Below are 72,089 nucleotides of genomic sequence, written 5' to 3'. Positions count from 1 at the left end.
GATGTGTGGATACCCGAAGCCAGTGTCCAACCAGCAATCTCAAGGAGGGAGAAGTGACAAGCAACCAGCTGCTCAGAGCATCCTGTCAGGCCCAGGGGGGAACTAGAGACAGGGGAGATGAGAGGACCGCTGATGCCTGCCTTCTCAGCTCAGGAGATGGGAGGTGGAGAGGGGCTGCATTGCCCCCTAAGAGAACAAGCTGGAGACAGCACTAGCTGAGCACCTCCATATGCTGACTCTGCCCTGCTGACCGCTGAACCCCATTACCTAACAGAGTCTGGCATGTAGGAGGGGCTCCAGTAACAGTGGGCGGATCTTAATTTTTAGGACTCTGCTCACTGAGTTTCTAGGAAAGAAGGGGTCAATACAGAGAGACCCTGCCTTTTGTGGCTTCTCCATCCATTTTGGTCTTTTCTGAGAACCCCGACTCCCAATCCTTCTTCCTCCATCAACCCCCTCCCTTCAGGGAGGAAGGTTTCGATCTGCATCCCCAGCCTCCTTTGGATACGCCACGGCCAAAATACAATACACAATTACAGGGAGGCACTACATCAGTGAGCATGGAGGGAGAGAGCAAAGCTGATGGCCAGCGTGTAAGTATATGGCCATCAGCTCAAGGGTCGGGTTCCTGGATGGACGCAAACAGCCGACACCACAGAGGGAACGGTTTGGCATTCCTCCCACTCCTAGCCATACCTGGACTTTGCCCTTCTGACAGGCCTCCCTTGCAGACTCAAGGGCCCTCAGCTCCCTCCACCCCTTTCTGGTGTATCTGCCCCATAATGTCCCTTGTGGTTTCTCTGCTAACCGTCTAGAGCAAGGGACTCAGTCTCCCCGGTATGATGACTTGGATGAGTGTCTGTGCTCTGCCTGCCTTAAAGGCCTTTACAACGAAACTGCCACTCAGGCCTTTGAGGGCAGGATGAAGGCAGGATGGATACAGAGGCCATGTTTCCATGCTCACTTAGAGGTGGGTTTGTTTTTGTTCTTTTTTAAAATGGTTATTTTTTTTTACTTGCGTGTTAGTCTATGTATTTGTCGCATGTGTGTAGGTGCCCTCAGAGGCAAGAAGTGGGTCTGGATCTTCAGCAGCTGGAGTTTAGAAGTAGTTGAGAGCCATCCCATGTGAGTGCTGGGAATCGAACTTGGGGCCTCAGGAAGGGCAAGAGCAGCCACCTTTCCAGCCCCATAGTGTGGAGTTTTCTTTATCACCACACAACCTGACTCACTTCTCTGAAGGTTGACGGGTCCTTCCTTCTGGCCGGCTAAACAGCCCAGACAAGTTGTTCACACACAGAATTCATCACCCAGACCACAGCATAAGCACAGGGTATAGCTCCAACTGGAGCCAAGCTACAGGGCAGGGCCCAGACACCACCGTCATTGGAACAAACCCAGGACTAATGGCCTGGGGGCTGTAGAGGAAGGCTGGTTACAAGCCACTCAGCTTCCTTACTAGAAACAGGCCTAGGTCTCTGAATGTTCAAGACAGCTCTAAACTTGCTGTCCCATTGTGCGTTAAGCCCAGGAGAGCAGGAAGCATACAAGACACAAAGTGGTAAACATGAGGCCCAGGAACCTATGGAGGCTGTGATCTCTGTTGAGTTCCCTCATCTAATTGGCTACTTACATCTTTTTTTTCTTTCTCCTTTTTTTCTGAGTCCTCTCCCTTTCCCATCACACTGAGCTACTTCAGAATGTCTCTCGAAGGAATTTCAAGAAGCTGGCTGGGTCTCTGTGGAGTACATCGTATTATCTCATTACGAGCCCGCCTGGTGATCGGATTCCGTTAGCTGACTCTCTTTATTAGCAGGCAAAGACAAACTTATGAAATACCTTTAAACCTGGATTTCCTTAACAATCTATCATTGGGGAACTGACAGCTCTTGTTCGCTTCCCTCTGCCAGAAAGAATTAAGATTGTTCCTAATTTAATCTCTCTTCCGCATCGGAGGCGGATGTTTGTGTTTCAGAGCAAACTTGTGTTAAAAGCTCTGGGGACAGAAGGCTTGGTGACAATCAGAGCCCTTCCAACGAGTGCCCCATGTGTTTCCTCGCTGACAGGGCTGGCCCCGACTGCCGGGAGTGTAGCCAGAGGCCCAGGCATGGCCATCTATGGGGCCACAGCCCTGCAGCCCTCCTGGGGCAGATGTTATAGGGATTTCTCTGTTCACAGCTTCCTGAAAAGAAGAAAAGAATTCAGTCAAAAGATGTGGGTTGTTCAAGCAGAAGTTTACTCAGCAAAGCAAGCACTCCTAAGAGAAACTGGGGTGTTGTGGATTTTAAAGATGTTTATGAATAGTGGTGAGATGTGTGGTATCACAGTGGACTAAATCTATAGTACTTTTCCTCGTTTGGTTCTCTAGAAAAGGCCACAAAGTGTGTGTGTGTGTGTGTGTGTGTGTGTGTGAACACAACACAACCATATTATAATGATGTCAGGCCTTTTAAGAGTACGTGTGTGTGAGCAAATGCTGCAGCGGCCTGGTTTCTGGTAGAGGAGAGGATTAGGGACACCCTAACTGACACTTCAAGGATGTTTAACCATAAAGGGTCACTGGCAGTGAGGACACACAGCTACCAAGACACGACTCAGTTTTCCCTGGTCCCTTTTAACTCCTTGCCTACCAGACAGCACAGAGACAACAGATGCACGAAGCACCACCTTTGGGGTGTCTCTGAAAGGATCTTGGGGGTGATGGCATTTGACCCTCTGTTCTCTGAACTTTCTACAAGTCAGAATCACCAGGTTGGCTCTTGCTGGAGTCTGCAGACTGGGCCTGGCTGAGTGACCATGGCACAGAGCAGTGGATGCTGCTGGTGCCCACCCAGACACCCTGGCTGGGTGGCGTCCTACCCCTAGCTCCTGTGAGTGTCGGTGGCATCTGATCACCACTGTCCTCCTCAGGGAAGTGACCTCAGCACAGTGTAGGCCATCTGACTCCAGAGGTAAGTCATGTCCTGTCCAGGTCTTTTTATCTCTAAGCCACTGCTAATGACTGAAAGACAAGGAGACTACAAAAGACCAGTGCTGGTGCCTGGAACAGGACAAGCTTTGTGGTTTAACTCCTGCCCCTCAGTCCCAGGGAACCAGGCTAAGGCCACTCTCCATCCCAAAGCACATCCTTCATGCAAAATCTCTTCCCAAGAGCACTTCCCCTATATGGTACTTTCACAAGCCCCGGCTTCTTGGGCATGCTGCAACTGGGCTGTCACACATGGCTTTGCATGGACAATCAATCAATGCTTATGGGACCCCACCATGAGGCCCTGAGCAGAAGCTAGGCCTCTCGAGCACATCCTGAGCCTTACTCCCGTTGGATATCTCAGCTGAGAGTGGTTGCCGGCAGTGGCTGCCTGAAGGTGGATCCCCTCACCCTGGGAACACCTGAGCCACTCTTAGAGACTGCTCTGGGCCATGACCTCTTAGAGCCACAAGGCCACAGCCAATGCCACGGAGCCTGACTTGGAGAGTCCTGCCGAGCACATTTCATGCCCTCGGGTCATCTGCACTGAGATCGGGTGGCTGCAGAGGGAAAAGGGAAGAGCCGTGTTGGAAAATCCTATTATCTAGCCGGCCCCCATTGATAGCCCATGCATGAAACCAATTTACAACAAGCAAGTCAAAAGCCTCCGAGGACCGCCTGCTCTCCCGGGAACCCAGCAATCACCCTGCCCACGGGCCTCTGCAGTCCAATACCATCGGGCTCGCATCTGCGGAGCGGCTCCGCTAGCGCTCTGGAGCTGTCACTCAGCGCCCTGGGCTGACCGGCCCATGCGTTGGCGAATGCAGGGAGAATTTATTACAGCAGAAGAGAGAAACACTCGGAATCCGACATGATTACTTTCAGATCTCTGTTTCGCTGATGGCTTGAGCCATCGCTTTGGACTATTGGAGTTTTCTGAAGGTCACGGTATCTGTCCATCTTCTGTCACGGTGTGCTGACAGTGATGGGGGAGGGGGGCTTGGACCACACTTGAACTTGGGGACAAAGTCCTTAACCTTTCTCAGCCTTGGCTTCCTCCTCTATGAAAGTCAAATACCTCTTCAAGCTGAGGCGAGGATTCAATGAGCCGGCGCATGCCGAGCTCCTAGCACACAGTAGGCAACAAGGAAATACTCATGTTCACCTTAACCCCAGCACTGTTTCTAAGGACCCAGGAAGAATATGCTGTTGGTTTTCTTTGTACAATATCCTGGTGTGTCTCACCTGCACAATAGCAAGGAAATTCTCTCATCTATCCATATTGTCCCTTGCTGGGGAAGAACTCATAAGTCCCTTGGTCTCAAAAAGTCACCTTGAGAGAGTGATGACTGGGAGCCAAGCACTCCGTATTTTATATAGAGCACAGGCTTTGAGCCTCACCATGACCGTGTACGCTGAGTACAGTTGCCCTCACTTTACAGGTTCAAAGACTGAGGGACAGAAACAGCCCAGCCGCAGAGCTGGTAAGTAGAAACAGGACGAGAAGATCCTGGGAAGACACATCTTCCAAATCCAATAGCGGACTCCTCTTTTCCTCATTTCTGGGACCACGGTAGCGACTGAAGAAGTGGCTGTGCTCTCTCCTCATACTCTCACCTCTCAGACCAGATCTGAGCAGAAACCGGGCCAGCCACTGGGACCTTAGCCCCTCCATACACACCCTGCTGGGCCAGAGAAAACCTCCAGACCGGAGCAGGACCAGGCCTCAGCCTCATCTCTCTGTTCCTGAGCCGAAGCTCTGCCCACCAGGCAGGCCATCTAACTGGCCAAGGCCATTGGCAAGGCACTCATTGGTGCCTTCTTCCCGGTGGGTGGAGGGTGATGATCCAGGCAACTACTGTGGAATTTGCAACCTTGGGGATCAGGGCTGAGATCTTCCAGGGCTGATGAGAGTGGCTTCGAGGACTTAGGGACAGCCGGACACAGCAAAGGCACATACAGGCTCAAGATTAAAGTCAAGGGCATCAAGCACCAAGACCCACGTGCTTCAGCTGTGTAATGGGTGTTGAGAGGATTCAGTGTACAGAATGCACGGTCTGAAATAAGATGTTACCCCCGACTGCAGCTGGACTCAAGAGTGGATGTTGCCATTGCACTTAGCGCCTCAGGGTCATTTTTGTGTCTGTTCCCAACGTGATTGCCCTTTGCTTCCCAACCCTTCGTTTCCCAGTTTGGCTTACAGATCTACGTGAAACAAAAGGACAGAAGACAGGAAGAGGGGCTGGCATCTTAGGACAGATCTAAGTGTAGATGCTAAGCTGGCCTTGGCGTCAAGAAGCTTTGCTGGCCCCAGGGGAATGGACAAGCCCTGGGCTCATGAGAGGCCCTCCTGACTGACTAGGTCACTAAGCCGCTTCTGCTGGACTCCTGAGGGGCTATTCCACCCACTCAGTGACAGCTTCCCCAGGCCACTAGCCCATCCTTCCTGTCCTCAGTGGCACTGTACAGAATGTGGGCCCCGCTTTCTCACTGCCTCAGCCTTACCTGTCTGGAGGTGAGCGAGAGTAAGGTGCTTTCGGGTACACAGGAAGGAACTCAGGCTATCCAGCCACTCAAGGTACCATAGACCTGAGACTAAAATCCTGAGAACTAGGGCTTGGTCTGGAGAAGCATTGTGTTCCACAGAAGACCAGATCACAGCATCAGTAGGAAGCAGATGCCCCTGAAGGGGTCCTGCATCCCTCTGCGACCAGCTGGAGTCCCATTAGCCCCTTGCTTCGTGCTTTTCATCTTGGACTTCTACTGAAGGTTCCTTGGCATGACGCCTTTCCCTCACGACAGACTAGCATGGCACACTCTGCCGACGGCGTGTTCTGACCAAGGCAGGTACCGGGCCTGTCAGGAGAGGAGGTGATGGCCTGGTAAGCTTCCAGGGGACACAGAGTCATCCAAAACAGGCAAAACGTGATGCACTTTGAAAGGAATCTTCCAGCCACGCAGACAAGAAGCTACTTGTGTGTGTGGACAGGGCTGAAGACAAACAAAGGCCTCTATTAGAGGGCATCTGGAGAGCTTCCCGCCTCCAGGGCTCAGCTGAGAGACAGAAGAGTGGGGATTGCAGAAGCTGTCAGAGTTGGGTGGGGCTGAGGAGTTGGGGAACCACAGTTCAGAAAGAAACACACTCCCTCAGCCTGGAGAGGCCCACAGGCCCATCCATGTTCTCCTGGACCAATGTCCTCTGATGCTGATGCTGACGCCAGTGCTGCTTGGAGATCATTGAGGTTTTGAACGCTTCACATGGTCAAGTCCGACTCCAGACATTCTTACTGGGAGTACAGCCTGCTGGCTCAGATCGTTGTTGTTATTATCTTCAGACATATCACTATCATTCCCAACCCGGTCTCAAACTCATCCTTAATCCTCCTACCTCAGAATCCCAAGCGTTAGAACTATAGTTGTGCCCTGCCATCCCTGGCTCTCTGAGATAGTTCAAAATGCCCCAGGTGGCATACAGGCAAAGTCAAGCCTGAGAACCGCCGAGTGGGTCCGCACATAAGATGGCCCTGGATCTGCATTCTGGCTTAGTAACCAGCCAGATTGTCTGTCTCACTCCGAAAGTTGTCTTTTTAGCTTCCTCAAATAGTTTAACAAGCCTTAATTCGAAAGTAAATATTATAAGATTCTTTCAGAGGACATTGAGAAGCTAAGCAAAGAAGAAAAGGTGTTGCAGAAAAGTAATTGTACAATAATTGAGTACAGAATTAATTACACCCAGAGACAATCGGTGTCTGTGGAGTGCTGATGTCACTGTGGGTGAAAGGGCAGTTGATCAATGATCCAAAGCAAATTGCTACTCTATATCCTGTATCGTTGGGGAAGCACAGGTTTTCTACTTTGAACAATTACAGATTGATGGCACGTGACCAAAAGAGTACAGAGAGGACCCTTGTGCCCTCACGCACTGTAATGGAAACAGTTCATATATTTACACACAATATCAAAACTAGGAAGCGAAGCTGACATTGACACCACAGCCCATAGCCCTTACGGAAATCAGACGCTTTGTTAACATCATTCCCTTGGTTTTTCGTTCACTCAAAATAGCTTGCAGTTAGCCAACCAGAACACAGTGTTTATTCAAGAGTGGGCACAGGCCATCTGTGTCAGAACCAGCTAGAAGACACGTTAAAAGCATTTTATGTTTTAAGTTGTCTCCCAGGCATGGTGACACATACCTGTAACCCCAACACGGGGGAGGCTGAGACAGGAGGATCTAGAGTTCCTGGACACTATGGGTTAAAGAGTGAGTCCAAGGTCACCCTGGTCTGTAGAGGAAAAAGTGTGATTAAAACCTAAACAAACAAAGTATCTGGGCAGGATGATCATGCCTGCGGTTCCAGCATCTAGGAAGCAGAGGCAGGATTGTCAAAGTTCAAGGCCAACCTGGTCTACTTCGTGAAACCCTTACCTCAAAGATGAACAAGCAACTTCCTCCAATGACAAAAATTCCAGAACACTTAACCTAGACAGTCTAATTCAGGACTCAGGATGGGGAGCTTGGAGTCAGTATCCTAAACCAATTTTCCAGGTCATTTCTGTATTTGCAGAAGTCAGAAAGCCACGAAATGTTCCTTCTGCAGGCGCGATGCTCAGCCTGTGACATGTACGTCAGAGAGACTGGTGACTGTCCTCACAGGATGGAGAAAGATGATGTTGACAATAAAGCCAGGGCCTGGGATTCAGTCATAGACAGATGCTGTAAGAACTCATGAGGCATTTCATCTCCTGAGTGAATGGGAGAGATTAGGAGGCTGAGTATTTCCATTGGACTGACAAAGGAGTGAGCCTTTGATAGGGGGATAAGGGCAGATGTCTGAGCCATGTCTTTATCACATCACCTCCCACCTTAGAACAAGGATTTCTGAAACTTATGGTGGGAAGTACAATCTACCTGTTTTCTCACCATGCCTCAACACCAAAGGGTTTCAATACATGTTGTGGGAAAGGATACATGAGAAATTCATATAGATTGCTGTCTAAATGAAGCAGAAGTGGAAGGAGGGTGAGTGGAGGGTTGGTAGCTGGGTAAATTCATGCCTGCTATAGAGGACACAAGGATGACGGTGTGGCTGGGAGAGGCAGGGCTCCCTACCGTACGAGCTCTGGCAGTTCCAGCCTGAGCCTCCCACAGAGAGTCACCTGAGCCTAGCACGGGAAAATTTAGCAGAGCTATGTATACAACACTCGCTTCCTGAACAGCTAAGCCCCAGACACGTCTGGGTCCCTTGGAGCCAGTTGACCTTGAGTTGGAGCTAAGTGGCCTTCACCTCAGAAGGGAAAAATCCACAGACGATTCCCCTGGAAGTACTCTCATGCTCTGTTTATCAGTACACTAATTTTAAATGCCACAGACAAAATCGTAAACTCTCCTTCTTGGAGGACTATAGCCGGATCCCTTCTTGTAGATGGGAGCTAAGTCAAGTCTGGCTACAGAAAGGGTAGGGATGGGCTAGACTTGCAAAGGCCACTCTTGCTGCTTGGTATATGAGGATGCCTTGGAGGTTCTCAGCTTGTCTCCTAATTCCTGTCTCTCTCTTAATAGGTCAGGGGAGTTCTGAGGACCACTCGTGAGATCCAGCCCTGGAGCAGAAGATCTCCGGGGAAGCTCCTGCAACTTGCCTTTTTCTTGGAGGTTGCACTGGGTGCAATGTGTCTGGCCAATGGCCGGGGAATGACTAGGAAGGAGCCTCTCCTTAGAGAAGTCCCATCTGTGTTCTTCTGGCCCCCTGTAGCATAGTCTCTAGGGACAATTTTACAAAATATAGAGATGCCAGGCAGTGGTAGCACACACCTTTAATCCCAGCACTCGGGAGGCAGAGGCACGGGGGTCTCTGTGAGTTCGAGGCCAGCCTGGTCTACGGAGTGAGTTTCAGGACAGTCATGGAGGCACAGAGAAACCCTGTCTCTAAAACCAAACAAAACAACAAAAAAATAGATGCTTAACCCTCGTCTGCAGTCTGGCTGCATTAGAGGAATCCAAATTGCTCTTATTGGTAATTTTTCTCAAGTAGACACACTGAAGCATGACGCTCTGCTACAAGGAAACTATGTCCCTAACATCTTAAACAGTCTCAGCTGAGGAGGCGGCTAAGACTCACAGGGAGAGCTGCTGGGACTGGAAGCTGAACACTCTTGCCTGTCTAAGACTCTATCTGTTCACCAGCAAAATGGGAGTGCATTCTGCATTTCAAAAGGCGGTGTGGGGTTTCCGGGGAAGTTCTGCGCTCAGTGACTGGTACCTAGGAGGTCCCTCATGTTAGCTAAGATTAGGCCAGGCACAGACGAATTGCCCTTCATCTTAGTGGCTGCTGGACCTGGAAGAAGTCAGACACACAAAGAAATTTTTGTTGTGACCCCATGAAACCTGTAATCTATGTCACATATATTTTCCATTTCCCAGCTGGGCTTATTTGTGCATTCTGTTCTATTTAAGCATATACAACAGCCTTTAGGCCAAGTCTGCCTCCCTTGACCCTAAGCTGCTCACTTGACATTTTTAATTAAACGTTTTGTTTTTTGTTAATGATCTTGCATGCTTAGTCTGGTAAGGCCTTATTCCCTGCTGGTTGGGTGTGAGACGCCTTGATGGAATGTTAAAAAGCTGAGTTATCTCCTGGCCGGAGGCCTCTTCCACACTCCCAGCACACTGTGAGATGGTGCGTGCCTTGCCTGCTGCAATTGGGGAGGGGCTCCCTGCTTGTATGTTTTCTTCATTCTTCACCCTTCCCGTGGCTGGGTGGTGGGCGCTTGCCCAATAGACTCATTCAGACGCTTTCACACCCCTGAGAAGCCCAATGTGTTAGACACCCTGTGACTCATTTTTCCCCCCTGGAGAAATCTGAACAGAGAGAACCTGAAGCCGTGGGGAGTAGAAACAGTACCAATTTGTTCTAGAACATGTAGACATTAAGAAGACTCAACTGAGACAGGAAGATGGCTTGAGCAGATGACGGCTGCCGTCTGTGCCCCAGCTTTGGGGCAATTCACATGTTTTAAGTTTTGGGGTTGTTGTTTGGGGTCCAGGGACGTTCTAGGATGCCAGAACTTATCACCATGACTCTCCGCCCCCACCCCCGCAGAATCCTTAGAATCTCTGGACTCAGATATGTGGTTCTAAGGCTCACCTTTGGGTAACAGCCCACTCCAGGAAAACACCTTCAAGGTGGAATGACGTAAGTACCAACTAAACACATTCTGCCGTTCTTTTTTTTTCTTTTTTTTAAATAATTTTAGGCATTCACAAAGAATATTCTCAGATCAGCCCTGATCAATGACAAGCACCAGGCCTATAAAGTGTGCACTTCGGTAGGAATAAAATTAATGAACAGTACAGTGTGAGGTTAAAAATCTATACTTTAAAATGTACTTCACCGTTGTTATTCATCAAAACCACATTCAACCTATGCCTTCGATCACACAAGTGAAAATCGGGGGTGTCTAGGCTAATGTGCTTCCAGCAAGCAGATGGCTCTGTGCTAAGCTGGGGGCGGGGAGAGCGGGGAGGGGGCAGGCAGTTATAAGACTGAGGCTGAGATAAAGCTCTGTCCCAAACCTGCCAGAACGTGATCCCTGGGCATGCAGACAGACTGTTAAATCTTGTCTGCGAAAGAGCAGCAGGAATGATCCAGTCTTAGGAGTAGAGAGACAACTCATTTGCTTGTTTAGCAACGGCCATTATGTCCCACTAGCTGGCCACAGCTGTCCCTTCCTCTCTAGCCCCCTCAGCATGGGTCTCAGCTTGAGGTGGTTCTGCATTCTTCCACCCCTTGAAGCCCTTCAGTTCGGCATTTCTAGTCTCCATTGTTCCTGAGAATCTCATCAGTTGCCCCTCCCCCTTGCCTCACCCCCCCCCCCAGTCTCTGCTGTTTTCTTCTGGTTTGCCCTTCGAAGTTGTTGCCTGGATATTCACAATCTAAAGATTTTTTCTATGATTCTATCAAAGATGAATGGGTGGGTATATGGGTAGACCAGACAGACTTCTCTGATTGTATCAAAGATAAATGGATGGATGGGTGGATGGATGAGTGGGTGGATGGATGAGTGGGTGGATGGAAGGATGCATGGTTGGATGGATAGGTGGGTAGACCAGATAGACGAGTTTATATTCAAAAGTTTAACTTATGGGCAAATGTGCCTCAAAGAAGAGAAGTCTGGAATGACACATATCCAGGCACTTGTTCTGTGGTGTGTGACAAAAAAAGCATTTCCCACACTGCGCCATTTATGTGGCTCCAAGGATATATACTCCCAATGACAGGGAAGAAGGATGGGTCTAGCTAGAGACCAGAGAAGATTATAATAGAACTGTTTCGGTTATTACCTGTGTATATACTATGTTATTGTTAAATATACCAAATATGCTTTATTATACATTATTGTTTATAATTTATTAGAGGGTCCTTTGCTTCTTCAGGTTGTAAACTTACTTAACTCTTTAAAATCTGGGGAAGGTGCATGCCACGCGCTGTAGCATCATGTTGACCATGGGCCAGAGTTCCCTAGTCGAGGCATGGCGACATCAATTATCACAATTATTTTCACCTGTAGTGCAGCCCCGATCAATGAAGTAGGGGAGAAAACTGAGGGTTGTGAAAGTGAAATGACTATTCTGAGATTACCTGAGACCTGGATTAAAAACCTCCTTCCCCAATGCTTATGCCTATTCCTCTTGTTCCTTTGATGTCTCTGCCTTTAATGCTGGCTGGAAGCTCTGTCGCCTGTGGAGGCAACTTGGGACTGGGAGGTTGCTCAGGGTGATGCCATTTCAGAGAAGCCCCCATTCCACTCCCCATGTCTCTCCCATCCCACTCCCCATGTCTCTCCCATCCCACCCCCATGTGCCCATAGCACATGCGATGGCACACAGCTGTCCTGTCACCAAGTGATGAGCTCAAAGGGGCGTGGCCTCTGTCCTCAAATGCATAATTGAACTGTGGATTCAGCTGCTATCTCAAAGGAAGACCGTGGTCTGTGCTGGGGGTTTGAGGGGGAGGCTGAGCGACTTTTATGTCCTCAGCAAGGATGGGCTGTCAGAAAGCATTGGTAGATGTACCAGTCCTGGGCAGCCTGGACCAGAACAAAACCCCTGCCAGTCTTCCTGATCCTAAAGGGGCAGAGACGTGCCCATGGGCATGAATTGTCTCTCCTACAGTAGCAGCCCTCAGCCACAGCAGAAGCAACTGTAAGAATGAAGTAGGTGGTGGCTGCCCTTCCTGGTTGATTTCCAGAGAACAACACCCAAGAGCTCAGGCAGCAAGGAGCCTCTCAGGGTCAGATCTGAGGTCCTCCTCAGGCAGTCAAGGTAGCCACTCCCGGTAATCTTGGTTAAAGTCCTGGTCACATCCGTGAGGTCTCTCAGATGGCAGCAGCTCCTTTGATGGATGACCTGCGTCCACAGCTTGCCATCCAGATACCTCTGTGCAGTATTCCTACTTCACTGTACCCTGCTCTCATCCCTCCTCCTGTCCCTGACCCTCGGCCACCTTACCGTGGCTCTCCGGTTTCCTTAATCAGTGCCGGCTATGACATCTGCCGAAAGCAGCTTTCCTGCTCAGCTCAGTGTACCCTGCTTCGGCTGCAGTGACCCGGCCTCTTTGATCTACCCAGTCCATGCTTCCGTGGCCTTCTATATATGTCCCTCAGGTCATGGCCATTGGCCCTACTCTGCCTAACCACTGAACCTAAAGCTCTCCGAGATCTTTTTTTTCTGGTGTAATATGAGAGGTGATGGATAAATAGTGTTTGGATAAATAAATGGCCAGGGGTTGTTACCACATGCGATTTGGCCTAGCAAGAATAATGAGAGCCTGCCAACAGTAACAATAATGGCTGCCACGTATTGCCTGCAAACTGGGTGCAGGCACGGTGATAGGCAGCTGACATATATTAGCTTAGTTAATCCTCAGCCCAGGCGTGCATGATCTGTCATTCTGTTTTACAGGTCAGGAAATGGAGGTTTGGTTTTCTCAAGGTCTGAAGGCAGAGGGCAGCGGGGAGTAGCTGATTGGAGATGTGAACGGAGACACATCCGAAAGGAAATGTCTGTCCTCAATCAGCAACTTACACCAGAGGTGAGCTGTGGACAGGTGCCTGACGGCCCTGGATGTCCCATACCATACCCCACACAATCAGCGTCAGCCATCCCAGGCAAGGTCAGGGCCCCAGCAGGCTTTGAGCCAGACCACAAGCATCACCATAGGCACTTAGTGGTGATTGAGGTCCCTGGTGCCCCCTCCTCCCTCTCACGTGTTCCCACTAACTCCCACCTCGCCCCACCTGACTGTGGGAGAGGAAGGCAAGCTGCTTGTCTGTGTGACAAGGAAGCAATGTGTCAGCAAGCTTCCTCCTCTCGTTCTAAGCGAGGCTAGCCTGGCCCTGCTGGCGGGAGCCCTGACATTGATGTATGAAGATTTCAAAGTTAGTCAGTACTCTCAGGCAGCCCTGCCCACATGCTTGCATCACCTGGGCTTGGACCCTGTCTGAAGAAGTCCTTGGAGAAGCCAATCATGGACAGAGGCGCCAGTCTCTCATCCCATGTGGCCAAAGCCAGGGCCGAGCATGGCCTCTCCCGTGGGCATCGCTGGCCCAGTTATTTCTTGTCTGCCTGCAGTCTCTGGGAGGCTTCTCAGCAGCAACACTGAGCCAGTTCTAGCCACACATGCCAATAAAGGGAGTGGTATGGCCCCGAGGATGGGAAAGGATAGGGAATCGCTCACTCAGACTCCCCTCACATGGTAGCAGCAGAAGCGCACAGCTGAGAAAAGCAAGGTTATGATGGATGGCCTGGTTGTCAAATGGACCTTCCTTGGCATTTCATTGAGGGACTGAGTTGAGGACAATATAACAAATTCCCACACATTGTGTGTTGGGCACACCCCAATACACCCCTTTCGTTAACCTGTGTCTCCATCCTGGCACTGCCAAGCATGTACCAGCAGTTGTCAACCCTGGGCTTTGAGCTAAACTCAATGAGTAGATGTGCCTGCAGGAGAGCTGAAGGCAGAAAAGGGGCTGTTTATTCCCCGATTCCCTCTCTGTTTGCCCATGGTTGGAATGGCATAATCTAAGCTCCGAGCCAGGGAGGAGAAGAGTGACGTTGCGAGCTGAGATTCCCTCCCTCTGCCACCTTTTAGGCAAGTGAAGGAAGCTTTGAGAAAGACACTAATGCCGGGCAGTGATAGTGTATACCTTTAATCACAGCACTTGGGAGGCTGAGGCAGGTGGATCTCTGAGTTTGAGGCCAGCCTATTCTATATAGTGAGTTTTAGAAAACCCAGGGCTATGTTGTGAGACTGTGTCTCAAAAGATAAATAAATAAATAAATAAATAAATAAATAAATAAATAAATAAAAGTCTTTTTACAGAGGAACAATGTTGTACCCACAAGGTGGCTCCTAGCAGTCTGTAATTCCAATTCTGTAGCACCAGAGGTTGAGTTCTGGTGGTCTCTACATGCAATGGCACATTATGTGTGTATATACCTGCACAGAGAGAGGGGGGGATGGAGGGGGAGAGAAAGACACAACGGGGAGGGACACGGAGCCAGAGTCAACTATGTGGTGGAGTTTGGGGGAGCCGGATGAACACATCCTGAAGGCTGGATGGATTGTTGGAGGTTGACGATACCTGAGTTGCCCCCAAAGATCCCATCATTGCCCTGAGAATTAGCCAGAGTGGACCAAGGGGGCCACACGGATTGTGGAGTGCTCTTGAGTTGACTGTGAGGACGCCACGAGAGACAGGAAGGAGTCATTGTCCTCTCAGGGGACTGTGTGCTGAAGGTTCCCCAGGTAAACTTCTCTAAGAGCACACAAAATCCCTCTGCAAGCTGTGTCTGGGCATCTCCCGGGCCATTCAATAGCCACAGAGGACTATCAGGAGCGGAACTCAGTCAAAGCTCTTTCTGCTGCCTGATTAGAGCAGCGAGAGAATGAGGCAGAGCAGAGGGGAGGCTGAAAGAAGGGCAAAGAGCAGGCTGGCCCCTTCCTGCTGCAGGGGCTTGGGCTCTGGGTCAGGCTGGTGGCTGGGAGACTCCTTCCCATTTGGTGAGAGACATGAATTCTGATCTAGGTTGAGCTTGTCTTCTTTTGTAAACGACACATGGTAATAGCACATATTTGTGGGGAGTGTGATATTTCAATACGTGTGTACCACTTGTAATGATCGGATCCTGGTAATTGGCAGATCCATCACTCCAGGCATTTATAGTTTCTTTGTGATGCGAACATTTACAATCCTCTCCACTAGACACTTGGAAATATTCAGTTCATAGCCAGCCACAGTCACCCTGCTGTGACATAGGGTGTCAGAAGTTATTCTTCCTATTCATCTGCACCTGTGGCCACCCCCCTCCCCTTCCCAGTCTGTGCCCAAGAGACAAACTTTTTTAGTTTCACGCATAACTGAGAACGTGCCGCATTTGTCTGGAAGTGGACTTTTAATAACTAGAAGGGCAAAACCTGACAATACTGGATGGATTGAAAGGCTCATCCTGTGAGTGGGGGCTTGGAGGCCACTGTGGGGAGCAGGTGTGAATGACCACAGTAATGGCAGCAAAAGCTATTTCCTTATTTCACTGAGCCAGCTAGTTAGTGCCTTGGCTTGAATGCATTGAAGTCTTTAGAATTCTTCAAGTCTACTGATGACAGTAAAAACATAAACGCAAAATAATATACAGTATGAAAACAAGTAGGGCAGGCCAAAGTGATATCAACCGAGAAATAAAATCTGGGAGGGAAACGGACAGGTCACAGTCTGTCCCCACGCCACATGTGAAGACAAAGTTTCCATGGCTTTGATTCAGTCTTTCCTGAGCAGGGGCTGCGCTGGTCACTGCTGGGGAATAATGTTCTTCTCGGGCAGAGATGCAGACCTGACGAGAGGACAGCTCTTGCTTAAGAAGCTCGGGTGCTGTGGGGGTAGTCCCTCCGATCCTGCTCATGTGATCCCCTAAGTGGCCAGCTCCCGAGAGCAGAATCCACAGGAGAGCATCTCTTACACTTTTCCTGAGGATCTACTCTAAGGGGTGCTCCCTATCAGCTACTAGAAGACCCAACATGTCCCAGGTCACTTAGTTTCCAGAGCCTGCAGGACTCATAGCAGGTAAGCAGCAAAAAAACAAATTATAGAGCCAGGGGAATGATTCTGTAAGACAAATGCCTGATTTGCAAGCATAAGGATTTGAATGCAATTCGTGTGAAAGCGAGGCATGGTGAGCGTCTGTAACCCCAGATCTGGGATGGAGAGACAAATAGATTCCAAGGGATCTCTGGTTAGCAAGTACAACTGAGCTCTATACTCAGTAAGACAGAAAGAAAAAAAAAGCCCATTCCAAAAAAATAAGTCGAATAAGGAATTGATGAATATTTTGGGTGGCAATCTCAGAACACCAAACATGCCCACATGGGCTTGCATACCTGTCAGAAGCATAGCATCTACTGAACCCTTGCTTTCCCTGGACTGGCTTTGCTGCACCTCTTTGAGGATTCTTTTCTGAATACCTGCATAACTCCTACTGCGTGCTAGATGTGGAGGAATATAGCTATGAGTAAGATCCTGGCCTCAGCTTTGATCGGCATGGGAGTTTCGATCTGTTCCATTTCTGACCTGGGACATTTTACCTCTCCTCACCAAACCTGCTGTTCCCATCACCAAATCCCATGCTTAGCTTTGAAGAATTTGACATATAGCAGTAAAAGTGAACCAATAAGCTACTGAGAGCAGTAACACATTTTGGAAACAGTAATACTAGAAGACGGAGCAGCGGAGGCCTGTGCACTGCGGTGGGTCAGGGAAGGCTTTCGATGGGAAGGGTCAAAATGGAGGCCGGCTCTCCCGGCTGAAGGAGTGACTGGAAACAGCACCAGAGGCCTGGTTGGAGACAGTGGGTACCAGGAGCTGGCAGGCGGATATGCACAGCGCACTTTTTTTTTTTTCGGGATTTGCACACTGGCTGCACCACTTTATTTCCCCCCTGAGTTGGCTGCACAGCATAAACTCTGAAACGTGACAATCACATGATTTCTTCAGTAAGCTCCCAGGTAGATCCCGGCTCTCCTGGAGCTTAGAGTCCTGAGGTTTCAAATGTTAAAGCTTTCACCACAGCCACAAGTTCCTGTGATGTTGGGGTTATTGAAAGCAAACTCACTGGATAGTTTCTCCTCCACGTAGTCCATTTCTATTAGCATATGCCAAGAATCTTGGACTTTACTCTTCAGGTAACTAGAGTAAGGGCTTAACTGGGGGAGATGATGTTAGTAAATGAACATTCAGGCAGGGTAAACTCAGATGTTGAGTAAAGCATGGTTGTCAGGGAGGAAAGGAAGTAGGGGAACCATTGGGACAGTGTGGCAGTAAGCTCAACAGGGCTTAATGTGGTATCAGGACACAGAAGTAAAGCCAGAGGTCAGAGCTTCCTGGAGGAGCCATTGAACAGGATGGACAGATGGGCTGCTGGGTGGCTGGACTCAGAGAGAACGGCGTAAAGATAGCCCTTAGGACTCCAGCTTGAGGGGAGCGGTTGGTGGATGGGCGTGGAGCCCCATTTCGGCTTGTTTGTACTTAGCCACACTTCTAGCCAAGACTGGATTCTTGGCTTAGGTAGGTGAAGCCAAGAGTCTTCTGCACTCAGAACCATGCAGGCTAAAGTCCTGCAACAAGGACGAGGGCTGTTCCACCGAACTAAGAATCACACGAGTCCTCTACTGAGCTCAGCTTCGTCAGCAGGCCCAGAAGCCGCAGCAATGTTTCCCCCAAATTACATTTTCCTCTTGGAAATCAGCCTTTGCAAACAGAGCGTTCTTAATTGAGAAGATATTTAGATCTGTGTATCACTTGTAAGGTGCCCGGCTCACCATGGTGACATTTTAATGGCCAGGGACATGGGGAGGAAGGTAAATATTCTTTACCTTTGTTGCAAGCCCGGGAATTCTCCTCATTTGTCAGATATGATTAGCTGTTACCTTTCTGGTCCCATTGTTATTCCGGTCCCCACTTGTCACCGTCACACCTCTTCGGATGCTCGTGTCTTGCTTTCTCTCCAGCTCTCTTTCCCTCTGGTGGCACCCTGACTGGCTAGTAATTTATGTATGACAATATGAGACTAATTCGGTTATTATGTCAAAGGGAAATTGAATCTGGGGTTTTAGTGCCGCATCTGGGAGAAATCTTCCAATGAATCTAGAGTGGAGAAAAAAGCCTCAGACTTCGATTCATCCGCTTGTCACCCTGTCGGCAAGATTAAGTCATTATAGAGTGCTAAGCTGGGCCAGAAATGGGACTGTAGAGGAAGGAGATAAAGGGAATGAGAAAGGGGTGGGAGCAGTAGAGGGAAGAGGACCAGGGCAAGCCTGGGCCGGTGATGGGGAGCAGAGAGCCCAGCAAGATGAAGGAAGGGCTCTGTGCCTCTCTGCTCCCGGGAATCTCTTGTTTATCCACACGGCGGCCTGAGCAGTGTGGCAGCTCAGGGACAGATGGACAGGGAGGAAGTTCAGTGGGAGGACATTTATGCAAACAGTAGCATGTCTGTGCTCCCGGGTGTCTTAAACACTGCGAGAGTTAAATCTAGCTTCCCGGTCCAACGTGGGATTGGAGCATTCTGTTGACTGCCAAGAAAGAACCAGTGACATTTTTTTCTGGGCACCTAGGCCTGGGCGAGGGGCTCTCTGGCTTCACACAGCAGTTGTGCTTAGGGTCGCAAAGGTCGGGAAAAGGTCCTGGTGTGGGAGGAAGCACCCACATCTAAGTAAATGTTGGCATTTACTCCGGCCAGGAAAGACGAGAATGATGGCATGGAATCTTGGGGGCCTAAGTTGGACTGTTGAGAAATACGGAACAGCCAGCATGGAATACAAAAGAACCTGATTCTCAGGGTCTCTGGAATTATTTTATTAGCCTTTTCCACCCTCCAAGATACTCCAAATCTGCTTACTATATCCAGTTATTAACTAGACTGATCTTTTCTGTGATGATTTGTCCATCCTCTAGCTCTCTGGAATGGGCTTCCTTTTCCCCTTTATCCTCACGGTTCTCCTATCCTTGGCACACTTGGTCTCCCTTTTTACCTGTGGGACTTTTTTCCCCCCACAGGAAAATCACGGGGGCTTGGTAAGGCAAGCTGCATTTGCACCGAGAATGGAAGCTGCCATGTTAGGTTTTTTTTTTTTTTTTGTCGTTTTGGTATCTGGCTTTTGAGTGTTTCTCTGAACCTCAATTTTTGCTTCTCATAAACTAGGACCACCCACTCACATGGGGAAACTGAATTGCATGGTTACCATGACTACAAGTTTCCCCTCAAGCCTCAGGGGCATCATTCTTGCCTCCAAGAAACCTCTAGCCAAGATTCTTCCAGCCCTGGCAGAAGATGCTGGGGGTCATTTTGGCCATGTCCCTGCATCGGGCAAGATTCCAAAGACAGGACCAGAACAGGAACAAATTGAGGCTGTATCCACCAACTTCCTTGGCTTATCTGCAAAAAAAAAAAAAAAAAACAACTTCTTTTCAAGAAAAGGAGGTCGTTCAAAAGAGAATGAGAGAGTTCAAAATAACCCTCAGTTCTTAAATCACGTCAATTTGATTGTTTCTTCCAACACCCACACATCAGCTTTGACCAGACATCCACCTACCAGTACTTATGCAAAAGATATTGGCAGTCGATGATAACCCGAGAAACATCTCAGCTCTCCAAGCGGCTTTGTTACCAGCCTCTCTCAGTTTTGTGTCCCCAGAGCTGATTCCTCATTGGATGGGGGGGGGGGGTTCTAATGCCCCCAGGAGTGGTCTCAGCTGCCGCAGCTCTGCACCTTCACCCTACTTAGCAAGCAAGATTGTATACATATCTGTCCCACACCCCATCACAGTCCTAAATACCATGTTCTTGTTCATTGGATTGCGTCATCTCAAGGGTGGTTATTAATAGTTATTCAGAGCCCTGGGGAAGTGATGATAGCCAGAGGATCTGAGAGAAGGCAAAGAAAGGAGAGCCTTGACAAGGGTCAAAGGAGGGTTCTGTTTCAATTCTAGGTACACTGTGCCTTAATAATGGTGGAGAAGACAGTCCATCACAGTCACACATCACAGGAAAGAGACCTGCTCTACTGATGTCAAAGCAGGCAGCCAGTAAGGTGGACACACTCAAGCCACTGAAGAACAAGTGACATCCTGGAGGCCTGGGAGGTGAGGAAGTGCCTCACACCGTTCTGATAAGCTGTGGGTACCCAACTAGCTAAAGAAAACTGGTTCCAGGAGCCTTGCTGATTTCAAAGTATTTGTTACCAGGCACTGTGGGGGCCTCACATAGGGTCATTATCAGAGGTCATTTCATTTATCCTCCTGCCTTTGAGCCCAGCCACATATAAAGTAGGCTGAAGAGCTAGCTTGGGGTGGCAAGCTCTCTTCCTTCTAGAGTTTTCTGTGCAAGAGCACGGCACAGCTCCCTACAATCCTGCACTACAGTGCCTCCCTCCAGAAGTCCTCCCTAGAATATGTCACACTGCAGATTCAGTCAGAAGAGCCTGATGGTCAGGGCGGTCTAAGCAGACAGTGAGGGGCCTCGTGCTCGTCCCCTGCTCCCCACCTGCATTGCTCACTGGCTCCTCTTGAAGGGTGCCCCACCAGAAGACTGAAAAGAACGCAACTCTCAGTCAACGTAGGGCCTTTGAGACTTCCCATCTCCAAGATGAAGAGGTCACTGTGGGTCTTATAGACCAAGCCATGGCCCGGAGGAGGGGGACAAGTCCAGTATCTTTTGCCACTTGTCCCGGCCATGGGCCCAGAGACTCTCCACGTCACGTACCTACTCTTAGCGGTTGCTTCGCAGGAGGTCAGGGCAACTGAGCTCACCAGACAGGAAGAGGAGAAAGTGACAGAAGAGCACCAGGAAAGGCCCCTGGGGAACGCTGGGTAAAGACACCCAGGGTCTTTGCAGAGAGTGGCCTGGGGTGGGGGAAAGGAAAGGCCCCTGGGGAACGTGGGGCAAAGACACCCAGGGTCTTTGCAGAGAGTGGCCTGGGGTGGGGGAAAGGAAAGGCCCCTGGGGAACGTGGGGCAAAGACACCCAGGGTCTTTGCAGAGAGTGGCCTGGGGTGGCCACCAGGCGATAAACCTTCATTCAGAACTAAGGACTCCCAAGATGTACTTGATCAAGGCTTCTAGAGCCCAGGACAGTACTGCTGGGGCAATGCAAGGCCTGAGGGTAGAATAAGCTGAAGAGGGAGGAGGGAAACAGACAGGGAAGGCCAAGTGCCAGACAGTCTGTTTCAGAGCAGGACTGGTGGCCAGGAAGGAGAGCTACCCAAATAAACCGAGGCTCGAATTAGGGATGCGTTGCATTAGAATTTGTTGCTGGCCTCTTCTCTCCAGCTCTGTTTGGCTCACGAATTTATTTACTGTGTTATCATTGTTATTGAGACAGGGGTTCACTATGCTCCCCAGCTGGTCTCTGGTCTTAAACTCCCAGGCTCAAGTGATCCCTCCCAAGTGTGGGGCCCACAGACGTGCACTACTGCAACCGACTAGAATGTTTTAAAATTTTAATTATATTAGCAGGCAGACATTCTTAAAATCATTCAAATCATGCAAATGAAGTAAAACTCAGGCTTTTTCCTTCTTGGCCCTTTCCCCTTCCCCAATTCTAGGACCTTCTTTAAAGGAAATAACAATATCTGATTTAGCACGGAGATACGTGGGCAGATTGATGATGGATAGATACATAGAGAGGTAGAACATATGTGTGTGGCTAGAATTCACTTCCCAGTATTCCTTGGTGTGCTTCCAATTCCATTATGGAGAGGTCCACGTGTTCAGTTAATTGTTCTGTGGAGCTTCATCCACAAAGGGCCCCATAGCTAATGCGAAATTACCGATGGATATTTATCTTGTTGTGTTTATTATGTTGCGATAAGCATCTTTCCTCACAATTTGGCAGATTTTTTAATGAGTTCATAAGAGACTAGGGAGACAGGAATCTCTTGGGGTCTTTGGGACAGTCCTGGAATATAGAGAAACTAAGGCGAAAACGGATCCCTGAATGGTTTCTGGATGACCCCAGGGCTGGGAGCTTCAGGCGCTGCGTTTTCAAGGCTGGTCCTTGCTGATATTATGGCCGCCCATGGTGCAGCTAGTCACATCTACACATGCAGGCCTTGCAGGAAAAGGCGCAAAGTGCTTGCTGACCAGACCCAGGCAGTTAAAACCAGAGTCTGGCACTGGAACATGCCTGATAATAATCCTCTCGCTGGACCGGTTTCCTGCAGACTCTCTCGTCCCGAAAATGATCACAGGCAGTATTCCTGCAGCAGCCCCAGCTGAGGGACAGGTGCTATTTTGAGCTGTTTTCTGTAATTGGTAAATGCGGGGAACGCGTGGGAGGAAGGCGCAGGGGCCTTTCTGGATGCAGTGTTGACGTCACGGCTGAGTTTTTAGAGATGCGGTTTCCTGTGTGGCTTGGGGAATGGAGGCTTCCCTAGTCACGTGACCCTTGGACAGTCGGTCAGCAGGTGACTCCTTCGTTCTCAAACCCTAGGACACCTTGGACTGTGTTCTCAGCCCAAAGTTATAGAAAAGATACAAGCAGCCTGCTAGGGGACCAGGAAAGCAGCCTTGAGGTGTCTGTCTATAATGGAAAGAAACTTTCCATAGTCCCCCTTTTTTCTCCTGCCCCCATCTGCTTATTGGCCATGTTTTTTCCAACAGCACTTGAAGTCACAGCATCTGAGAGGGACAGAGATTCCAGGACTGAGCACTGACCAACGGCTTACGCTGCCTCTCTCTCCAGTACCTAACGTTATGCCCTGATTGTCCTGGTTGGTGTTTTGCCATCTTGACACAAACCAAGACACAGCAGGAAGGAAGGAAGGAAAGAAGGAAGGAAGGAAGGGAGGGAGGGAGGGAGGAAGGGAGGGAGGGAGGGAAGGAGGGAGGAAGGAAGGAGAAATATTAAAATCTGTGGGGCACTTTCCTGATTTATGATAGATGTAGGAGGGCCAGCCCACAGGAGGTGCTACCACCTCCAGGCAAGCAGTCCTGGTTATACAAGAAAGCAGATGGAGCAAGCCACATGGGCCAAGCCAATAAGTAGCATGGCCCCCATGACTTCTGCATTAGTTCCTGCCTTCAAGTTCCTGCCTTGAGTTCCAGCCCTGACGTCTCTCAAGGATGGTCTGTGATGTGGATGTCTAAGAGAAATAAACCCTTTCTTCCCCAAGTTGCTTATGATCATGGTCTTTAGCACAACAATGGGAAGCTAACTAGGTCACCATCTGACAAATGATTACAATAACTTGTGCTCCCCCAGAGCATGACAGTGAGGGTTCAGGAAGAAGAAGCACAGTGGGTGGTGAATCCTTCAAGGATGATGTCATTCATCTCCTCAGGTTACAAGACTCTCTTTGGCTGTGACTTCCACCTGCTTGGGCTTTTCCCAGAGACCCTATCTGTCTTCCTCACTGCCTGATCAATGTAAGACCTCACAAAAAGCTAAAGAATACGAGGTCTGGAAGATGATAAAGGCCTTGATTTACAAACCTTCCTTCACATGTTGGAGGCTGTTTCCCATCCTTGGTTTAAGCAGGTCGCTGGAATGTTCCGAGCAGTGGAAGGCCATGCAGGTGATACCATGTGACCTCCAAACCCCAGACCTTTCTGCTTCTGCTCCTGGTCTCTTGCTGCCCATGGATGTCATGTCAGGAAGTCCAGGACAGTGTCCTACCCCGTAGCTGAGGGTCAGAGGTGATTCCAGGCCTAAGAGTAAGGTGTCTCCAGCTCACTCACTGATGTCAGCTCTGAAGGTGACCCCAAAGCCCTGCCCGAGTGGCAGAATCCACAGTAAATGGATGGTTTCTATTTTTAGCCACTATATCGTAGGGTATAATTTTTTCTTCTTTTTCTCAGCAACAGATAAATGAGAGCAGAAGCTTGGGAACAAGTCATCTCGGAGTTCCTAAGAGACAAAGGAAGTCAATATGGACAGAGCCAGAACGGACTGTAGAGTTCCAGACAGGGAGGACTGCCTGGGTACAAAGAAAAGGCCATCACTGTCCTGGGGAGGATACCTCAGGAAGGCAGAGAAGTTTCTCAGATATGACATTCTGATGCTGTCAGCCAAGGAACACAAGGAAGAAAATATTGGGGTGGACGGAGAGCCCCAATGAGGAGCTCAGATTATAAAGCGATGGAATAGAAACACATTATCCCTCAACCCTAAGCCCAACATAGATCTGCTGAAGAGTACCAGTGTCTCCATAGTCCACAGCGAGCTGGGAATTGCAGGGATAATGAAGGGCGCACATTCAAGACTTGAAGCAAGAACAAGGAGAAAGTGACACCATCATCGAGGGGGTGAGCATTGAGATGTTGAGAAAAGCTCAAGGAAAGCAAGGTTCTCCTTTGCTTGCTTCCTATCAATGAAAACACTCCCAAGTCTGGAGGAAGTGGATGAAGACAGGGCTAAAACCTAAAGCCCATTTAAGACAAGGCCGGCGTGGTGTACATGGTTCTGCTTGGGCATTTGCATCCCCCAGCCAAAGTAGCTTCCATCTCTGAGCTCCACACATGGACACAGTGGGCACACTCTTACTCACTGCAATGGCATTCTTCTCAGGAGTGTCCATCTGCCTGCATCAAGATCCCCCAGAAATGTTTGGCAAGAGCACAGATTCCTGCCCACAGCCTCCCCAACTCCCCATCCAACCAATAATGTAAGGCTCTGAGGCTGGGGGTGAAATCAAACATATTTAGCAAACACGTTGACACGGTCTCCTCTCATCTCCATGACAATCATTTTGTCTGAAGCGTAGCATCCAGAAGACTTCAGAGTCTGTAGCATCTCAGCTCTTCGGGAACTAGGGATGTTCAAGGGGTGCTGACTCTGATGTAAAGACAAGAACACTGACGCCCAGAGCACTTAGCAGAGGGAAGCCAGCAGGGCTGGGGCTAGAACATGAGCATCTCCTCTAGTTAGGCCCCGGGCCTGTTAGCTAAGTTCCTCTGCCACTTGTCTATTGTGAACAAGCCCCACAGGCTTACCCCTGTACGCTTACATTTGCAAACTGTTGTTCTCAAGAATTCTGGTAGCGGTGGGGGTGTGTGATGTCTCCAGCTTCAAAACTGAAGAATTAAAATCCTTAGGACAGCCACAAGACAGGTAAATGACTATGGTCACTAGACTGGCTGGTCTTGTATGTCAACTTGACACAAGCTAGAGTCATCATTGAGTGAGGAAGCCTCAGCTGAGGAAATGCCTCCATGAGATCCAGCTGTAAGGCATTTTCTCATTTAGTGAGCAATGGAGGCGGGCCCAGCCCTTGGTGGGTGGTGCCATCTCTGGGCTAGTGGTCCTGGGTTCTATAAGAAAGCAGGGTGAGCAAGCTGAGCAAGCCATGGGAAGCAAGTCAGTAAGCAACCCCCCCTCCATGGCCTCTGCATCAGCTCCTGCCTCCAGGTTCCAGCCCTGTTTGAGTTCCTGTCCTGACTTCCTCCATTGAGAGACTATGATCTGGAGGTATAAGTCAAATAAACCCTTTCCTCCCCAGCTTGCTTTTTGGTCATGGTGTTTCATCGCAGCAATAGAAACCCTACCTAAGACAGTCACTAAAAGAAAGGGAGAGTTACAAAAAAATGGCATGGCTTCACTTGGCAGGCATTAAGTTCCATAGCTCACTTAACCTTACTGAGAGCAAGGTTGGACCAGTGTATGGAAAGAATGGCTAACATTTCCCATTATCTAGTCCACTTACTACACCTTAATGACTGGCTCAGTTTGGGGGCAGGTTGAGTGAACTGAGCCAATGAGATAGTGAGACACTTTCCATCTCCTCAGATGGGAGCAAAGAAGTATATTGTCACAACTGGTAATGCCTGGTGAGCCTGAGGTACCTAGACTTTAGATTATGCTACCGTTATTGATGAAGAGAACCATGTAGAGCCCTGGTCTTTGACAATATTGTCGAGCTACTGTGTTGACCGACTTTGAAGCTGTCTCCTTCTCTGAGAGTCTTGTTATGTGAGACCCTCAGCTTTTGTCCTATTTCAACAAATTAATTTATGATTTTAGGAAATGCCTTAGACACAATGCATTCCAACCTTTGAAAGTTGCCTATAAACTCAAAGATATTCTTTTAAGCAAAACAAAGAAACCAGGGTTGAATAATATCACTAAACACAGTCACAGTAGGAGGTCCCAAGTTGACTAAAGCCAAGAAACACAGGCAATCAGGTACCCATACAGAAGTTGTGTGCTTGTATTTTTAACAAGCATCCCTTAGCAGTCTTCTGGAATTGGTGTGGACACTGCTGGGAGCATCTTCCAGTGTCTGTGTATTCCTTAGCCTCGGCCAGCATCTGGCGTGTGCTCCTTTTGGTTGCTGATGGCGCAGACACAATTGCACTTTTGCCGGTCAGTGGGCCCAAGGTCCTCAACTTTGGCATATCTCCTATCACATTCCCCTTTCCTTCTGGATGAGAAATAAGATTCACCCTCTAATGCTTTAGCAGGGACCCCTGCCACATCTTTGGGCTTAGTCCAAACCCACAGTTGTGGCTGGCATTTGGCATCAGAGCCATGCTTTGTGGGTCAATGTCTCTAGATAGGTGGTCTCTCTAGTCGATGAAACAGAGTTGGCCCCTGAATCTTGGCCTGACTTTGATCACTACTCGGCAGAGAAAGCCTGCTTAGCCAATTTGCAAATGTCTCAAAGCTGCTAGGCTGGCTAGAGCACTGGCTGACAGGCTAGAACTTCACACGCTCTTCTGAGAAGCTGAAATCATAAGCCAAGCACATATTTTTTCATCCCAACTACAGAAGTAGATGATAGCAGTTTATATTGAAAAAAAATGGGCTAACTAAAATCATATGAAAATCCCCAGCTTCCTTAAAACAGTAAAAGATATGATACGGTTTGTTCAAAAAGCCAATGGCATCTTAGGAAACAAATTCAAAGTCCAGTGCCCAAGCAATGGGGACAGAATCCCTTGGGAATTCTTTCGGGGATACACATTTGGAAGATGCTTCTAAGAAGGCATCAAAGGGAAGGACAATGGGGGAAGGGGAAATGCCTCTTCGAGACTCCAGAACTCCACCCAGGAGTCAACCCATGAGACGCCGTGACAGCAGAGCAAAGGCTCATTCAGAGGCCCCGTCCTATGCAGCATCACTGTCCATAACTCAATTCATGCAAAGCCAGCCCCCAGCTTTAACCCCAACTCTGGCCCATGCTCAAGTGCACCACTGAGGAACTTCGGTACCAGAGACTCAGTTTGAATTTTGGTTACATAGAGAAGAATATCCAGCTTGCTATTGGAAATGGTCTGTCTCGGGGGCTTAGCACAGTGCCAGGCACATGGTTGGCAACCATCGGCCTATGGTGATTAGCACTAACCAGAGTGACCTAGTGCTTTCCCGGTAGGGGAGTGGGATCCCCGGGTAAGGAGTATTAAGCAGAGGCATCAGATCAACACATCAGGAATGTTTGAGAGATCTAGGTTGGAACTTGAAAAAAACTGATTTCTGGCCAGTTTGGGGACAGTAATCTATTATGAGAACCGAAATTCCCCACAGGCCTGAGAGTCCAGAAATCCCACTGTTTGAATTACTATTTGTGTTTGCTCAGTGTGTCCCTACAGGCCTCTCTCTCTCTCTCTCTCTCTCTCTCTCGCTCTCGCTCTCGCTCTCGCTCTCTCGCTCTCTCGCGCTCTCTCGCTCTCTCTCTCCCTCACACACACACACACACACACAGAGACAGAGACAAAAAGACACACAAAGAGAACTCTAGCTGTGTGTGAGAGAAAGAAGAGCAAAAAAACTCTAGTTGTATATGTGCGTGTGTTTGAGAGAGAGAGGAAGAGAAAGAACTCTAGCCGTGTGTGTATTAAAGAGAGAAAAAGTTCCAGTTGTGTGTGTGTCTACATGTGTTTCCATGGGGAACTGTACCCCACTCTGTGAGACACCGGTTGACCATGCATATAAACACTCCATTTAACAGCACAGATTCTAAATGACCAGGCTCATGTTTACTTCGGCTCCTCTGCCAGGTCTTCATCCCAGCAGTATGTCCCCTGCCTGAGTCAGTACTGTCAGGTTTGGACTAGAGGGAGCTTATCAATAAGGGTCTTAGACCTGCTGATTCTTCTCAACCTTGGAGGGTCAGACTTGGGGGCTGGGGTTTGCTAGCATGTGACCAGTAGCCAGCCCAGGGTGATCCTTCCAAAACAATTCTGTAAGCATCCACAGTTTGGCCTCAGTCCCACAAGGCTCCCTTTCTAGGAGTTCTGTGTCTTTTCTTTCTTTCTTAAAAAATGATTTATTTCATTTTTTATCTCTTAGGGTGTATGTTTTTACAAGTATATGTCACATGTATGAGGGTGTCCGAGGAGACCAGAAAGAGGAGTCAGACCCCTGGAGCCATAGTAGCAGGCTGTTGTGAACAGTCTGGTGTGGGCGCTGGGAATTGAACTCAGATCCTCTGCAAGAGCACACTCAATGCTGAGCCATCTCTCTAGACCATTTTGTGCCTTTTCTCATCCTATCAGAAGTCTCTTTCTGTTTCTTTTGACAAATTGTTTTTAGCAGCCCCGCTTTTCAGGAGAAAAAGCGCTATACTGCCAGATCAGTTCTCAGAAGCAAGTTCCTAATAGGGCTGGGCCTATAATGTGCCCGTTGCCAGCCAGTAGGGCTTATAACACAGCAGGAAAATCAGAAGCAAAGCCCCCCAGAGTAGGAGCTCAGCAGTGCCTGTGTGGAGGCCAGGGCTGGGTGGGGAGTAAGAAATCAGTTTCATCTCTCTGAAGGTGTGGTCTCCTCACTCAGCCCCACCCTAATAAAGGTTGGTGAAGGGAATCTGCTTCTACGGTCACTAGAAGATGGCAAAGCTATTTTGGGATATTTCCCATTATCCCATGTGAGGAATATTCTAATAAAGACGAGAACACAGGGATATAGAGATGGCTTGGCGGTTAAGAGCTCTTCCTGCTCTTCCAGAGGACCTGAGTTGGGATCCCACCACTCATGAAAGGTAAGTTTATGGTCACCTGTGATGCCAGCTCCAGGAGACCCAGGGGTCTCTTCTGGACTCTGAGGACACCTGCACTCACGTGTGCACAGACTCGCATGGAGACACATACATTTACACACAATTTAAAACTAAAGATGGGAGCAGCAGAGAGGCTCTGCAGTAAAAGCACTTGCTGCCTTTGCTGAGCATGAGGGTTTGGTTCTCAGCACCCACATGGCGACTCATGACTGTCTGCAACTCCAGTTCCAGGCGATCTGGTGCCCTCTTCTGCCCTCCCTAAGCACCAGGCACACATATGGTACACAAACATGCAGTCAAAGCACTCGTACACGTAAAATGAAATATATAAAAATCTTTTAAAAAATAGCTTGGTAAACTTTACAGGAGGCTTCCAGGTCCTCTTATAACTGGTGTTTTCTCACAGGGACTATTGAGGTCTAGCCTTGTCTCCAACTGCTACTAAGAAGCCCAAAGCCCTGGGAGGTTATGACACGTCTCCAGTGGGGATGTGCCAGAGCCCATGCTTCAAACAAGGACTTCACATTTCAGGCCTTGTGTCTTCCCTACACACCTCCTCTCTATCAGAAACAGCAGAGCTATGTGCTGGTACAGCTGACCCATCCTTCCATGGCTGAGTTCTTCTCTAACCTTCTAACTGGCTGCCCTAGAGTCTAGACATCTCCTTAACGGTATGTCGCTGGGCTACCTCTCCCAGGGCCAGTACCTTGCCCAATCCCAGCAGACTTCTTGGCTTACCCTCTTCCCTCATTTCTAGTCCCACCTCCCACATGACTGGGACCCCTCCTCATTTGCAATAGCCAGGGCCTGTAGGCTGCCTGGCCAGGGAGCTGGGTGGCTTGGCCAATCAAGCATGGTAGCTGGGCTGATGTGGGCAGACGGGAAGTCTCTTTCTATTCCTGAGCTATCTAGTCCTGTTACCACGGGGTCCTTTATAGACTCCCTCCTGAGTTATACACTACTTATTGTTGTTATTGCTATTGATCCATCCTCTAAACAGCAGAGGTCCCAGGGCTCAATTTAAAGCATCAGTTACATCGATAATTCCTTTATTTGTAAGGTTGTTACTTCTGACACTCTTTGGATGCCTCTCAAGACCCAAGAGAAATGTCAGAACTATTCTCTTAGGAAAACTGAGGTACATAGAGATGTGGAGGTTGGCCAAAGGCCCCAGAGTGGAACTGGCTACAGGCTCCTGATAAATCACTAGGTTATTCTACTCTGGGCCTGCCGTCTCTCCTCCGCTAAGCTAAAGGATGCTCAGCATTCTGCTGAGATCCTCAGGCTGGTCATGGGCTTACTACAGCCCACAAAAGCAGTGTTCCCTCTGCAAAACACTATAGGCCTTCAATTTCCCCCAGCCCAGGCGGTCCTCAGCCCTGCCCTCAGCCCTCTGCGCCCCCGCAGCAAAGCAGAGACAATGAGGAGCTTTCCCTTTTTCCTTTATCTCCACCCCCAGGTGCAGAGATCTGTTTTGCAAGAGCTGAAAACTGAAAAGACACTTTTCTGTAAATGGAGGGGTGGGGGTTGGGGGTGGATGTAACATCACAGATGCTTGCCTTTTCCATTCTGAGAATATTGGCAGGAGAAGGAGAGTTAAGGTGGTACGTGGGTACCCGAGTTTCCTTATACGCACAGAACAACATGTCTTCCGGTGGGGGCACTGTAACCTCTTGTGGGAGCCAGTGGGAAACAGGTTCTCTTTTCCCCAGGCCCACAGGCCGACAACAGTGGTACCATCCGGGCCCTTCTGTTGTGGGGTAGAAGCTGATGGCGAATGTGGGCAGCGTTCGTGCCATTACTCAGCTCCAAAAGTGTTTATAGTAGCAAGATCCAGGATGGCCTCCACGGTGGATGACAACTGCCGAGTATGTGCCTGTTCCCCAGAATACTGGCCCCTTCTTCCTGAGCCACGTGTGTCTGGGGCTCTGATGCCCCTTTTCTGGTGTCCTCTCTTTTGTGCCTCGTCTTTGAGCTTCAAGGTAAGACTCACCTGTTGTAGGAACGGGTATGAATCATGCCCATCTTTGTAATCCTCCAGCCTCGTAAATTTGCCGCTTTTGCAAGGTAGGGTGGCCCATCCCTTATTTCATCTCAAGGGCTGGGACGGGGGCAGGAACAGATACAGCTGACGGATGGGAAGTTTAGAAAACGAAGTCTTACAGATCGATAGAAGAATACACAAGCGATGTATCATGTGAGTGCCTCGTGTCTGTGCCACGGTAAATCAGAAGTTACGAATGGAAGGTTTTTGCAGCACGGGACCCAGGCTGCTCCTGGAGGCCAAGGGCTGGCCTTGTGAGCTCGTTCTCACAGTCCAAGCACTTATTTTCTACTTCAGTAGACCTAAAAATAAACCTGGATACTGAACTTTTTTTTTTTAATATCTCTGCCATCCACCCCCAACTCTTTCCCTCTTTAATCTCCATCCTGTGGGCACTTAGCGTCCATGCGTCCCTTGTAAGGAACCGTATATTGCAAGATAAGCTGCCTCAGTGGCTCAGCCCATACGAGCCCCCTCCTGTGGGCTGTGTTACTGTGATATTAACAAGTTCAGATCTGCTGCCGTGTGAACACCTCAGCGCCTCCAAAATGATTATCTCTGAGCTTCCTTTTACCTGGGCCAAAATGGTGCTCAGGGAAGTGGCTAGGACACAGGGCTTGATGGGATTGGCCTCGCGGCTGGGCCTCAGCTCAGCAGCCTCTGTGTCACTCCCCTGCCACCACCTAGTGTCCTCCAGCTCTGACTGGAATTCCTGTGTCCTGCTCCTCCACAGCCTTCTCACATGGAAGCTATGTTCTCTCCGTGGTCACTGTGCCTGGAGGCGGAGTAGGAGTCCTCCTGGCTCCCATGGCTCAGCTTCTTGCCAACATCCATCCCTCCTCTTGACAAACACCCCAAGCTGAATCTCTAGTCACAAGCTCCTGAATGCAGCTATTTACCCACCCCAGGCCCCTCTCCCCTTTCCTTGAACATTTTGGCCCCTGGATTGTGGTGACTCTTGCCAATTCGCTCTTACATCATTAGCAAGGAGTTTCCCAAACCCCGGGCCGCCTTGCAGTTTTAGTTCCTCACCTGAGGTGAGCTGGTCTTCAATCTTTCTCTAGCCACTACTGCATGATCTTGCCTCAGACCTTGTCATTACCAGCAATTTCTATCATTCTGTAACCCTAGCTAAAGACTGCATGCTCCATCTCAAGACCCTACACTCCACTTCAAATTCCTACATCCTATCTCAAGACCCTATACCCTGTCTTAAGACTCCCTACTTTGTCTCATTTCTCCATACCTCATCCCAAGACCCCATACCCTGTCTCAGGACCCAATATTCTTTCTCAAAACCACATACTTCATTTCAAGAATCCCCACCTTGACTCAAGATGCTACACTCCCAATCTCAAAACCATACATTCTGTCTCAAGACCTTACACCTCATACACAAGCCCCACACCCCATCCTAAGACTCCATTTCAAGAACCTATCTTAGACCCCACACCTCATCTCAGCTCCTCACACCCTGCCTCAAGATCCCACACTCTGTCTCAAAACTCCACAGCCCCTCTCAAGACACTGTTCCATGTCAAGAATCCACGTCTTATCCTAAAACTCCATATCCTATCTCAGACACCATACCTACCTTGCCTTGAGATCCTTCCTTCTATATCAAGACCCCCACACCCCATCTCGAGACTTCCTACTTTGTCTTAAGACCCTACATCACATCTTCAGATCTCACATCCTATCTCATGCCCTGCCTCGAGACCCCACGTTCTTTCTGAAAACTCTACACTGTATCTCAAGACCCCCAAATCCATCTTAAGACCTCATTCCCCATCTGAAGACACCACATCTTGGGGCTTTAGTTTACTACCTCAGGTGTCACCTCCCAGGTGTACCGAAACAGGAATTTGTCAACAGGACCACCCTTCCTTCCCCTTCCTCATCCCAGGCCTCCTTCTAGCCCAGTTGCTCTTTCCTGATGAATCCCTGCAATCTCCTCAGCGAATATTCTCAACTCCTGTGCCCCTGTCACCTCAGCCAAACTTCCAGCCGTGAAATCCACCTTTGGCCCTCTGTGGTGACTGTACCTACGCCAGCATAACACAGCTGTGGACGAATCTCCAAGCATGCTGGTCATCTCGCTTTGAATTTATGATCCCTGAACTTAGCTGGGTGTTGCTGTATCATCCATCATTTCTGTGGTCCAGTCACTCTCCCTTCTCTTAGATGAGGGATCACACCTTCCCCTCTCTCCTCCAGCCTCCACGTCCTCCCTCCTCTGTCCTTGTATTTCCTGATAACCTTGCTTTCTAGTCACTGAGCAAAACGGGAACAAAGACAACTTCCACAAACCCCCACTGCTGCCCTCTTGCCTGTGTCTATTTCTAACTCTTCCATCCCCCTGGTTCTGTGGACAGACTATATCTGCTTCTAGCCAAGGTCAGGCACCCTGTGTCAAAGTCCTGCAACAGTATCACCCCTCTCCCCAATCAAGGACATTGATGGTATCCTCCCGACTTTGCCCCATCATACCTTGTTTACTTATTTCTGGCCTACTCCAATCAGCATCTAAGCCTGCAACAGTACTGCCCCTGCCCCCATTCAAAGACATTGATGGTATCCTCCTAGCGCTGCCTGTATCATGCCTTGTTTACTTATTCCTGGCCCACTCCAATCAGCATCTAAGCTTGTTCTTACTGTTCCTGTCTTTAAAGAAAGGACCTTCCAGACCCATTTCTCCCTCTAGCTATTTTTAGCAATCCTCTCTGGAAGAGTTGTCTCCTACTCTTTTCCTCTTATTCTCTTCTGGATCACTTAGGTTCTCATCTCACTCTCTGGTCCAGGATACCACTGTTCTCTATTGTGTCAGCTCAGTAGTGACTTCAGGGCCTGTCTTAGATGGCCTAGCATTAGCACATGCCACTATCGATGGCCCCTTCCCTTCTCAAAAGTCCAAGATCCTGCTGGTTCCCGGGTATCCTCTGAAAGGATGCATCCCATTCTAAGGAGGCTCCTTAAGTCTCACATAAAACTCACAAGGTTCAAGGAGAAAACAAAACTCACAAGTCTTAAGAAACTCCTGACATTTCCAAGACCCATACTTCCCAACCCAAAATTAAATAAATAATAGCAATTTCTGACGAGGAGAGACCCTGAGCAGCTGAGATGCCTGCAGAGTAGGCAGGGGACGTTAGTGGCATGACTTTGTTGAGTTGTTGCTGGTGCTGGGGTTAGCTTTCCCATGATGTAGCCCCCACACACACACAAAGAACCATCACTAGAGTGGAACTTTCTTTTGATCTGTCTAGGGTAAGATGTTTGTTTGTATCTCCCCAGCAAAAGTCAGAACAGAACCTCTTCTGGCTCCGTCTTCACACAGAGCCCCCCTCTTCATCTCATCCAGATGTATAGCTTTACACTGGTTTTCTACACCGTGTCCGTGGTGACAACTCTAAATGTATAGCTACTCTGACCTCTAAATTCTCAGTGTACAACTCTCATGCCTAAGCGCTCCAATGGCTGTCCTCTGCCTGAGGGGTAAAGTGCCAAATCTTCAAAGGACATGAAAGCGCCTCAATATTCAGCCCCGTCTCATTATGGCCCATAAGTGACACTGGGTTCTCATACTGCCTGGTCTTCTCATGACCCTCGATTCTGTAAGTTGCGGTTCACCTTAGCCCTCTGCACAGTGGTGCCCCCTCCTGGCATCCCCTGTGCTTCTCCTCCTTGGCTTTCCATGTCTTCTTTGGGAGACTGTGTGCTCGTCAAGCTTCCTTGTGTGAAGAGTGGCCATGTAGCCAGTCCTGTCCGTGGACAGCAGGTTGATAGTTCTGGGACAGATTGCTTTTCTAAGGTGGCCACTGTTGCTTCCAGTTTCCTTCTCCTACCGTGGGGCTAAAGGAGAAACAGCCGTTGTGACCTTGAAGAGTAGGCTATGTGTTAAATAGCTATGTGGAGAGGTAGTGAGAAGTGGGGACATCAATGACATCATGAAGTCTACAGCTCTAGCGTCTGGATTCTAGGAATGTGAAACCAAACAGGAATGCCCCTTCTCCCCCAGCCCTTCCTCGGTGTTTCTGTGACACACCACTGATTCAACACCCCAGGGTGATGGCTGTTCGAAGACAGCTCAGTGGGCTGAACAATTGGGCAGTCTGCCTATCATGCTTGCTTTCCAGCCTGTTTAGACCACTCACTTCTGCACTTCTTCACCTGCTGATGGGAATTTTCTCTCTCACATCCCACTGTGAATGATGCCCCTCAAGCTGGCCTGACCCCTTCCATCCTGCATGTGTTTGTGTTTATGAATGCTTGTTATCCTTACTGAGCCTGGTGTGACAGTGGGACAGGGGATCAGTGAGTTTACTCACCTCCTCCCTATGTATTCCACAGCCACACACCCAGAGCCTGGCACTGCCTTACACACCCCCAAGTAATATAAATCTCTGGTTATCATATTTCAGTTGAGATCTGTGCCTGTTCAATAGTCCAAGACACCTCTTTTCTCTGCTAAATTTCTTCTGACCATGTCACCTTACACTTTGTTCTACTCTTGGTAGCAGAACATCTTGCCTTGTCCTTGTTTCTGCTGCCTATAAATACAGTGGAAGTTCAGGTTAGACACAGCTCCCACCTAGCTCTGTTTCTACTCTCTTCCCCATTCCTAAGATACCAGGGGAGGCATGTGTGCTAGTTAAATGCCTGAATGGGCCATGTTGCTGGTAGCTGCTGCTGCTGGGGTCCACTCCCTCCCTTTGAAGGAGTTTGGTGGCCAGTCCGCCTGTCTTTCTGAAAGTTGTCCAAACATAGCATTGCTTTCCCAACCTGGATCCCAGGCCCCATGGAGAGACTCCAGAAATGTTCTGGGAAACCTGGCTCTTTTCCCTCGATGCAGATTTTCCAGAACTCATCCAAGTTCTTGGAGGCACAAATTCTGTAAAGCTACACACACACCCAACTCTTCTCCAAAGTTCTGCAATGTCATCTGCTCCCTTCTTTTTTCAGATCACCTATAGCTACAGACAAGCTTTGCATTTGGGGGACATATCGACTCTAGTGGTCCCTATAGAGGACTCCTTGAAAATGGACCAACTGAAATCCTAGGATTTCATCCTGTAGTTACCAAGGCAAGAGAGGGTCTCAGGAAACAGAAGCATTAGACCAATGAACTTGTGTCTGTGTGTGTGTGGCAGGGGGAGGATCTTTACCCTTGGTTCATAGAGACAAAAGCCTGCAGATGGAGCAGAGGGGCTAATAAACCAGCTCCCCCCAGTGTCTAATCTCAGGTGACACAAAGACTAGGAAGTGCTGTGGGGCTTAGATGGTAGATGACAATGACAAGAGACATTCCCCTTGTAGGCTGAAGAGCTGAAGACTGTCTTCACCAGGATTCTTTAGAAAGCAGAGCCTGTGCTGGTTCTGGAAGGGGTGCTAGGGTTATAGGTACGGGCAGAGACAGGAAGGACAAGAGACAACATGACTGTCTTCATCACTCCAGCTGCCTGTGGACAACCCCTCACCCAAGAAGCTGTAAAATCTCTTGGGGGGGAGGCGGATGGACTCCAGCATCCCACTGAGTACCACGCTTCTTTCCCTTCTGGACTGTGAGCTTGAAAGCTAGTATCTGTCCCTTGGCACTCCTTGCCATATAGCCACGTGCAGGAGGAGAGACGCATGTGTCAGGCCACACAGATGTGTGCCTGGTCTCCTGGCAGAGCTTTCTCCCTCTGGGGAAAAGGCAGGTAGGCAGCCTCAGGGACCCTTAGATGTGCTTAAGAAATGTCTGCGGCAGAATAACTGACACTGTTGCCACGCCTCCGACTTCCCATCAGGGCTGGCACTCCAGCTTGGATAATGGGTTTCTTGGTGGGAAACAATGTTGAGGGATAGTATACTAGGAAACGAAGTATTTTATAACTCAGTTACTGGCATTACTTGGCCTTCATGAGCAGTTTTCATGTACACAGACCGACATCCACATTAGCATTCACCTTGGTGAAGATGAATTGCTGCCCCTGGCAGAGTTCTGGGGTTAGATGCAAGCAATGTGCCAGCAGGTGCCAGCACATCTTCTTAAGAATCCATACCACACTAAGAGATCAGCATCACTCTCTGCTGATGACTGTTGGCATGTTCACTAGAGCAGTTGCAAGGTCAATTGGGGAAGGAAAGCCACACTGTTGGCCCACGCATAGCCTCCACCTGCCACCATCATCACTATGTACCTGCACAGTGGTGGGTGACAGAGATGCTAACTGACACACCTGGGATGTGGCATTCTTTTCTTCTAACTGCTTAGCTCCTTCTCTGATATAGATGCTTTTGGTGGCTATAATAGGTACGATGTCTACATACTTTATGTTCACTCCATAGACAAGGCTTTCTCTCCTTGACTTTCCAACGACTTCCATAGGTATCTTTGTGTACCACACAGGGCCCTGGGGATATGCTTGTTTAATGCAGCTTGCAGCAGCAGCTAATCCCCCTGCATAGTTCTCTGTCAGTTTGGGTTCTACTAAAAGCAGGTAGCTTGGACTGACAAGGTGGCTCATTGGGTTAGGATGCCTGCCACCAACCCTGATGACCTGAGTTCAGTCCACATGGTAGGAGAACTGAGTCCAGTAAGATGTTCCCTGACCTCCATATGAATGCCATAGCATGCACTTGCTTGAGTAAACACATACACACACACACACACACACAATGTTAAACAAAAATGAAAAGGGCACCTAACCTTTCATCCACCACACAGCATTCTCACCTGCCCTGTATTAGACACTACCTCAAATTCTCAGGACATTGCCCTGCAAAACACTGAGCCTCTCCCTACAGAGAAAAAGCATGCAATATGACAACTTGTATTTTACCTTAGAGGGTATGTCCTAGATCTCCAGACTACTGGATCCTCCCCAAACACCCCAATATCTCCAGCCCCTGGCTCTCTCTGTGGTTTTCTCCACCTCTAGTTTACCTAAACCTTACTTGAGCACCCAACAACGTTTTCTGGGTCTCCCTCACCAGGCTCAATTTACAAGACACCACCCCTATCATGAACCAGGGTGGTGCCCCACAGAATTCACAGCTGGAGGCCAGCTTGGGCTGCACACTTCTGGAGAGCAGGAAGAGATCTCTATCCCGCGAGTGAGACAGCAGATACGTTCCAGCCATATGATGGTGAGGAAGAATGTATTTGCTTAAGCTATAGCCTTGTCCTGCTCCAGTAAAATGACCACCTCTGGCGTGGAAACTGCAGTCGGCATTGCCACTAGGGTTAAAGGATGCCTTCCCAAGGTCATTTCTAAGATTGCTTTCATGTTAGCAGTGGGGCAGGGGCACTTACCCTCCACCTTGTAAGTTGGTAATGTGGCGCTGATCTTCGCAGTTTTGTCCGGAATGTGCCAATAATTCCTCCAATTTATTATCTTGTCTGAGCTGGAGGGTAGTGGCCGGGCCTCCCACTTGGCCCATCCAGTCATAATGGGCCTTTATTCACCATTTGTGTGATCATGTGGGAGGCCTCTGCAGGCTCTGTGTCACTACTATCCCAGTTACATACTCAAGGACCAGTGGGATAACTCCAGATGGCAATAGACCCCAAGGGACCCCCCAGTCCATTGCTGGTGCCAGGCCAGACTCTGCACTGAAGAATCTTTAGGTCCCTGTAGAAGGATGGGGAGTGTGTATCATGCACCTATACCTTTCTCCAGGGCACCGTCTTCCCTTCCCCCAGTGGCTGCTGGCTCTGGAAAATGACACATCTAGAAGTCAGGGGAAGTCTTACACTTCCCTTTACTTACTGTCTCTTGAGATTTTTTCTTACAGGTATTTTATTGCTTTATTTCTATTAATAAAATATATACTTTACGGTAAAGTTAATATAACATCTTCCTACAATTGTCAAGTTAGGAGTGAGAAGCCATCTGTTAGTCATAATCAACTTTCTAGATGTCTCATAGCAGGAGAAACAAGGTCATACTGTTGAGTCTTCTTATCTTCCCACCTACTGTCTGCAGCCAGGTCAACAGTTGTCTGTAAGGCGCAATTCTGTGCCCTGACAAAGATAAGGTTGTGTCTTTTTTTTTTTTTTTTATGACATGTTCAGCAACTCCCTTGGTAGCTGAACATTCCGGCTGACTGATCAAAGCCTTAGATGCCACCCCAGCCTTGCTTCTCACTCTACCTCTGAGGTAGGAGTGCCACCCTTGGCCTCTACTTTTCCTGAGTTCTGTGATACCCAGGGCCGCCCACCATCACCCCCAGTTCACTGAGGGTAGCTAGTATGGAATTTCTCTCCAACTTGTTCCTCTCTAACCAATGGCTGCAATTTAGTTTGGTTGGATCTCCCAAGGTTCTATTTCCACATACATCACTTTGCAAAGACCAGGTGTTAGATTTCAGTGCATCCCTTTGGGGGTCACCAACGTAACCCACAGCCACAGCACAGTCTGCTCTAGATTGCTGCCTGCCTAAGCCTCCGAGCCCTCTTTGGAACTGTGCTGAGGAAGCCGAATTTCACTGTCACACTGTCATAACCAAGGTCTATTTGGATCAGTTACACACCAGGGCCTATGTTGAGAATAAGCGTCCCTGTATCAACACACTTGACCCCATGCAGTCCTCTCAACACCTCCCCCTTCTATCCAGGTGCCGGGTTCACGGCCCAACCCAGAGCCTCATCTTAACAAGCACCTCTCGTCCACATGCTACAGGTGAGTGCTTTGACCACTGTGGTGCCATTTTATGTCCAAGTGTTTACCCCTCAACTAATCACTAACCATGAGGTTCTAATTGCTAGAACCCTGGTACCAAATCCAACTGGGACCCTCCTAAGGGCTGATTTCTAGGGTTGCTCCCTAATATGAGCACTGCCTTCTCCTGTGCTCCCCGCAAAGCAGAGCCCGAGGCGATGGCAGTACTGATGTCTTCTTCCCGCCTGAGGAAGCACAGTCTGGGGCCTGAGGGGGTAGGGAACCACTCGAAGGATGCATTACGGAGCTGGGCTGCTGCTGAGTACGACTGATTGCTCAATCTTGCAAGACCATTTCAAAAAGCTGTATGTCTCAGGAACATCTGCTGGGAGGGAGCGAGAGGGAAGAATTTTCCACTAGCTCCCATTTTCCATTGATCAAAGTTTTGCCTCGCTGGCCATTAACTCCCTGGCACTTTCGGGTCGTGCACAGTGGGTGCTGAGCAGAGCTCTAAAGCCTCTGCCTCTCAGAAGGGAAGCCCAGAGCTTTGAGGCTCGGGCCCGAGGCACCTGGGGCAGGCAGCAGGCATGGAGTGTCTATTTTTACCTGTACACAGTCAGTGGAGCCACAGGGAGCTGAGAGTTGCTGGCATTCTAGAAGCTGGGGGCAGAAGAGGCTGAGAGGGACAGGAATAAGAGACCAGAAGGGCTTATTGGAGAGATGAGGGGATGGGGGCTTGATGGCCCATGATTTTGTTGTTTTATTTTGTTTTGGTTCTTTCAAGGCAACTAGTTTTCCAAGTTTTCTTTCAAGTTCACACCATGCACAATCAAAGTATGCAGGTCCAAATATTGCCCATGGATGCCCACTAGCTTGGAACAGTTGGGAAAGAGGGCCAGGAGGAGCGAAGGGCCATGTACCAAGGACTTGGTGCCCAGTTCTCTGCACTGTAGGTCAGTGCTTTCTCCCTTACTTTTAGAAGGCGAGTCTTAACATTCATGACTTCTACTGAGCTCAGTGTTCTGTCCAGAGATGAAAGATTATCATCCTCTGTCCCATCTAGGGCCCCAACTGGCTCTGAGCCTCCATTTGGGGGTTCGGTCCTTTGGTTCCACTGATTCTCAGCCTCGTTGGCCTGGCTATTGAGATGAAGCTGGCAGATTCCCGCCACAGCGCCAGCCCAAGACCCATCAATCCTGCTTCCCCATTGCAGAGGACACTTCGCGTGAGGGATGAAAGGCCCGGCCATGAATCATCTCCCTTACCTTTCTCCATCTCTCAGCCAGCTTCTCAGAGCCGGAAGATGAATGTCTGCAGACTCTCACCTGCCCCCCTGAATAATTTCCCTTTAAAAGTGGCCACTTATCAGTAATTCATTACTTACCTTTGTTAGCACAAAAAAGGCCTGTGAGGTGGGATGGAGAGGTGGGGCTTCCTGCTTTTCCCATCATCCCTCAGGCAAGGTTGGACCCCCAACCTCAGCTGGAGCAAGGCAAACTTGGACCTAGTAGGGCTGCTCCAGCTGGTGGTACCCACCCCAGCAGATGGCATACAGATGTTTCTGGTGACATCCGGATGAGCACAATCAGATCCAGTTGACAGTTTCCTTTAATCTTGAATTAAATGTCAAATGTTGACTCTCTTTTATGGCCTTCCTACATGTCTGTCTGTGTTGTCTGTAACTACAGAGTAACATATTCCTGACCAGGGACCATTTCTTGGAAAGCCAGTCTTGTCCCCGTTCCGTCTCTGTTTGTTGGAGCATAAAATGAACCCTGTAGTGGGCATGAGGGACGTGGAACAGCTCAACATCAGAATGACAAGGCAAGGATCATTGATTTGAGCTCATCCTGCTACCACACAGCCTTAGGTGGCTGGGGGATTGTGGCACCAACCTGGGTACTGGGTACTAAGTGGTGGCAATCTCAGCCGTATATGGTTTCACAGATGCCATTCCAAGAAGGTGGCCCTGCAGGGGGGTGAGAACTGGCCCCACCTGGCACAGAGAAAGGGAGCTAAGAAGAGGACAGCAGGTTCTAGCTTAGTCTGTAAACCGAGGCTTGGTCTTGTCCGTCACTATTCGGGGACTAGGAAGAAGAGGTTCTTCTCTGTGCCTCACCCCACAGGGACCATAGCAGCATGGCACACAGCATTCAGGGACAGTTTATCTAGCTCTTTTCTCTCAGACCCACTCTTTATCAACTAAAGGGGCATCTTTGAAATCACGAAACTGATCAGTTCATGCCCAGGATTCAAATGATTTGATGACTGTCTTCTCATCGCATCAGGACCAGGTCCCAAGTCTTGAACATGACCTGTGTGTGTATCCTTGCTTCCTACCACTCTCGACTCATCACGCTCCACCCCCATCATACACATCTTCATTCATTCTAAAAGGGAGCAATTTGCCCTTTTCTGCCACGGAGTCTTTGCACACATCGGTTCTTCACAAAGCAGCCTCTCTACCATACCTCCAAAGGCATCCTCCCATTTAGTCAGCCCCTCCTCATTTTCATGTCTCAGCATTAGAATCAGGTCCCCGTGAAAGCCTTCCTACTGTATCAGACTAAATAGGGCACATCATGTTCTCCCCACCTTACCCTCAGTCATTCAGTGAACTCCGAATTCTGCCTCCCACCAGACTTTGCTTCCATGAGTGGGGTCTGTTTCTAATGCTGCTGCTGGCTGTGCACTGAGCACAGGCCTGCCCAGAGGGACCACTAAGTCCCAACCAAGACCTTCACAGTGGGCCTCAGCGCTGGTTCCTTGTTCCCAGCCTCTGGCTCCTTCTCTGCCATTAAAGACCTCTGTCCTTGACTCCACAGCCTCGGCCATCTCTCCTAGTCTTTTCTGGTGTCTGGTCATGCACAATCCCTTCTAGGACCTCACACCTACCTCTGTTTTGCTTCGGAGTGAATTGAGTTACCTTAAGGACTCAGGACCCCAGCTCCCCGAGCCCTTTCTGCCTGGGAAGGTTTCTGACAGTCCCCATGCTTCGTGTCTTCCACCCTTGGTGGCTCCAGGCCTCCCCAGCCACAGCACACACCCATTCCCAGGCAAACTCCCGGGGCTCACACTGCCCATCAGCAGCTTCCCAGACCCCGACCCAGGGTCACAATCTCATCCAGACAACATAGCCATCCATCAGTACAGAGGCTGCATTTGCAATTCAAGTGCTGCTCTTCCTCCTGTCACCAAGACCTGAAGGGGACCAGAATCCAGCATGATTTTAAGGAGGTCTGTTGATTTGGCTGTTTGCCCCAGGATGGTGGTGTTGATGACTGGAATCCTGGCTGCAGGAGACCAGATGCCCAATGACATCCATTAATATTCTTTTCTGGGAAGCCTGAAGGAGGTTGTGCCATCATTTGCATAGATTAGCATATCCTGTCCTGCCATCTATCCCAGGTTCTTTAACCTCTGTCCAGGAACTACACTGGCTAGCGGGCTGGTTTTCTTTGGCAGACAGCCATGCCCTCCCCTCAGCTCTTCGCTGCAGTGACTACAGTGGCTGTATTACCTCTCTTTAAAGCCCCCGAGAATGGCTCTTCAGCTTCCCACTTTTGAGTAATGACAGCATAAATGTATCTCACAGCCTTGCATCCCTGGGACAGGGCTGGGAGCCTTCTAGCCCTCTCTATACCAAGTGGAGGAGGCTTGGCATCCTGGCATTTGTGCATCCACTCAATGAGTAATTTATTGAGCACTTACAGTCAGGTGCTGTGCTGAGAAGTGGGGATAAAAACAGAGTAGATAGATCACCCTGGGACTAGCTCAGCCATTGCCTCTCAGTCCCAAGGGTCCCATATCCTAGACCTAGCCTCTCCCATGGCAGCCCTCGTAGTAGTCTCGGCCACCATGTAACTTCTTCAGTGCCACCAGCCACCTCTATCCACCAGGAGTCCTTGGGCTGCCTGTTGATGCCAGTGATATCTGGATTGCAGCAAGGTAAGAGCCCTTCCTGTTTGGTACAGATGTGGACCATATCCAAAGATCACTTTGGAGTTTGTTTCTCAGTCCAGTTGGGAAGTTGAGGTCCAATGGTGATTTTTCTTTCTTGAGCTTCTTCTCCAAAAACAAGACAGGCAGGGAAGCATGGGGCAAAGAATGGCAATAGGGCCAGTTATAGAAGGCTCAATCCCAACTGGCCCTTTGAAGAGGGGGAAGCAAGAGATCTCCGCCCTTCTGTCTTGGCCTCTCTGATCTGGGCTGTGTTGGCCAATTCCCAAGAGGTTATGAGAAGCACCCTTTTCCAGTTCTATGCAAATGGAGGCGGTGTGACATATGCCACCAGCAGCCCTGTTCCTAATTTCTGTTGGCCTTGTGTCCTGCCATTGCCCTGGGATAGAAGCCACCCTCTTTCAGGGTACTTTTCTCCTAGAGTAACCCCAAGTGCAATGTGTTCTCACATACCATCCTGCCATGTTCCATGCAGATGTCTGTCTACTCTACCCTCCTTGTCCACTGATGTTGGTATACCCCCACCCCGCCCCCTTCGCCTGCTGTTACTGCAGTCTTTCAGTTTGATCCAACTTAATCCACTGCTAGATTAAAATCCCCAAAACAAAATCCCATAGGCACCCCCAGGCTGTGCTTCCAAGAGGGCAGTCTGCTTCTCAGCACCATCGCTGCCATTAACACCTGAATGGTGCTGTTTTCAGTGACCATACCCACAGGTAGCATTCCTGCATCCCTCACTGCATGCCCAACTCTGGCTTAAGCAGGTGTCCTATCTCAGTTAAGTCACTATGCACTCCTAGAAAGAAGCTTCCATGTGTAAGTTTTATAGAAAAGGCACAACAAGATAAAGAACCCCACTCAGAGCAAAACAGACCACAAACAGTGGTACTAGGATTTGAAGCCGTGATGTCAGAGTTCATGTTCAGGAACCATGCAGAAATAAACTCCTAGGAGCATATATATATATTGCATAAATATATATTGCATATATATATATATTGCATAAATAGGTAGTGAAATGAATGGGTAAGAACGTCAAGTTCCTCCATCTTCCAGGCCACCAGATAAAGGCCCTGGCATCTTCTAGAACAGTTCTCCTGCCTTCTGAAGAGAGGAAGGCTAGCATAAAGGTTAGATGTAGGCTACACAGTCAAAGATCTGAGTTCAAATCATGTTGTCATTATTTATTGGGCATGGAACTTTGAAAAAAAAAGTATTTAAGCCCTGTGGCTTTTGTTTTAACTTCTTAAAATGGAGCCAAGACTTGCCATGGGTACATGGAAATGGCCCAACCCATAGCCACAATCATTCCCGTAGGAGACTGTCCCTTGTCTCCCTGCTCTTGTAGACAGCATAGTCCAAAGTAGGGGATTTAAACATGCAAGAAAAGGGTTGTTCTCCGTCAGTAAAGACAACAGGTGGATGGATAATGAGGTAGAAAAAGAAGAAAATAGTGCATTCTAGGTGAATAAAGGAACCCTGGGAAGCAGATGACCCAAGATCCAGGACAAGGTCCTCCCAGCTGAGAGGGAGCTCCACCGCCTTCTGCAATTCTCTCGTGAGACTTTGCCAAAGCAGCCTCACGTCCCTCTTCTGTGCAACATGAAACACAGCACATGGTGAGAGTTGATGAAGTCATTTTTTAAGCCATAAAACACTGCAAACACATTTGTATTATTTTCCCTGCATGCCAGTGATGGGTTGTCTCCCCACCCCCCACCATCCTGATTCTCAGATGTTTGGCAAACACAGACTGTTTTCTCCAGAATGCAATTTTGTGGATGGATACATTTTAAAATACTATGCTCTGGTCAAACCTTCAAATAACTGTTTTTCTTTATTGACTTCTCAATTCAGTGGGTCAAGGCTGAGAAAACCTACCTGGAAGCCAGAACTGTCTGTAACAACACAGGTATGACCCACACTCCAGTCATCTGCCGACTGGGAATAAGAACTGGACCTGCCTTCATCTTTAGCTTAGGAGTCCCTGGCCCTGTCCACAGGCAGGCTAAATGCCTGATCACTACAACGTAGGTTCCAGGACCTCTGAAGGTGGCTTCCAACTGGGGGAGGGTGTGTCTGGCCTTTGAAGCTGGACTATCTCATCTGCACAGTGGGGCTATCCTATGCGATGATATTATTATGACGTTTTCTTCCCCTTTCTCCTTCTCCCAATTTGATATTTGGCTGACATGGTCAGCCATGACATGGGGAGATGGGGCTTAGTCTAATGCTAGGACCCGCTGAGGTCATCATGCCTTGGGTCACCGCTAAATGCACTATCTCCAGGGATGAAGAGTCGGGGCAGCGATGTGAGCACCTCCTATCTACTCAATGACGTCACCAGGAGAAGCGTGGCTGCTGCTGTGGGTGGTTAGTCTGTAGAGTGGGAATGAGCCAGCATCTGGCTGTGCCAGCCCAGGTTGGGTTTGAACTAACAATTTTCGTGCCTCTGCTTTCCATTGCCAGTGCTGGGATTATAGGCCCGCGTCACCATGCCTGCCTAGATGTTCCTGTTTTTAGGATAGACAGGGAGAGGGCAGCAGGGGAAGAGCATGGGTGAGAATAAAGTGTAACACACACACACACACACACACTGTGAAGATGCTACAGTGAGACCCAGTTCTTTTATGTTTATCAAAAGAATTAAGGAAAAGAAAAGATGGCTACACCGAGGTTTGAAGTGTTCAGGGTCACATAAATAGTAAGCATCAGGATTCAAATGCGAGACTGAGTCACCTAGAATCCAGAAAGTCATATGAGGTGACAGGATAAGAGAGGGAGATAGGTGACTTTCAAGGTTAATGTGGGGGCTTGAGGTTAGAGGCAGGCACTGAACAATGCATTTGTTTGGTGACCCAAACACATGGTCTATTGACATAATAAGATGAAGGTACCCTCCATTCCTCCTTCCCTCCCTCCCTTCAATCCTCTCTTCCTTCCTTCCTTTCTTCCTTCTTTCTTATTACAGTCTCCATACAGTCTTGTATACCCCAACCTGGCCTCAAGCTCTCCATCCTCCCTCCTCCACCCCTGGATGCTGGAATGGCAGGTATCACTGTGAACTTCTAATGCATTTCTTTGTGTGTATGTGAGGTGGCATGGGTGGGTGTGTTGTGCTCAAATATGGGTGTTCACATGTGTGTACATGCATGTGCACCTGTGGAAGTCAGAGCAGAATGTCTGGTGTCATTGCTATTAAGATGCCATCTTAAGATGGACTAGAAAGCCTGTTGAACTTGAAGCTTGTGGACCAGCCAGTCAGCAAACTCGCTGGATCTACCCAGCTTTGCCCACTCACCACCACAGGCTTACAGGCATGCGAGCCATGCCTGCCCTTTGTCCACATATGCAGGAGACTCAAGTGTGGGTCCTCAAGCCTTCAGAGTAAGTGTTCTCACTCACTCGTCCGTTTCCTCAACCCTTATGTGTATTTCTCAGGAGCTAGTCTCTGAAAATGCTTCTCCCTGCTCTGCCCTTGGGCAGTGCCCTGCTTGTGAGCTCAGCCAACTCCATCGCTTGAGCTTGGCCAGCGACTTGTGCTAGATGTGACCCGGTGTGATGTCTCAAGAAGCTAAGCCACAGAGTGGCCTTGTCTTCTTGGAGGCTCACTATGTCAGAAGATGGACATTGTGAAAGCACTCTCTCAGAGCCTGATCCTGAGTTAATGTGCTTAAGGAAGTCGGGCCAGCTTTGTACAGGAAGCACACAGGGTAAGGGAGGAGCCTGACTGGGCCTCTCGGTCACCTAACCAAGGCATTCACGGTGAGAGGAGAAACCATGCAGATGAAGCCAGGCCTCCATCAGACTCTCACTGTATGAGAGACTCCAATAAAAAGTCATCGAATAGCCAGATACAATGGCACATACCTGTGACCCCAGCACTTAGCAGATACGGCCAGAAGGACTGTTAATTTAAGGCTAATCTAGACTGCGTAAGGAGACATTGTCTCAAGATTTAATCCCAGCACTCAGGAGGCTGAGGCAGGAGGATTGTTGCAAATTGGAGACCAATCTGGTATCTACTGCAAGTTCTAGACCAACCAGGGTTGTAGAGCAAGACTCTTCCTCTAAAAAAGAAAGAAAATTAATGGGACAAAACCATCGAACTAAGCCCAGTGAGCACACAGAGCTGCTTGGATGATAATAGTTTTGAGTCTCTAAATTGACTCAGGAAAGCATTATGCAATGGTGGGAAACCCAGAATAGTCACCAGGATTATTGGCAAAGGGCTCTTGTCTGTTTTCACACATTGGGCTATCTTTATAGGCCTGGAGAAACTCCCAATCTCTGGCCAGTCTACATGGCTGTCATCCATTCTTCAGTCAGAAGTGACGTTCAGGGCCTTGAGAGCGGCTCTGGCAAGGGACCTTTGTTTGTTTCCTGGTTCTTCTGTCCCTAGCTGCACTACCTCATCCAATTAATGCTCTCTGCACCTATTAGCTGCCTACAAAGTTAGATAGTGGAGTTCAAGATGCTTAAAGATTCTTCTGTTTCTGACTGGCGAAGATTCACATTGTTGCCTGGAAGACCAAGGTGCTGTGTGGCATTTGCCACACCCCAGGGCCCTTCTTTGCCGTGCTCTGAGAGTGGACAAAAAGGCACAAGGAGAAACTAGTCCTTCTGGACTCCAGACTCTCTGATTGGCCAGTGAGCCCCAGGGAGGGCCAGACAGGCAAGCAGGTACCAATTCTCCATCCCAGTACCTCAATCTCCCTAGAGGTTTTCAATGCTGAAAAGGGTATACCTCTGCCCAGAGCAAGGTGACTCTGGAATCCTTGCCCTACCTGAGAAGGGGAAGCTCCCTTCTGACTAGGAATAGGGGGAGGGAAGCTCCTGGAGAAGCAGCTTCTAGGGAGTCTGATGACAATACTTGTCTCTAAAAATACAACAGCCGAGAATCAGCTAATTACAGCCTCCAGAGTCATTCATAACTTGGCATTTCTCATCATGCTTGCTTTTCTCCCCATGCCCCTCAGCCACAGAGGAGGCTACCCTCAGGTGGAAACCCAGAAAGGTTGGGCCCAAAGGCTATGGATTCTTCTTCCTTGCTACCCTGGTCTGAGACTGGGGCACTGACTTCTCCAATCCGCTGAGCTCTCCCTGCCTCACCTGTGTGCACTGGCTCTGGCCTCTGGACCACCAGGGTCCATGCAGTTCCATTGGTCCCTTCATAGCAAGCCCAGGTACAACCTCATAACCATACAGTGGCTGTCTATTCACAGCGAATACTCAGAGTTCGGACGCCATGGGGAGGGCCTGTGGCAGGCTGCTACCTGGGACCTCACAGCCCTTCTGTGAGCCGCTTTTTTCTCCAGGATTTCTCAGAGGACTTGAGTCTCCTTCACAAGGAGGAATGGTCTTGGAATCAAGGACATGGAGAAGGGGTGGGTTATCTGAGGATATAAATAAATCCTAGTCTCTGCTATTCTTTTGTCTCTGACAGTGGTGAGGTCATGGTAAAAGTCAGGGAAGGGACTTGTGGGAGCTTGTCCTTTACCCCAGTCTGCAGCAGGGGAGCATTTTGAAAACACAAAGCTTGGCTACTGTTTACCCAATATGTTTCACTTGGCAGGTGCCTAGTGGGTACACACCTGGTGCTGTGTGGTCCCCACATCATTGGATAGGACGGTTGTTATTTTACTATTATATCCCCTTCATAGATAATTAAACTGAGATTTGGAAATAGTAAGCGCTCAGAGTTATCCGAGTCATCACTAAACTCAAGTGTAAGACTTCATTGCTTCACCTCTGTCCGTGGATCTTGCTGAGCTTCAGGTCCAGCTCCAGTTCCCAGTTCATTCTTGAGGCTCCACGGTCAGTGCTAGGGGATCCTCTGCAGCAGAAAATGTCACACTTGGGACTTCCCCAATCAACTCTAAACCCAACCCAAGCTCAGCCCTCTCGTGCCTCTCTGGCTTCTGGCAGCTGTGAATCCCCTTGAGTTGGGGAATCCTTTAGCTTATGGTCTGCAAGAATGAGCCAGAGATTAAGAGCAAGCATGCACTGAAGAACACAGGAGAGGGGGCAACCTCAGGTCTTGGGGACAGTGTCCCATCTGTTGTGGTCAGCACTCTAGTAGGCTACTGGGATGGGTCAGCTGGGGCTCTGAGTGTCAAGAAATAGCAACCCTGACGCCTGGCTGGAGAAGGCCAAGACCATGGACAAGGTCTGTCCAGGCATCATCAGCCCTGCACTGGGACAGCATCTGTACAGGTATTGGCTGTCCCCACTCCGTTCTCCCTGATCACAGTGGGGCAGGATGAACTGATGTCTTTATACTCTTAGAAAACTCAGCTCAGCAGTGACTCCAGGCTCTGCATGAGGAATGAGGATGGCTTTGACTCCCAGACTCACAGAAATTAAAGATGAAAAAGGAGGCTGAGGTCAGAGGCAGCTGTCCCTAGGGGCCATGAGCAGTTTTTTTTTTCCTTCTAATAAACTTCTGTCCCTCATCCATCCACATCTGCCTCCCTGAAGTCCGCTCTCCAGTGCTTCTCAGAGTCCACATTGGTGACAGAAAGGAGAGGCCCTCACCGATCCCTGCAAGATTTGCCTTGAATCGGGTTAATCATCAGAAAGTGGGTGAGGAAGGCAATACTGAGGCGAACCCATCTTGTAGCCAGTGTGTGGGAACCCTTGGCTTTCCAGCTTTCTGGCCTGACAGCAGGGGTCGGTGCAGGCTTATCTTTTACTTTCTATGTAACCTCTGGTAACATTTTAACTTCCCTGAGCCTCAGTTTCCTCATCTGCAGATGGAAGCTGGTGATACTTAGTCAGGGTGTCAGTGGGCAACTAAGGAAGTTGAGGCTGACAGCTCTTCACAAAGTACCTGCTCTGTGGGAATCACTGACAGTCACTATCGTAGTCACTGGTCCATGAATGGTATCTGCCGTAGTTAGGGTTTCTATTGCTGTAAAGAGACACCATGACCACGGCACTCTTATAAAGGAAAACATTTAATTGGGTGGGTTACAGTTCAGAGGCTCAGCCCAGTTATTCTCATGATGGGACATGGCAGGATGCAGGCAGACACGGTGCTGGCTACATCTTGATCAGAAGGCAACAGGAAGTGGACTGAGATACTGGGCATGGCTTGAGCATACATGACACCTCAAAACCTGCCTCCACAGTGACACACTTCCTCCAGCAAGGACATACCTAATCTAATAAAGCCACACCACCCAAGAGTACCACTTTCTGTGAGCTTATGTGGGGGGGGAGATAATTACATTTGAACTACCACAGTATCTACAAAAGGGAACTTCACTGGTATCTTTAAAATGTCATGTGTCAGTCTTGTTCTCCAAGTCCATCCTGCTGTCTGTAAAAGAGGAGCTGAGTCCCAGGCTTCTGCTTACCTCATTTCGTCAGCACAGGCAGAGTTTCTGCCATGTGTTGAACAACTAAAAAATGTGATGATGACCAAGATAGACAGGTCCTCTACACCAGCAGTTCTCAATCTTTGAGATTTCACTGGGGTCACCTAAGACCATCCACATATCAAATGCTTACATTATGAGTCAAAACAGTAGTAAAATTACGGTCATGAAGTAGTAACAAGCATAATTTTATGGTTGACGGGTCACCAGAACATGAGGAACTGTATTAAAGGGTCGCAGTACGAAGAAGGTTGAGAACCACTGTTCTAGGTCCACCAAACTCACCATCTGTATTACTGACTTTCCTCCTTGCTGAAGCAAAATAACCAGCAATGTGACTTAAGGAAGGAAGCAAGGAAGCAAGGAAGGACTTCTGGCTCACAGTCTGAGGTGAGCGAGTCATGGAGGAATGAGCATGAGGCAGATGGTCAGTGTAGCGCATATGACATCCACTGTCAGGAGGGAGAGATGGATGCCGGTATGTGGCTTGCTTTCTTCTTTTTATGTCGTCTAGGACCCCAGTCCACGGGCTAGTGATGCCTGCATTTACAGTGGATTTGGCTGCCTTCGTTAAGCCCATCTTAAAAACTCCATTGCAGATATGCCCACAGATTTGTCTCATAGGTGGTTATAGATCCCATCGAGTTGGCAATATTAACCATCACACCATTTTTATGAGTTTCCAAGTCGCTAAATGCCAACAGGGACGCTGATTATCTGATGTGATAGTCTTCCCACACAGGTGTGACCTCCTTACTCATCGGGGACATGGAAAGTGTCACAGAAACAGAGAAGCTTGCAAAGACTGTGAGGAGTGTGGTTGTCTTGGTTCCCAGCCTCGACTCCTATGGTGGTATGACTTCATCGCCATCTTCTCTCACGTGGAGTCCCCTTCCTATTGCTCTCCAGAGGTCTACCTGCAAGGTGATTTTACATGCACAGACCCTTCTAATGGTGTCTAGATCACACTTAAGTGACTAGGGTTATGCAGGAGTATGTTTTACCCATGATGCAGCTGGACTCAGTTGCACCCAAATCAGAGCATGGTGGGGGATACAACATTCAAATTATTTATGTCTCCCCAAGTTCTAAACAGTGGCTGTCAGAGGAAAAAGGCAATAAATTCTGATCTTTGTTTTGTTTTTCTTTTTCCATTTTGTTTAGTGTAGTGCATGAATGTTTGCACATCTGTGAACACACAGGTATGTATACAAATGTACGTGCATGTGTAGGCCCAAGGTTGATGTCAAGAGTTGTCCTTCCTCATAGTTACACCTTAATCATTTAGAGGGTTCTCTCAGACCCAGAGCCCACCATATGACTCAACTTGCTCTAGGAATCCCCTAGAGTCAGGAGTTAGAGGTGGGCCACCACACCCACCCATCACTTTATGTGGGTTCCGGGACTCCGAACTTCAGGTCTCACACTTAAGCAGCAAGCACCTTAACCACTGAGCCATCTCCTCAGCCTGTTCTTCTTGATCATTTTGAGACGGGGCTCTCACTATGCAGTCTGTATTAGCCTCATAGCAATGATCTTCCTGCTCTGACTCTAGAGAGCTGGGGTTACACATGTGGACCACCATGGCCAGTTTCACTGTCTTTTCAAAGCCCCCGACAGCCTCAGTTTCCCTCTCTGGGAACCGAGGGTAATGATGCCTGTTAACCAGGCTATGATGGAGGTGGGAAGATTCCAGAAAGACCTCAAAAATTCTGGCTAGATGACAGCTGATCCTGTGACTGCAAAGTAGAGACTCCCCGGGAAGGAGGTGCCAGTCAAAAACCTGTCCTTATTGGAGCACCGGACTGAAATCTCAAGGTCCAAATCAGGAGCACCAGGAGAGAGAGCACGAGCAAGGAACTCAGGACCTTGAGGGGTGCACCCACACACTGAAACAATGGGGATGTCCTATAGGGAACTCACCAAGGCCAGCTGGCCTGGGTCTGAAAAAGCCTGGGTTAAAACCGGTCTCGCTGAACATAGCGGACAATGAGGACTACTGAGACCTCAAGAACAATGGCAATGGGTTTTTGATTCTACTGCACCTATTGGTTTTGTGGGAGCCTAGGCATTTTGGATGCTCACCTTACTAGACCTGGATGAAGGTGGGTGGTTCTTGGACTTCCCACAGGGCAGGGAACCCTGATTGCTCTTTGGGCTGACGAGGGAGGGGGACTTGACTGGGGGAGGGGGAGGGAAAAGGGAGGCGGCGGTGGGGAAGAGACAGAAATCTTTAATTAATTAATAAAGAAATAAATACATTTAAAAAACCCTGTCATTGGGGATCAGCTTGAAGAGCATACAGAACCCACTAAGTGGCCACCCCAGCTGAACCCTGCCTCTTCACCTCATCCCCCTTCCTCCACCAAGGCTTAGCACCACCATCTCTAGATACTACTGTGTTTCTAGTTCTTTCTACCTAACAAATACCGGTCATCTGCAGCCTCAGTCAATCACAGTGAGAGCCTTATCTGTGAAATGTGGAGTCAAGGTCCTTGAAGATCCCCACAGGAAAGTTGGGGAGGAAGGTACTGGTCTGAGACTAAAGGCAGGAGAGACTGGAATGGGGCCAGGGACAGCGTCAAGAGTGGCATCTGGCTTGGCACCTGTATCAGACCTTATTGCAAGAGGATGCAGAGCCAGTGTGAAAGCAGTCCCCTCTCACCTGCTTCATGACCTACATTGGAAGCAACACACGAGGACTCCAAAATGCTTGCAAGGCAACATGCCTGCAAGTGCAAAGTGGTGAGTCAGGCTGAGGAAGGGAGTGAGGAAAACAGAGCTGGGTGAGAAGCGGAGCTGGGGAGCTGGAGGGAGGTGGTACAGGGAGGGCCTGAGAGATGGAGTGAGAGAGGAGATTGTGACCTGATAGTGGGCAGAGAATATGGGAAGGTAAGGCTTTCTGCATGCAGCAGGGGGTTGTTTTATGAAAACTTGTTTCAAGAATGTGTGTGCTGTGTCCTGATTGAAAAACCTCTTACTATGAATCATGATCTTAAAAAGCGGGCATAGATTAGAGTCTATACTCGGAGTGGTCACTATGATTCCCAGTGCTAACCACCAGTTTAGTACATTCTAGAATCACTGGGAAAGTGATTCTTAAGGAGGGATCTCCTAGATCAGGTGGTCTGTAGGGGAGTCTCGTAATTATGTTAATTGATGTGGGGAAGTGCTGCCCACTGTGGGTGGCACTATTCCCTAGGTGGGGGAATGCGCGATTGTATGTGAATAGATAAGAGCTCTAGCATGAAGCTGTCAGTCCGTTGCTCTCTACTCTTGACTGTGGATGTGTCTCTTCTTGCACATTCCTATGACCTTGGCTTTCCTGTGATGACGTTAACCTGACATCATGAGCCAAATAAACCTGTCTCCTTTAGGTTGTTTTCATTGTGGTATCTTATTGCAGCGACAAGAAACAAAACCGAGACTAGTCACTAACCAAGCCCCCACGAAACGTGTGATCAAGCTTTGGGTTTTAGAAGCACTTCACTATCCAAACATGGAATGACACTCCCTGCCCTCCTGGCCACCATGCTGGATTGGCTGTAGAGCCGCGATGAGTTATGTGAAGGCGCTTCATCAACTAAAGACTCTGAGGGAGAAGGTAACGTTTAGCGGTGCTCTCATCCAAAGAGCTAACACAAGAAAGAAAAGGAGCAGGCGTGGGGAGATGGAGGGATGGTGGGAATCCTTGGGAGGAGCTTGCTACGGCTGGTGGAGACACTGTCCTGGGGTGGCACAGAACACGGTGGGGCGAGGAAGCAAGACACATTAAACCAGGATGGTAAGGCTGGGTGCTGGGTGTCCTTCAGCACAGGGACAGAGGAAGAACTGGTTAGAGCTGGAGGTGTCGAGGTCTCCAGCAGAGGAGTTCTGAAATGTGCCCTCCATTTCCTTCCAGCAGGAGAGCAGGCGGCTCTAGTGTTCCTCTGAACTGCGCGAGTCCTCCCACCAGCACGGAGGAGCTGTGAGAAGGCAAGGACTGTCCTCCCTCCCGTCCTAAGCCTGTGCTCAGCTGCACCAGCATCTCTGGACTACAGAAAATCTGGAGTCCTGGGCCTGGGCCAGGTAGGCTCACACGTATCTCAGATGGCCGTAGTCCTTCCTGGCTAGAGGCTCCTGCCCACTTTGGCTGAGGCAGGGGATAGTGGGGAGTTGTGATCAGGAGCAACTGACGACCTGAGACAGGAAATTGGAGATGCCAATCTCCTAACAATTGTTTTTTTTTTTCTACGCTGCATTTCAGGAAGAGACGGTAAGTGCCGAGGAATCACAGAGGTCCTGTATGTGCTCAGTATTACCAGTCAGATCCTGCTAATGCAAGGACCACGGCAGTGAAACTTTCCATATGACAAAAGCAATTTCCCTGGCCTAGCCGATGGCCCACTTATTTCAACAATATTCAATGTGCCCACGGTGATAGCTCTCTCCTCCCGGCACTCAGCCTGCTCATTGTCTGTCCTGATCACGCCCGAAGCACTTGTCAGCGAACGCCAGTCCCTGGTGCTTGACACTTATTCTTCCTGCCTTCCCCCTGCATGAAGACATCCTCAAGGCTGTACGAAGCTGGTCTTGCAGCAGAGACAGGGACATAGACTGGCTAGGCCTTCATCAGTTCCCACTCTGAAGGCTTCCTCCTCACCCAGAAGTGCCAGTCACCTGGGAGATGCAGATCCCACTCTCTGGGGCTTCACAGGGCAGTGCCTGAAGCAGACAAGTGGACTACTATCGTGATTCAAGGTGAAAGGTCTTTCCGCAGAGAAAATTCAGAGCAGTGACCCACGGAATCAGCGTCTAACACAGGCAGCCGGAGTCCAGGAAGACATCTTAAAGGAAATGACATCCTACATCAGACTTGAATGACAGACAGGAGTGATCCGAGCTCAGGAGGGGAAGGGTCAAGGCATTGGGGAAAAATGACTGGACTTTTGGGTGTGGGGCATTGTAAACTGGTCAGTAGCTCAGTTAGATTGCAGACTTACCTTTTTCAGGAACACAATAGAAGTTTCATATGCATGTTATCATCTAAGCCTGACAGTGACCCCCTTGTCCCCATTCCATGTGGCAAAGAAAATAAAGAGACATATTGGGTGGCCCTGAGTAGCCTGAAGGCCATGCTTTGTGGTTTTGGAAAGGCCGCCCTGGCTTCATTGTAAATAGCAGACCCAAGCGAGTGCTGTTTGAAGCAAGGAGGTGCACAAGGGGACTGTATTCGAGTCTAAGCAAGAGACAGGAAGTTGGTGTGTGTTTAGAGGAAGAGATGTGAACTTGAGCCTGATGGGGCCTCACCCACACACAGTGGGGAAGAGGAAGGAACTAGTCACAGTGGCTGGTTCCAGGATCAGATGGAGCCCCCCGAAGCTCCCACGGTCTGTGCTTACTGGACTTGAGAGGAACAAAGGGCTCTGTGGGTGGCCGGACTGCTGTGTAGAGGATATCTGAGAGGCAGGTAACTGCTGGGGTCTCATCAGGTAAAGCCTTGGTGTCTGCAGGAACAGTCCCTCTCTCCAGGTGAAACGTCTCTGAGAGATGTCAGGCACCTGGTGCAGCCAGGCAAACTCCCTTCACGAGCTGCATAAGGGTCCTGAGAACAAGGGCCCTGTAATCAACATGGGCGAGACGGTATAGGAACAGCAGAGTTACAATCCCAGGGCTCCCCTAGTTCATTTTTTGCAGGTTACCCATGGGATTTTATGCAGTGAAAGGATTCCACAGACTTGGGTGGATTACTTTTCTTGGCAATGAGGCAAAATACCTGAGGGAAACAGCGTAAGAGAGGGGCTGTCTGTTTGGGCTCACAGTTTCAGAGGTAGCAGTCCGTCATGGTGGAAAAGGCAAAGTGCTAGAGCAGCTCTGCCTGTGGCTGTGGCACCTCTGGCAGCTGTGGTCCGCTCACTTCTGGATAGGTCAGGGAGCAGAAAGCTCAGGTCAGAAGCAGGAGAGGAGTCACCTTCAAGACTCATCCCCAAGGACCTATGCCTGCTAGCTAGTCCCTGAGTCATAATGGTTCTTTGATCTCCCCCAAACTGTGCCACCAGCTGGGAGCAGGTATTCAAACACATGAGCCTATGGGAGGACATTTCAATGACAAACCACAATACTGGGGAATTTATAAACAGGAGGATTGTTTGTTTGATTGATTGATTGTTTTTTGGCCCACGAGTCTTGGAGGCTGGAGAGTCCAATGCCAAGGTACTGATGGTTAAGATCCAATGAGGCCCTTTACCCTGCATCACGTCATGGAGGAAGACAGACGGGCACCAGCCTGAGGAAGATGGACATGCCTGAGGCTGGAAGGCTGAGGAAAGTCATCCTTTTGCCTAGAATCGATTCTCACAATAACTCGTCTGTTTCCATGATAGCAGAGTTCATCATTAATCTAGGAGCTGCTGTCCCCGTGGTCTCCTCAGCCTGGAAATTCTCATCTCTCAACCCTTTCGCACTAGGGGATTAAGTTACCAACACACAGACTTGGGGGAGCACATTCTAGCCCTGGTATTAAAAGTACCTGGCAGGGTTCAGGGCTAACAGAAGAATTCACCTTATCCTTCCTGAGGAGCAGGGCATTGGGAACTCTGTCTAGGATGAGCTAAGACAGGAGTGTGATTTTGTCTCTTTCTCGGGGTCTGGCTTGGAATGAGACCCATGAAGGATTTGGGGTGATATGATGAAAACCAGCATTCAGCGTTCAGCGTCGTGTTCCCATGCACACTGCACACTCCACGTTTGAAGTTTGGGGTATTGACAGAGTGTACTTTGGAAGTTCTGCCAGGGGGAGACATCGCACTCAGGGGGCTGTTCTAAAATAGGCTCGGGTACTCCCCAGCCAATATGTTGTCTGTTGCTGGGAGAGAAATATTTCCAGAGAGCACAGCATCAGAGCGCCACTGCAAAGCTCTGGAGAATTTAGTGCCTCAGCGCCTCTTCTCCCTCTCATTAGGAGAGAGCAGTGGTGTTTTAAATGCTTTAAAGTGGCTCTTCAGTCAAGGAGGAGTTTATAAAAATAATTTCTGTGCAGGGAGGACAGAGGATGACAGGCAGTAGCTGGGTGAGGGTTGAGAAGCCTGGGAAGGGAGACTAAGGAGACCACAAGCAGGGGCTGCTGGGTAAACCCGGTAGGCCGCTTAGCCCCCAGGTCAAGTGGAAGATGCTTCACCATACTTAGCCTTGGGTGCAACGAAGCATGTAGCAGAGAGGAGCTCAGGAGGCCAATGACCCAGCTGATGGCCTTCCACCGGTGGACTCTTGAGCTCAATTAGCCTGGCACCAGGCATGGCAAGGGCAGGAGATCTCTCTAGGTGAGGTAGTTCTGCCTCAAGGCACATGGCCAAATCAGTCCCTAAGTTCCTTCCTGTCCTGGTACCCTGGCTTAGAAAGAATCTGCATCCCTGCTCACAGCAGTCCCAGGGAAGAGGCTGGGGCTTGTCACAGTGACATTCTGGAAAGTGGGGCCAGAAAACATGGTAGTCCAAAGGCAGTCCTTTAAACGAATAGGGAAAAGGAAGAGGAGGAGGAGAAGGAGGTGGAAGAGGAAGGTAGGGGTGGTGATCCAGGAGCAGAGAGAAGTACTGATTAATCAAAGCAAAAAAAGAGGGCAGGGAGTGGGGTGTGTCCTCTTAACAATCCTTCATTGGCAAAGAGCTCACTAAGTTGGCACTCATGGGAAGAGGAAGGGAGTAAGTATCTACAGCTCAGAGCTCTTTCCGCTTGCCCAAGGTTTCTAGACAAGGATTGGGGGCGGGGGAGGGGCGGGGATTGCACTCAAATGCAGAACACCTGGCTTCAAGTTCATGTCTTCTTAAGTAGCCTCAGTGTGACACACTGTCTTCCAAGGTAGGTATCAACACCCCCCCCCAAAATATCTGTTCCTTTCTGTCTCTCTCGCTATCAAAAGAGGACCATATATTTCCATTCCCTCTGAATCTGGCTTGGCATTATAACTCGCTTTGAGCATCAGAATGTAGATGTGGTACCACTGGGGGTCCAGGCATTGACCTAAGAGGCCCGGCAACTTCCACGTTTGATCTAGACACCATGGTGCTATGGTTTGAACATGATTTGTCCTATAATAAGGCTAACTCTTTATTGCGGGCTGTTAAAAGGATGAAAACTTAATCTACTGTGGGGAGGTGATGGGATTAGGTGAGCTCATTGGGTGGAGCTTTGTAAAGGGTCTTTGTAAAAAGAGGAGGACAAACCGAAAGACATCAGCATGCAACTTGCTTTTCGGTCACGGTGTTTTTCATCACAGCAATAGAAACCCTAACTAAGACAAATTGGTACCAGGATCATGGGATATTGCTGTGAGAGACCTGACCATGTTGTTTGGGGGAGGATTGTGGAACTCTGTGAAAAAAAATTCACTGAGTGTTCAATGCTTGGTGACCTTTTCTGTAGAAAGATAAGCATGTTGAGGGCGATGCAGAAGATGGAGGCCTGGCTGGTGAAGTTTGCTATTTTGAATTACGATTCTGTGATTCTGGTTGCCTGGGGCTGAAGCATCAGTTATAATGAGCAAGATACCAGAGCCACTGGGATCTCAATCGCTGGGATGCTCCACGCTGGTCAGCTGGAGCTGAGCAATTCATGGTGATCAGGAAGACAGCAGCATCACTGAGGTGACATCTTCTGAGAAGTGTTTCCTCAGAATCAGGGCACACACAGGGCTGTGGTCCAGAGGCAACCGAAGCTGTAGCTCATGCGGGCAGCAGAACTTAATAGCGTAGGAGCCACCCAGCTGGTGCCAGTTTTGAAGGCATGAAGGAGTCCGCGAAAACCATTGAGACTCGGCACTCTGAGAGGCCAGGGGAGGCCATTGGTGGAGGTACAGCCTCAGTCGCCATTGAAGGCCCAGGATTGAAGGGGTCATGCAGAAAATTTGAGGTTTGACACCATAAAGAGAGCCTGTGAGAGGCTATTGGGGAAAGAGCTGCCCGGGTGCAGCAGTAGACCCCCGGGTTTTGGAGATGCCAGGACCATGGGACAACAACCACCAAGAGCAGCAGCAACAGAGGAGTGGAACCAGGCAGAGCTTAGAAGACAATCTGTGTGATCACAGAAGGCAGAGTTGGAGAGTGACCCAAACCCCTTCCTCGGAGGAGCCCAGAAGATCATAACTGAATCCCAGACAATGGACATTGAGTTATCTATACTTCTGGAGTTTGGTTTTGCTATGATTTGTTTGTGACTGTGCTCTGGCTCTTCTCTTTTGAAGTAACAAAGTGTTTATCTTTTTTTTTTTATTTTACTTTTACGGCAGCCCGTACTTGAGAGACTTTGAATTTTCAAAGACTTTGGATTTTAGAAGAGATTGGCTATTTTTAAGAAACTGAACTTTTTAATGTGTTTGAATTTGTAAAGATGATGGGATTTTTTTAAAAGTTATTTATATTTTTTAATGTGAGATCTTGGGGCTGAGTGAGAAAAGAAAGGTTGTGGCTTAACAGTGATGTGTTTGTGTATCAAGTTGACAATGGGTCACTTGTGCTGGATGGTTTTAAGTCAGCTTGACACAAGCTGAAGTCATTTGAAAGGAGGGAAGCTCAATTAGGAAAATGCCTCTATCGGATTGGGTTATAAGCAAGCCTGTATTTTCTTAATGAATGATTGGTGGGGAATGGTTCAGCCCATAGTGGGTGGGTTCATCCCTGGTCTGGTGGTCTTGGGTTCTATAAGAAAGCAGATGAACAAGCCATGAAGAACAATCCAGCAAACAGCAGCCTCCATGACCTCTGCTTCAGTTCCTGCCTCCAGGTCCTGTTTGAGTTCCTGTCCTGACTTCCTTCAGTGATGAACAGTGATACGAAAGTGTAAGCCAATTAAACCCTTTCCTCCACAGCATGCTTTTTGGTCATGGTGTTTCACTGAAGTAATGGAAAGTCTAACTGAAACAGCCTGCATGCTTACAGTCTGCTCTTACCTTAGAATGATCTGTGCTGCCTCTGGATGCTGCCATCAAAAAGGCCCACACTAGACTCAGGCCTCAATCAACCTTAAACCCTCAGGACCATGAACCTAAATAAGTCTCTTTTCCACAAAGCCTACCCAGTCTGTAGGATTACACTGTTGGCAATGGAAAGCTGATTGATAGGCGTTGTGATAAGCATGGTGAGATGTTCTTGTAAAACAGTGGGTTCATAGATCCGTGGGTCCCATGACAAGGAAGAGGTTTGGCCATCCCGCCAGCTACTCCAGATGCCAGATGCGCCAGCAAAGCCATATGGATGTTCCAGCCCTTAGATAAACATGGTCTCAGGGATGATCCAACCTGATATCACGTGGAAGGTCTGTGGATCCCAGCCTAGACACCCCCAAAGAATCATGGACGATAAGAATTACAGCTGCTTCTTCTGTGGTATTGGATACTGAAGGAGCTCATTAGCACAGACTTCCTCCCTGGCCTTGGAAAGACTCACCCAGCCTGGCTTTCTGGTTTTGTGGACAGAACAACACCAAACAGGGTTGATCTACAGACCTGGCTGCCATTTATGATGCCCTTCCTTCCCCAACCCTGCTATTCACCTGAGGCTGAGTTCCCTGCCCCTTCCCCAGCTATGTTCCCCGGCTCACCACAGATGGAGATCCCTCAATCTCGTACATCTTTGCTCTGCTTCCTCTCCAGGCTTAGAGATACTTATCTATACATGAAGCATCCTTAGTTTTGATGTCATCTGTCAGCTGATCTAGCTATTAGGTTAAATGGCCAAATCAGACCCGACTGCTAATTCAATATAAGTGCCACTCCACTGAGTGGCTTTTATCAGTGGTATAATTCAATTTCCTTTTTTAATATATATTTTATTGCTAGCCAAGAGATCTTGGTCCAGCTGGGCAGAGCAGGGTTTTCCCACAGCCACTGTACTGGTCCTTGCACCACAGAGGCCACCGAGCAATGGGCCACCCGGGGAATTCAGAGTACTCCCTACCCCCATGCCACCGTCTTCTAAACTGGCTGTACCTTGTCATACATGCTGTGCCTCTGCTAATAACGTGTTGTCATATAAATTAATTACAAAATGATTAATGTCAGTTTTCCTTTCACCACAGATGGTAGAAGGACTGAGGACCTGCGGAGAAGAGAGGAGGAGAGTGGAGGATGGGGAAAGATGGGGAAAGGAGCTCCCTCCTTCCCGTGGAGAGAGAAATGCCACAGTATCCGGGCACTCCCTGCATCTCTCCACCTTCAGCCACCCTGTGAGCCTCTGCAGGGAGATTTTTCTGAATAATGGACCATTTTCTTGTTTTAATCAGATGCAATTTTGCAAGCAGTTTTTATGATTTAGCAAGTCCATTAAAACTGGCATTTGTTCTGCTCTGACACGCGAAAGGGGCTCCACAGAGCATAAACATTGGAAATTACTTATAGGGAGAGACAATATTAAAATTCCCCAGCCCGAGCCTGTTGTCTGAGAAATTCTGCTATCAAGCATCATGCCAGCCACCATCAGAGGCGCCGGAGATGTATACTGCCTCCTCTTTACATGCCGACTGGGGGCTCAAGAACTCAGGCAGCAGTAAAGAGGCTGCGGCTTTGCCTTCAACACTTTAGGCATCCGGAGAGGAATGGGTCTTAAAGAGAACTCGCCGGAAGAGCAGGTCACAAGTGCAAGATCTCAAGGAAGAGGGGGAGTGAGGCCGCCTTTAAGAGCCAGCGTGGGAATTGCTTTCCTGCCCACAGTGAACGATGGGGTCTATTGGTACATAATTAAGAGGTTGTTTTTGTCGATTTCACTTGTAGTCAATTCTCAATTATCCATGTACTAACAGATGACCTGTTCAAATAAAAACTCCCATTTCCGGCTCTCTGCTTTCCATTAGGGCTTCCGGTCTCCGTAGTCCCAACCCGAAGCTGCCGCCAGAGAGGCGTTTGGGGAATGTTATGGCTTGGGTCAGAAATGGGCTCCAAAGGCCGTGGGTGGAAAGCCTGGCCCCCAGTCCATGTTACTACTGGGTTGTATGCTGTCTTTAAGAAGAAGAGCCTAGTGGGAGAAGGTTGTCATAACACCCTTGGTGGGGGATGTTAGGACTCCAGTCTCTCCACCTCCTTCCCATCCGCCGTGAAGTCAATAGCTTTGCTTGTCATTCACTGCCCACCATGATGTTCTGATCGCCTACGGGTCCCAAAGCAAGGAAGCCATTAAGCTTGGCTCCATTGAAATCTCTTAAACTGTGAGTCAGAATGCATCTTCGCTCTTTGATGTCATTTATCTTGACGGTTTTGTATCCATGACAGAAGGCTGACCAGTACAGGAGCTTGCGTCCTCTCTGAGCCCCTGTTGAAGTTTCGAAAGGTTGAATGAGCAGTGTATCAGACTCCACGGACGTCAGCAAACTGAGGAATAGCTTTTGGGAAGAACGAGGATTAAAAAAAGTACTGGTGTTCAGTATTTCAAGGTGTTAATGTCTTCACAATAAACAATTAGTATGTAACTAGATCGGAGCCTTCTAGGAGCCAGTACAGAGGGGGTTGGGGAGAAGGGAGCGAACGAAGCAGGCAAAGGACGGAAATAACGGTTTTTATGAAGCAAGAAGACTTGGGAAATGAACATATGTTCAAGAGGGCAAACTCATTTACAATGCAAGAAACATAAAGACAAAATAACATATAAACATGGAAAATGAGGCTTGTGTTTATTTTCTCTCCCTCCTGAATTACAGGTTTTTTTTTAACACGGAATTTTGTTGATTATTTTGGGAATTTCACATAATGCAACCCTGATCACACTCACTTCCCAGTTCTCCCAGGTCTGCCCCACCCTTGTGACCTCACTCCTTCCCCCCAAATAAAGAAGGAAGTGGAAAAAAGACAAATAAATTTAAAAGTTCAAATGCATTGCCCATATATTCAGTGGGGCATGGTCAACGCCCCAGTGGTCAGCCTCTTAAAGAAAATCGGGTTCTTCCCCACTCACACCCCTGCCAGAGACCGTCAGTTATGGAGAGCTACACTTCAGCATTGTTATCACTATTTATCTATCTATTTATTTATTTATTTATTTATGACATGGTTTCTCTCTGTAGCCCTGACTGTCCTAGAACTCTCTCTGTAGAGCAGACTGGCCTCAAACTCACAGAGATCTGCCTGCTTCTGCTTGGTATTAAAAGCATGCTGGGATTAAAGGCCTGTGCCACCATATCACAGTTTTTAAGAGTTCTCTTCAACAGCCTAGGCTATGACCTTTGTGCGGGGAGGGGGAGGGATTGTCACAGATGCCTTCTCTGACTCCACTGTGAGTCTGCAGTCATCAGTAACACTGAAAAAGTAGCTTCCCTGCCTACTTTACAGTCATCAGGAGCACGGATCATGGACTTTCACATAATTTCTGGCAACAGCTCGAACCACAAACATCCACATGGCCTCCTGCATTAGCACGTGCCACAGGGCCTCAGCATGGTCTTCGGAAGCAGTACAGACCACAGACAGCAACATGGTCCTCTGCCATAGTGTGGGTCACAGACACCATCATGGGCCATCTCTCAGAGACAGAACAGGCCACTGATAATCAAGGTGGCTTTTGGGGCAACATTGTAGTCTCTGGGGCAACATGGGCCACAGCCACCAACATGGCTCCAGGATGTGACATAGACCACAGAGCTCTATATAACCTTTGGTGGTAACGCAGTTCACAGAAATCAACACGGCCCCCAGCTGCAGCCGGACCACAGACCTCAACATGGCCCTTGGTGGCAGCACGGACTCTGGACATCAACATGGCCTCAAGTGGTAACACAGACCATTGAATTTTTATTGAAATGAAAGCAAAACACAAAAGAAAACTCTAAATTCACAAGAACCAAAAGAGCAGAAAAGAAGACCACGGTCATCAAAGATGTGAACGGCTTCAAGAAGACAGAAGGTGAGTGGTGGAAGCATGTGAAGAAGAGGGCCGACAGGGAGCCAGCTGGTCCAACCCCAGAACTCCGCAGGCACTGGACCCAGAGGGTTCTTAGTCTCAGGAACAGCCAAGATTGCCCTCAAACCAGATCAGCAGGCTTCAGGCACTGGCAAGAAAGACACAGTGGACGCTCTTGGTGGGATTCAAAACTGAGGAAGAAGGGCAAGATTGTTTGTTGGTTCCAGCAATGCAATGGCCCAGATAGCCACAAAGTCACAGCGGAATGTCCGTGACAATGACCTAGAAAGGCAAGCATCCTTTAAATGCATAACTGACCTTTACGAAAGTACAACTTACCTGCGAGCCAGACACAGAAGAATCTAGAGCAGGAATCACATGTGTTGACACTGTCGCTCCTGCAGCACCTTGACAGCTGTGGGACCAAACATATGGGGATAAGGCTCACTGGGGACCCAGGGACTGGTAGAGGCATTTGGTTTTCTGAAGTGGAGTGAGATTTTTGGTAGATCCTTCACCTACAAATGATTACGTCCTATGAAAGAACTCGATAGAAATATGCTTGCTGCTGGGTGAGAAGGATGATAGACAGTTGATCTGCCTTGATTTCTTCAAGTTCTCCTGAGGTAACTTATGACTGACAAACCACTCTGCTTGCAGATTTGGCCTCTGACTTTATTCTAGTGTCTTAACTCAGAAGTAATGAGTTGACTCTATTACATTTAAAATTTGGGTCTGGGTTAGTGACGTATTGAGACTTCTAACAGGCAAACAAAAATGTCCATAGGATATCATATCCTTATATAAACGTCTCCAGAATTCCAGAGACACTTTAAAGACAAGTTTACAATCAAAACTTTAAAACCACCTGGAAAACATAGATGTGTAGGCTGAGGATTTCGCTCTGTGATGGGGGGGGCAGAGGCAGGCAGATCTCTGTGAGTTCAAGGTCAGCCTGGTCTACAGTACTAGTTCCAGGACAGCTAGGGCTGTTACATAAAGAAACCTTGTCTCAAAAAATAAAAACAAAACAACAACAACAAAAAGAGTTAAAAAGGACAAGAAGAAATGATCATATTCAAAGTTGAGGCAATCATTTTCTTTAAAAGAGAATGGGCTGTGACTAGAAAGAAAAAGAAGAGGACTCTGGGTAGTAGAAATATTCTATTTCTTGGATAGAGGAAGGTATAAAAGAGAGAATTAAAACCATGAAAGTCACTGAAAAGGCAGGACAAGAAGTTTGGTCTCCCAAAAGTCTGGAAAGAAAAGACATAGTTACTGAAGTTTAAAATTCAATGGAAAACTTAAATAGCATATTAAGTTGGTTGTGATGGTACAAACCTGTGCTGTACCTATGATCCCAGTACTTAGGAGGTCTTAGCGGGGTACTAGGAGTTCAAGGCTAGCCTCTGCTACAGCAAGCGTGAGGATAGAGGAGGCTGTATCTCAGGAAAAGAAGAAGACAAGGGCATTCAAGCACGGCTGAAGAATTCATCAAGGTGAGACGACCAGGTGTGATGACCAGGTGTGATGGCCAGATGTGATGACCAGGTGTGGTGACCAGGTGTGATGACCAGGTGTGGTGGTACAAGCCTGTGAGCCTAATACCTGGGAAACAGAGACAGAAGGATCACAAGATCAAATCCAGCCTGGTCTACACAGAAAGTTCTTAGCCTATATAATGAGATCCATTTAACAAACAGAAAAAAAAATCAATAAAACAAGCAAACAAAAGAATTGGAGAAGTATAAAATAAACCATATAAAATTTCCCAGAATATAAAGAAATTAAAAAAAACAAACCTCTTAGCTGTTAAGAGATGGAAATGACCCATACATAGGTTCAGCATATACATGGTAGGTGAAAATGGGAAAAGAGCACCTAGACAGAAGAGACCGTATTCTGGCGATAATAGTCAGAAACTTTCCAGAACTGGAGATCCTTGTACTTGATCCGCGGCACTAAACGCTTGCCTGGCAACATTGCTGCAAAGCCAGAGAGCAGCAAAGGCTAGAGGACCCCTGGAACAAGCAAGATGAAAGGTGTGTGTTTCCTACAAAGCCGCTGCCTGCGGGTTCCTGGAGAGCAGCAGGCTCCAGAAGGCTCAGGCTACAGTTCCAAGAGAGAAGAGCCAGCAGCCTTCATTGTAGGCATTGCTAAAGCATTTTTTTCAAGAGCGAAAGTGAAGTAAAGACATTTTAGATATGTATTTTTAAGGAAAGTGTCTATAGAGCTTTGAGGAAGATGCTCTAATGGAGTAACTGCCAGAAAGCCCGATAAAAGCATAATGCAGAGCAGGGCTCATGCCAATAGTCTGAAACAGGCTATGCTATTAAAAACAAAAACAAATTATGTGATAATTACCGGGGTTATACATTGAAGGGGGATTAATCTTCCAACAACCTAACATGTAAATTGAGGAAGAGGTGGGCATTCATTGAGTTCTGACATCTTTCTTTAGATGGGGAGAACGACATAGGGTGATTCGCTTTGTATTTTGTGTGAAATATAAATACATACATTTTAAAGGTATTTGTTTAAAAAATAAAAGAGTCTATAACTCCCAGAATAGTAGGCGGGATGTGTGGGGATAATTTTTACAAACCTCAGTCATTCCAACAGAATGCTAAGGGGGGAAAAAGGACGCAAACAAAAATTAAGTTGCTAGATTGAACTTTATGAAAAATAACCCAATAATATGTCTGATCTCACAGGCTTTTCTAGAACTTGACCTTGTCTAGCAACAGGTAGAACCTTTTTGCTCCTGCCTTTGAACTTGGGAAGCACCCTCCCTCCTACCCTTCCCCATCCCTCTCTCCAAGTCTCTCTCTCACTCCTTACACACATACACACACACACACGATCTCACTCTATAGACCAGACTGGCCTCAGACTTGGCCAACACATAGTGAGGACCCCAGCTATACAGAAAGATTAACCATGCATCACACAAACTGATAAATTCCGCTAAGGTCTCAGCACCCAGCCACCTTCAACTACCAGACATATGCCAAAGAACAAAACTACAACAACCAAGAGAGCTTATTTGGCTTTATTTTATGATTCTAGGATTGGGCAATACTTCATTCCATAAACTAGAATGCATGTTCCAATGGTCTAGGCATAGGGGCTGACTTTACAGACAGAGATAAAAACAGAAACAAAGGACAAAGGGTCGTCAGTTGTTTGAAAGTTCCTTTCCTAGTAAAACAGGCATAGAGAGACAGAACATCGGGAAATAATTGTCAACTTCAGGTTACTTTTTAAGAGTTTAAAGGACACAGGATTTAAACAGAAAGGATGTCCTTGTGCCAACTATTTAGAATATTTGGGTGGCCTTCGTTCTCCCAAGGCTTCTGATGGTCAGGAAATGACTTCATTTTGGTTTGGTAACTTGAAACTTCAATACGGGTGATCTCTTTATTTGGATTGTTTTCGATGCGGTCTTATTTTTAGCCGATATGCAGTGATTGCACGTATTCCTGGGACGCCACACTTCGCTCTTGTGCACAGTGGATAATGATGGGATTAGGGTAAGCGCTGTCTCTATCACGTCAGGCACTGACCATTTCTTTGATTTTTAGTCTGGTCTACTGGGGTACAGCACAGGAGTCTAGTTCAAAACTATGGTTTCCTGTAATTCTTTTTTAACACATATAAGTAAATAAGTCCTGGGATTATATCAGCCGTTGTGACTCCAAATGAGGGCCCAAACATGTGGAGAACTTGTGAGCATGTCGGAATGCTGTCTTAGACCCCCGAGGTTGGGAGAGCTTGGTAAACAGACACAGTAACGGGAATACAGAGTGAATATAAGACACAAGATAAAATAATGATATTCAGCCTGATAAAACACTGATTATTTCCTGATGGTCACAAAAATGAAAGTGGCCTAAAGTCTTCTGCTATAAACTGTGCATGGTGCTTCTTCTTCAAAGCCGGCTTTGTGTGGAGGCTGTGCAGTGGGCAGCTGCAGCCTGGGTATCCTGCTCTGGCCTCTTGGCACTGGCAAGGATTGCCCAGCTCTGTGGATGCAGCTTTTGAGGATGCCCAGGGTCATATTTGGTTCTTCCAAGGTGCTCAGTACTGGGTATACGATGGTGAGAAGCCATTCCTAGGCCCTGCACCACTCTCCGAGCTGGGCCTGCAGGGGTCCCTGGTCCATGCTGCCCTGGTCTGGGGTCCGTAGAAGAACAAGATCTACTTCTTCCGAGGTGGAGACTACTGGCGTTTCCACCCCAAAACCCAACATGTAGACAATCCTGTGCCCCAACGTGCCACTGACTGGCGAGGGGTACCTTCTGAGATCAACGCTGCCTTCCAGGATGCTGAGGGGTATGCCTACTTCCTGCGTGGCCAACTCTACTGGAAGTTTGATCCTGTGAAGGTGAAGGTTCTGGAGGGCTTTCCTCGCCTTATAGGCCCTGACTTCTTTGACTGTGCAGAGCCTGCCAATACTTTCCGCTGACAACACCTTGGATGCACTCAGGGATAGTGACCCCTGCCAGGCCACCTATGTCATTACAGAGACCCACAGCCTCCATCTTTGTGGCTCTGGGCTTCAGGCTTGGAACAGACAGAGCCTATGTCTCCTCAGGGGAGTGGGTAGTAGTATGGGACCATTTGTAGGGATGGCCATGCTGGTCATGGTCACCTATTAGCAATTGTCTCATACGGGGCAAAGGCTTTGGCATGACTTAAAAATAAGGTCAGTCTTGGGCCAACAATATCCCACTGAGGTAGATTATGGCCAACTGGGCTGCCCAAGGCCTCCATCTCTGCCCCTCGAAGCAGAACTTCCACATGAATGCAGGGACCACAGTAGCATTCTGTGTTTGTAATGAGGTTTCCTGTGAGTGGTGGTGGTGGTGACGAGATGCCCAGGGTACCTACCATTCTTTCCCAGCCAAGCAGCTGGGCCTCAGGGCAGTATCTTTTCTGATAAGTCAGCTCTGGGGAGATGCTGGACTGAATATCTTCTGGTAGGTGAGTCAGAGATGTGTTTCCTGGCCAAAAGGTGCACAGCCAGCCAGCCAGGGAGGCAGCTGCTTCCTCCCAGAGACAATAAACCTCAGAGGCCCCACATACCTCACAGTCTTCCCTGGGGCCATTTCTTCCTGAGGGGGGGCTCTTCCTAGTACAGGTACCTTCCAAAGCCACGTAAATGTGTATACAGTGTATAAAGCCTTTTTTAAAAAGCAGAGACTGCCATTAAACATGAGTGTTTTCTAAAAAAAATAAAATAAATAAATTAACTGGGCATGGTGATGCAAGCCCACATGCAATCCTGGCAATAGGAGGATAGAGACAGAGAGGGCTTGAATACAAGGTCATCCTCAGTTTTATGGCAATTTCTAGGCCAACCTGAGATATATGAGACCCTGTCTAAGTAAACATATAAATAAAGAGGAATTGGAGATGTGGCTCAATGGCTAGAATGCTTTCCAAGATGAACAAATCAATCCAATACCCAGTACCACATAAACTGGGCATGGGGGCACATGCCTACAAGCCCAGCACTTGGGAGGTTGAGCCATGAGGATCAAGAGTTCAAGGCCACCCTTGGCTATAGAGCAGATATGAGGACAACAAGAGATATATGAGACTTTTAAACACATAAATGCTACCTGTTAAATGACTTTCAAATGAGTACTTAAAATAAGGACATGAAAAATTTGAAAAAAATTAGAAAGGGCTATCCCAGTCATATTCCAATCTAAAAAACACCAAAGCACAATTATTTTGTTGTATGTTATTGAAACATATAGATATCACATAATTAAAGGGAACCATTGCTGTGAATATATAGTAGTCCGAAATATATAGTAGTGCTAAAATATCAAATATGAAGCTGGTAATATAACCTTTTTGCTTGATTGGCTGGGGTTTGAGATAGTGTCTCACTATATCCCAGGCTAGCCTGAAACACAATATCTTCTGCCTCAGCACAGCTCTGCATTAAAATACATGCATAAAGCAGCTAGGCATGGGTACCTGTACTTTTATCACTTGGAAGGTTGAGGCAGGAGGACTACAAGTCTGAAACCAGCCTAGCATACATGAAAAGACACTACCTTAAAAAAATGTGTGCGTGTGTGTGTGTGTGTGTGTGTGTGTGTGTGTAACCAAAGCTACTCAATTGAAGGAAAAATTTACCTATTTAAAACCATAATGACAATTACAACACAGTGCTTAGCAACTGATAGGTTAAGCCAATTAAGAAGAGCTAGGACAAAAGGCTAGAAAAATACAGCCAGCAGGCTAGACTGCACCTACTAAGAGGTGAGCACACATTCTTTTCAAGTATTCACAATGTGTCTGCAATAGAACATGAGCGGGATCCTGGAACAGGAGGCTCAACAAATACCAAGGAGATAATATCACCTGGACCACGCACTTGAGCCTTTGGGTAATTAAGTTAGAAATATACTTCAGAAGTATTTTTAGCATATCCTACATGGTCATACATTTAAAGACTTTCACATAACTCACAGGTCAAAAAGAAATAAACATGAAAATTAGAAGACACTTGGCCATAAAGGACAATCAAAACAGAACACATCAAAACACATAAGATGCAACCACAATAGCTATTCATCAGAAATATACAGCCTTAAATGTCAAAGTCATTAAAAAAGGAAAGATTAAAAAGCTAGAGGTTCCTCTTAAAGAATTGGAAAGGAATCCGAAATTTGAAGTAAGAAGATAGATAAAGGCAGAAATTAACAGCTATTTTCACTTACTTAGTTATTAATGAGAATACTGTAAGCCAACAATTCAATAAACCAGAAACACCAGAAAGAGTAGAAGAGGGAGGGGGCGAGAGAAGAGGGAGGGAAGGGGGAGGGAGGAGAAGAAAACTCAGAAAACAGAGACACAGCTTTGCATAGAGCAGAGAGTTTAAATCTTAATATGAATATCTTCATAAGATATACCAAGAAATTATAAATAGCAAATACAATTTTCTAGACAAATGAACCAATAACCCTTACTCAGAAGATACTTAAAAATCAGAATGGATTTATTTCAATTCCATCGTTAAAGAAATTGAATAAGCAGTTGAAATTTTGCCTGTATCCAACAACAGCAGCTACAACTAGCAAACACAAGTTTCTGGTGGCTGTGGAGAAAATTATACCAAATGTTCAAGAGACAGAACCCCAGCCTTCTACACAATGCTCTAAATTATGTTTCTCAA

The 72,089-nt window shown here is 48.3% G+C and overlaps 1 protein-coding gene across 1 annotated transcript; it reads left to right on the top strand.

Moving 5' to 3' along the window:
• Positions 1-54,594: 54,594 nt before the first annotated feature.
• LOC126487379 (stromelysin-3-like) lies at positions 54,595-69,392 on the top strand. The gene is given in 3 exon segments (XM_050120114.1): positions 54,595-54,642; positions 64,661-64,761; positions 68,780-69,392. Coding segments are annotated over 3 exon segments (729 nt in total). The 3' UTR covers positions 69,360-69,392.
• Positions 69,393-72,089: the final 2,697 nt, after the last annotated feature.

The sequence above is a fragment of the Alexandromys fortis genome, unplaced genomic scaffold (assembly GCF_014885135.2).
Source record: "Alexandromys fortis isolate MF-2015 unplaced genomic scaffold, M_Fortis_MF-2015_v1.1 scaffold_190, whole genome shotgun sequence".
NCBI classification, from domain to species: Eukaryota; Metazoa; Chordata; class Mammalia; order Rodentia; family Cricetidae; genus Alexandromys; species Alexandromys fortis.
Note: the sequence above shows the minus strand (reverse complement) of the source record. Positions and strands in the feature narration are given on the sequence as shown.